This window comes from Pseudophryne corroboree, chromosome 6 (assembly GCF_028390025.1).
Source record: "Pseudophryne corroboree isolate aPseCor3 chromosome 6, aPseCor3.hap2, whole genome shotgun sequence".
In the NCBI taxonomy this organism is placed as follows: Eukaryota; Metazoa; Chordata; class Amphibia; order Anura; family Myobatrachidae; genus Pseudophryne; species Pseudophryne corroboree.
In genome coordinates this window covers 34,289,906-34,361,994 of record NC_086449.1, presented here as the reverse complement: position 1 = coordinate 34,361,994, position 72,089 = coordinate 34,289,906, and the positions used below count along the sequence as shown (strand labels likewise).

General features: G+C 47.2%; 1 protein-coding gene across 1 annotated transcript; it reads left to right on the top strand.

Annotated features, from left to right (window-relative positions):
• The first annotated feature begins 16,229 nt into the window (after positions 1 to 16,229).
• Positions 16,230 to 62,090, top strand: LOC134935983 (zinc finger protein 845-like). The gene is made up of 2 exons (XM_063930849.1): positions 16,230 to 16,488; positions 56,452 to 62,090. Exon 2 carries the CDS (start codon positions 56,633 to 56,635, stop codon positions 58,661 to 58,663), a length of 2,031 nt encoding a protein of 676 aa, XP_063786919.1. The 5' UTR covers positions 16,230 to 16,488; positions 56,452 to 56,632; the 3' UTR covers positions 58,664 to 62,090.
• The last annotated feature ends 9,999 nt before the right edge of the window (positions 62,091 to 72,089 follow it).

Sequence of the window (72,089 nt, the reverse complement as noted above, 5' to 3'; positions counted from 1 at the left end):
ACCAGGTCAGCGACAAACGAACCTCCGAAGTCAACAAGATCCCTTGGGATCTGATCCGATGATGCAGGCCGTCCCACTTGGCAAGAATCTATTGTTGCAGGGGGTGGGAATGAAATTGAGCATACTCCACCATGTAAAACGTCGACACCATCAGGCCAAGTACTTGCATCGCCAAGTGAATCGACACTCTGGAGTGACGAATGAAATGTCTTATCCTGTCCTGGATTTTCAGGACCTTGTCTGGAGACAGGAACAGTCTCTGACTGTGTGTATCCAGGAGCGCCCCTAGGTGCACCATGCCCTGAGCTGGGACCAGCAAGGACTTCTTCCAATTGATCAGCCATCCGTGGGCTTGTAAGCAACTCACCGTCAATTGTAGATGACTGAGGAGGACATCATGGGAACTCTCCAGAATCAGCAGGTCGTCCAAGTACAGCAGGATTCTGACTCCCTGGTGACGGAGGTGCACCGTCATCATGGCCATAACCTTGGTGAAGATGGCCGGTCCGAACGGCAGAGCCTGGAATTGGTAGTGACTGCAGCCAATAGCAAACCGCAGGAACTACTGATGCAATATGACAATAGGAATATGCAGATAAGCATCCTGTATATCCAGGGATACCATGTAATCTCCAGGTTCCATCGCCAGCACAATAGAGCGCATACGAAACATGGCGACCCTCACAAATTTGTTCAGTGACTTAAGGTTGAGAATAGTCCGAAAAGACCCATTGGGTTTCTACACAAGAAACAGGGTTAAATAATAGCCTCTGCCACACTGGGACTGAGGTACCGGCACAACCACTCCTGTACTCAGGTGAGAACTTACCACTGTTTGTAGAGCCTGCATCTTTAACGGATCCGAAGGGAGTACCATAGTGCAGAACTGGTGAGGGGTATGTCTCCTGAAGGAGACAGCGTACCCACGAGAGACAACTTCCAGTACCCAAGTGTTTGAAATGGTCTTTAACCAGACCTGGGCGAACTGTAGAAGTCCACCTGAGGTCCCCCAGAAGGAGGCCCGCCCCGTCATGCAGCAGGCTTATCTAGTTTTGAAGCAGGCTGACGGACTGCCCAGGACTGTTTCATCTTGGGCTTTGGTGGTCTTGGGAGCACGAGATTGTCTGGGGTAAGACTGACCCTTGGCTTTCCCTTGAGGTTGAAAGGAACGAAAAGTGGTAGGCAGAAGGATTAGTAGGAGGAAGAAAAGCAGTCTTAGCAGCTGCTAATTCAGACACAATTTTATTCAGGTCCTCTCCAAATAAAATGTTCCCCGTAAAGGGGTGTACCTCCAATGTCTTCTTGGAGTTCAAATCCACTTTCCACGACCTTAACCACAGTATAAGGAGAGCCAGGACAGACGTGAATGACGTTTTGGCTGCCAGCATCCCCACCTCAGAGGACGCCTCCTGAATGTAATAGGTGGTGGTGCATAAGTGAGACAGGTATTGTCTGGCTTTGTCAGAAATATACTCGAGCAGCTCATCCTTTAACACCTAAATCCACACCTCAATACCCTTTGCGGCCCAATAGGCAGATATGGTGGGCCTATGAATGGCCCCAGTGAGGGAATAATAAGAATTTACTTACCGATAATTCTATTTCTCATAGTCCGTAGTGGATGCTGGGACTCCGTCAGGACCATGGGGAATAGCGGGCTCCGCAGGAGACAGGGCACATCTAAAAAAGCTTTTAGGTCACATGGTGCGTACTGGCTCCTCCCCCTATGACCCTCCTCCAAGCCTCAGTTAGGTACTGTGCCCGGACGAGCGTACACAATAAGGAAGGATCTTGAATCCCGGGTAAGACTCATACCAGCCACACCAATCACACCGTACAACTTGTGATCTGAACCCAGTTAACAGTATGATAACACAAACGAAGTAGCCTCTGAACAGATGGCTCACAACAACAGTAATAACCCGATTTTTGTAACAATAACTATGTACAAGCATTGCAGACAATCCGCACTTGGGATGGGCGCCCAGCATCCACTACGGACTATGAGAAATAGAATTATCGGTAAGTAAATTCTTATTTTCTCTAACGTCCTAGTGGATGCTGGGACTCCGTCAGGACCATGGGGATTATACCAAAGCTCCCAAACGGGCGGGAGAGTGCGGATGACTCTGCAGCACCGAATGAGAGAACTCCAGGTCCTCTTTAGCCAGAGTATCAAATTTGTAAAATTTTACAAACGTGTTCTCCCCTGACCACGTAGCTGCTCGGCAAAGTTGTAATGCCGAGACTCCTCGGGCAGCCGCCCAGGATGAGCCCACTTTCCTTGTGGAATGGGCCTTTACAGATTTAGGCTGTGGCAGGCCTGCCACAGAATGTGCAAGTTGGATTGTACTACATATCCAACGTGCAATCGTCTGTTTAGACGCAGGAGCACCCAACTTGTTGGGTGCATACAATGTAAACAACGAGTCAGATTTTCTGACTCCAGCTGTCCTTGAAATATATATTTTTAATGCTCTGACAACGTCCAGTAACTTGGAGTCCTCCAAGTCGCTAGTAGCCGCAGGCACCACAATAGGCTGGTTCAAGTGAAATGCCGAAACCACCTTAGGGAGAAATTGAGGACGTGTCCTCAATTCTGCCCTGTCCGAATGGAATATCAGATATGGGCTTTTGTATGACAAAGCTGCCAACTCCGAAACTCTCCTGGCTGAAGCCAGGGCCAACAGCATGGTTACCTTCCATGTAAGGTATTTTAAATCTACCGATTTTAAAGGCTCAAACCAATGAGATTTGAGAAAATTTAGAACCACGTTCAAATCCCACGGTGCCACTGGAGGCACTATTGGGGGTTGTATATGTAGTACACCTTTGACAAAAGTTTGTACTTCAGGCACTGACGCCAATTCCTTCTGGAAGAAAATTGATAAGGCCGAAATTTGAACTTTAATGGACCCCAATTTGAGGCCCATAGACAATCCTGCTTGCAGGAAATGTAAGAATCGACCCAATTGAAATTCTTCCGTTGGAGCCTTCTTGGCCTCACACCACGCAACATATTTTCTCCAAATGCGGTGATAATGTTGTGCGGTCACTTCTTTCCTGGCTTTAATTAAAGTAGGAATAACTTCCTCAGGAATGCCCTTCTCTTTTAGAATCCGGTGTTCAACCGCCATGCCGTCAAACGCAGCCGCGGTAAGTCTTGGAACATACAAGGTCCCTGCTGAAGCAGATCCCTTCTTAGAGGTAGAGGCCACGGATCCTCCGTGAGCATCTCTTGAAGTTCCGGATACCAAGTTCTTCTTGGCCAGTCCGGAGCTACCAGTATTGTTCTTACTCCTCTTTTCCGTATAATTCTCAGTACCTTTGGTATGAGAGGCAGAGGAGGGAACACATACACTGACTGGTACACCCACGGTGTTACCAGAGCGTCCACAGCTATTGCCTGAGGGTCTCTTGACCTGGCGCAATACCTGTCCAATTTTTTGTTGAGGCGAGACGCCATCATGTCCACCTTTGGTTTTTCCCAACGGTTCACAATCATGTGGAAAACTTCTGGATGAAGTCCCCACTCTCCCGGGTGAAGGTCGTGTCTGCTGAGGAAATCTGCTTCCCAGTTGTCCATTCCCGGGATGAACACTGCTGACAGTGCTACGACATGATTCTCCGCCCAGCGCAGAATCCTTGCAGCTTCTGCCATTGCACTCCTGCTTCTCGTGCCGCCTTGTCGGTTTACGTGGGCGACTGCCGTGATGTTGTCGGACTGGATCAACACCGGCTGACCCTGAAGCAGCGATTTTGCCAGGCTTAGAGCATTGTAGATCGCTCTTAGCTCCAGTATATTTATGTGAAGAGACGTCTCCAGGTTTGACCACACGCCCTGGAAGTTTCTTCCCTTTGTGACTGCTCCCCAACCTCGTAGGCTGGCATCCGTAGTCACCAGGACCCAGTCCTGTATGCCGAATCTGCGGCCCACTAACAGATGGGCAGTCTGCAACCACCACAGGAGAGACAACCTTGTTCTCGGTGACAGTGTTATCCGCTGATGCATGTGCAGATGCGATCCGGACCATTTGTCCAGCAGATCCCACTGAAATGTTCGTGCATGGAATCTGCCGAATGGAATCGCTTCGTACGAAGCCACCATCTTTCCCAGGACTCTTGTGCATTGATGTACTGACACAGTTCCTGGTTTTAGGAGGTTCTTGACAAGTTCGGATAACTCCCTTGCTTTCTCTTCCGGGAGAAATACCTTTTTCTGAACCGTGTCCAGAATCATGCCCAGGAACAGCAGATGTGTTGTCGGGGTCAATTGAGATTTTGGAAGATTTAGAATCCACCCGTGTTGCTGAAGCACTACTTGTGTTAGCGCTACACCGACTTCCAGCTGTTCTCTGGACTTTGCCCTTATCAGGAGATCGTCCAAGTAAGGGATAATTAATACGCCTTTTCTTCGTAGAAGAACCATCATTTCGGTCATTACCTTGGTAAAGACCCGAGGGGCCGTGGACAACCCAAACGGCAGCGTTTGAAACTGATAATGACAGTCTTGTATCACGAACCTGAGATACCCTTGGTGTGAGGGGTAAATCGGGACATGTAGATAAGCATCTTTTATGTCCAAGGACACCATGAAGTCTCCTTCTTCCAGATTCGCTATCACTGCTCTGAGTGACTCCATCTTGAACTTGAATTTCTTTATGTACAGGTTCAAGGATTTCAGATTTAGAATAGGCCTTACCGAACCGTCCGGTTTCGGTACCACAAATAGTGTGGAATAATACCCCTTTCCCTGTTGTAGGAGGGGTACCTTGACTATCACCTGCTGAGAATACAGCTTGTGAATGGCTTCCAAAACCGACGTCCTTTCTGAGGGAGACGTTGGTAAAGCAGACTTTAGGAACCGGCGAGGGGGAGACCTTTCGAACTCCAGCATGTAACCCTGAGATACTATCTGCAGGACCCACGGGTCCACTTGTGAGTGAACCCATTGATTGCTGAAAATCTTGAGTCGACCCCCCACCGTTCCTGAGTCCGCTTGTAAAGCCCCAGCGTCATGCTGATGGCTTTGTAGAAGCCGGGGCGGGCTTCTGTTCCTGGGCAGGGGCTGCTTGCTGCCCTTTCTTACCCTTTCCTCTGCCTCGCGGCAGATAAGACTGTCCTTTTGGTCGCTTTTTATAGGAGCGAAAGGACTGCGGCTGAAAAGACGGTGTCTTTTTCTGTTGGGAGGGGGTCTGAGGTAAAAAAGTGGATTTGCCGGCAGTTGCCGTGGCCACCAGGTCCGAAAGACCGACCCCAAACAATTCCTCTCCTTTATATGGCAATACTTCCATATGCCTCTTGGAATCCGCATCACCTGACCACTGTCGCGTCCATAAACTTCTTCTGGCAGATATGGACATCGCGCTTACTCTTGATGCTAGAGTACAAACATCCCTCTGAGCATCTCGCATATAAAGGAAAGCATCCTTTAATTGCTCTAGAGTCAATAAAATACTGTCCCTATCCAGGGTATCAATATTTTCAGTCAGAGAATCCAACCACACTACCCCAGCACTGCACATCCAGGCTGAGGCTATTGCCGGTTGCAGTATAACACCAGTATGTGTGTATATACTCTTCAGTGTAGTTTCCAGCCTCCTATCTGCTGGATCCTTGAGGGCGGCCGTATCAGGAGACGGCAACGCCACTTGCTTTGATAAACGTGTGAGCGCCTTATCCACCCTAGGGGGTGTTTCCCAGCGCGCCCTAACCTCTGGTGGGAAAGGGTATAATGCCAATAACTTCTTGGAAATTAGCAGTTTTCTATCGGGGTTAACCCACGCTTCATCACACACGTCATTCAATTCCTCTGATTCTGGAAAAAATACAGGTAGTTTTTTCACCCCCCACATAATACCCATTTTTGAGGTACCAGCAGTATCAGAGATCTGCAAAGCCTCCTTCATTGCCGTGATCATATAACGTGTGGCCCTATTGGAAAATACGTTTGTTTCTTCACCGTCGACACTAGATTCATCTGTGTCGGTACCCGTGTCGACTGACTGAGGTAAAGGACGTTTTACAGCCCCTGACGGTGTCTGAGACGCCTGAACCGGTACTAACTGGTTTGCCGGGCGTCTTATTTCGTCAACTGACTTTTGTAATGTGCTGACATTATCACGTAATTCCATAACTAAAGCCATCCATTCCGGTGTCGACTCCCTAGGGGGTGACATTACCATCATCGGCAATTGCTCTGCCTCCACACCAACATCGTCCTCATACATGTCGACACACACGTACCGACACACAGCAGCCACACAGGGAATGCTCTAATCGAAGACAGGACCCCCTAGCCCTTTGGGGAGACAGAGGGAGAGTTTGCCAGCACACACCAAAAGCGCTATAAATGTATATAAACAACCCTAGAAGGTGTTGTTTACTATATATGCGCTCTTAATATATAAATATCGCCAATTTATGCCCCCCTTCTCTTTGTTACCCTGTTTCTGTAGTGCAGTGCAGGGGAGAGACCTGGGAGCCTTCCTCACCAGCGGAGCTGAGCAGGAAAATGGCGCTGAGTGCTGAGGAGAATAAGCTCCGCCCCTTTTTCGGCGGGCTTTTCCCCGGTTTTTAAGAAACTGGCCTGGGTTAAAATACATACATATAGCCTTAATGGCTATATGTGATGTATTTATTTTGCCACTAAAGGTAATTATATTGCTGCCCAGGGCGCCCCCAGCAGCGCCCTGCACCCTCCGTGACTGAGTCAGTGAGCCGTGTGACAACAATGGCGCACAGCTGCCGTGCTGTGCGCTACCTTCAAGAAGACTGAGGAGTCTTCTGCCGCCTGCTTTCCGGACCTCCGTTCTGCCGTCTCTTCAGCGTCTGTAAGGGGGATCGGCGGCGCGGCTCCGGGACGAACCCCAGGCTGACCTGTGTTCCGACTCCCTCTGGAGCTAAGTGTCCAGTAGCCTAAGACTCCAATCCATCCTGCACGCAGGTGAGTTGGAAATCTCTCCCCTAAGTCCCTCGATGCAGTGATCCTGTTGCCAGCAGGAATCACTGAGATTGAAACCTAAAAAAAAACTTTTCTAAACAGCTCTTTAGGAGAGCCACCTAGATTGCACCCTCTCGGACGGGCACAAAAACCTAACTGAGGCTTGGAGGAGGGTCATAGGGGGAGGAGCCAGTACGCACCATGTGACCTAAAAGCTTTTTTAGATGTGCCCTGTCTCCTGCGGAGCCCGCTATTCCCCATGGTCCTGACGGAGTCCCAGCATCCACTAGGACGTTAGAGAAATATAGATTTCAGGCATCCCTCCACACGCTTATCTGTCGGTTCCTTCAGGGAGGTGACAGTGGTGACAGGCAGAGTAGATGAAACCATGAGACAGGTGACATGAGAATCCACCGGTGGTGGGTATTCCCACTTACTACATACCTCTGCAGGGAGAGGGTAGCGAGCCAAAGCCCGATTAGGGAGCGGAAAGTTTTTGTTACCTGGTGTAGACCAGGGTTTTTTTATTGATGTCCACAAGATGATCAGAATAGGTTAATACAGTTTTAACCACCTTCTGTTGTTTAAACATACAGTATCCGTTTTCTTGGCCACTGTAGTGGAATCCTCATCCTTAGTGATCTGTAGGATCTGCTTAATAGCATCCATCAGGGCAGGAACATCAACCTGTAAGGTAGAATCCTCGTCAGTAACGATTGATTCTGTCTGACAGGACCGTATGCTCCCCCTCCTCATCAGATGAAACATCAGAGAGGTTAGTGGATTGTGAGGAGGAAGCAGCCCGCTTAGAGGACCCAGAGACACAGGAGTGACCAGGAGCAGATTTCTGTCTAAACAAAGACTGATTTAACTGTTGAAGCTGGGTAGACAAATTCTCCACCCAAGTTGGATTTACTATAGGGACAACTTGTGGTAGCCGAGGAACCGGAGGGCCCATAGGGGGTGCTAAACTGTCCACCAGAGTCCCTAGGAGGGTAGTGAACATAGCCCAGGGTGGCTCCATTGTACAGTAGTTACAGGAGCTGCAGGCTGACTGGGAGGTGTATGACATTTAGTACACAGACCATCACACAATACTTCCCCCTCAGGTAAACCTCTGAAGCATGCCTTGCAAATTACAGGAGCTTCCAGAGTTTTACTGCCCTTATTGTTAGACATTGTAATAATAAGAATTTACTTACCGATAATTCTATTTCTCGTAGTCCGTAGTGGATGCTGGGGACTCCGTAAGGACCATGGGGAATAGCGGCTCCGCAGGAGACTGGGCACAAAAGCAAAGCTTTAGAACTACCTGGTGTGCACTGGCTCCACCCCCTATGACCCTCCTCCAAGCCTCAGTTAGGATACTGTGCCCGGACGAGCGTACACAATAAGGAAGGATTTTGAATCCCGGGTAAGACTCATACCAGCCACACCAATCACACCGTATAACTCGTGATCTAAACCCAGTTAACAGCATGATAACAGAGGAGCCTCTAGAAAAGATGGCTCACTACAGCAATAACCCGATTTTTTGGTAACAATAACTATGTACCAGTATTGCAGACAATCCGCACTTGGGATGGGCGCCCAGCATCCACTACGGACTACGAGAAATAGAATTATCGGTAAGTAAATTCTTATTTTCTCTAACGTCCTAAGTGGATGCTGGGGACTCCGTAAGGACCATGGGGATTATACCAAAGCTCCCAAACGGGCGGGAGAGTGCGGATGACTCTTCAGCACCAAATGAGAGAACTCCAGGTCCTCCTCAGCCAGGGTATCAATTTTGTAGAATTTTACAAACGTATTTGCTCCTGACCAAGTAGCTGCTCGGCAAAGTTGTAAAGCCGAGACCCCTCGGGCAGCCGCCCAAGATGAGCCCACCTTCCTTGTGGAGTGGGCATTTACAGATTTTTGGCTGTGGCAGGCCTGCCACAGAATGTGCAAGCTGAATTGTACTACAAATCCAACGAGCAATAGTCTGCTTAGAAGCAGGAGCACCCAGCTTGTTGGGTGCATACAGGATAAACAGCGAGTCAGATTTTCTGACTCCAGCCGTCCTGGAAACATATATTTTTCAGGGCCCTGACAACGTCTAGCAACTTGGAGTCCTCCAAGTCCCTAGTAGCCGCAGGCACCACAATAGGTTGGTTCAGGTGAAACGCTGAAACCACCTTAGGGAGAAACTGAGGACGAGTCCTCAATTCCGCCCTGTCCGAATGGAAAATCAGATAAGGGCTTTTACAGGATAAAGCCGCCAATTCTGACACGCGCCTGGCCCAGGCCAGGGCCAACAGCATGACCACTTTCCATGTGAGATATTTTAACTCCACAGATTTAAGTGGTTCAAACCAATGTGACTTTTGGAACCCAAAAACTACATTGAGATCCCAAAGTGCCACTGGAGGCACAAAAGGAGGCTGTATATGCAGTACCCCTTTTCTGAACTTCAGGGACTGAAGCTAGTTCTTTTTGGAAGAAAATTGACAGGGCCGAAATTTGAACCTTAATGGACCCCAATTTCAGGCCCATAGACACTCCTGTTTGCAGGAAATGTAGGAATCGACCCAGTTGAATTTCCTCCGTCGGGCCTTACTGGCCTCGCACCACGCAACATATTTTCGCCAAATGCGGTGATAATGTTTTGCGGTTACATCCTTCCTGGCTTTGATCAGGATAGGGATGACTTCATCCGGAATGCCTTTTTTCCTTCAGGATCCGGCGTTCAACCGCCATGCCGTCAAACACAGCCGCGGTAAGTCTTGGAACAGACAGGGTCCTTGCTGGAGCAGGTCCCTTCTTAGAGGTAGAGGCCACGGATCCTCCGTGAGCATCTCTTGAAGTTCCGGTTACCAAGTCCTTCTTGGCCAATCCGGAGCCACGAATATAGTGCTTACTCCTCTCCATCTTATCAATCTCAGTACCTTGGGTATGAGAGGCAGAGGAGGGAACACATACACTGACTGGTACACCCACGGTGTTACCAGAGCGTCTACAGCTATTGCCTGAGGGTCCCTTGACCTGGCGCAATACCTGTCGAGTTTTTCCCAACGGTTTATAATCATGTGGAAGACTTCTGGGTGAAGTCTCCACTCTCCCGGGTGGAGGTCGTGTCTGCTGAGGAAGTCTGCTTCCCAGTTGTCCACTCCCGGAATGAATACTGCTGACAGTGCTATCACATGATTTTCCGCCCAGCGAAGAATCCTTGCAGCTTCTGCCATTTTTTGCCCTCCTGCTTCTTGTGCCACCCTGTCTGTTTACGTGGGTGACTGCCGTGATGTTGTCCGACTGGATCAACACCGGCTGACCTTGAAGCAGAGGTCTTGCTAAGCTTAGAGCATTGTAAATGGCCCTTAGCTTCGGGATATTTATGTGAAGTGATGTCTCCAGGCTTGACCATAAGCCCTGGAAATTCCTTCCCTGTGTGACTGCTCCCCAGCCTCGCAGGCTGGCATCCGTGGTCACCAGGACCCAGTCCTGAATGCCGAATCTGCAGCACTCTAGAAGATGAGCACTCTGCAACCACCACAGGAGGGACACCCTTGTCCTTGGTGACAGGGTTATCCGCTGATGCATCTGAAGATGCGACCCGGACCATTTGTCCAGCAGGTCCCACTGGAAAGTTCTTGCGTGGAATCTGCCGAATGGGATTGCTTCGTAGGAAGCCACCATTTTACCCAGAACCCTTGTGCATTGATGCACTGAGAGTTGGCTCGGTTTTAGGAGGTTCCTGACTAGCTCGGATAACTCCCTGGCTTTCTCCTCCGGGAGAAACACCTTTTTCTGGACTGTGTCCAGGAACATCCCTAGGAACAGAAGACGAGTCGTCGGAACCAGCTGCGATTTTGGAATATTGAGAATCCAATCGTGCTGCCGCAACACTACCTGAGATAGTGCTACACCGACCTCCAACTGTTCCCTGGATCTTACCCTTATCAGGGAATCGTCCAAGTAAGGGATAACTAAAATTCCCTTCCTTCGAAGGAATATCATCATTTCGGCCATTACCTTGGTAAAGACCCGGGGTGCCGTGGACCATCCATACGGCAGCGTCTGAACTGATAGTGACAGTTCTGTACCATAAACCTGAAGTACCCTTGGTGAGAAGGGTAAATTGGGACATGAAGGTAAGCATCCTTGATGTCCCGAGACATCATGTAGTCCCCTTCTTCCAGGTTCGCAATCACTGCTCTGAGTGACTCAATCTTGAATTTGAACCTTTGTATGTAAGTGTTCAAAGATTTTAGATTTAGAATCGGTCTCACCGAGCCGTCCGGCTTCGGTACCACAACAGTGTGGAATAATACCCCGTTCCCTGTTGCAGGAGGGGTACCTTGATTATCACCTGCTGGGAATACAGCTTGTGAATGGCTTCCAAAACTGTCTCCCTGTCAGAAGGAGACATCGGTAAAGCCGACTTTAGGAAACGGCGAGGGGGAGACGTCTCGAATTCCAATTTGTACCCCTGAGATATCACCTGAAGGATCCAGGGGTCTACTTGCGAGTGAGCCCACTGCGCGCTGAAATTCATTGAGACAGGCCCCCCACCGTGCCTGATTCTGCTTGTAAAGCCCCAGCGTCATACTGAGGGCTTGGCAGAGGCGGGAGAGGGTTTCTGTTCCTGGGAACTGGCTGATTTCTGCAGCCTTTTTCCTCTCCCTCTGTCACGGGGCAGAAATGAGGAACCTTTTGCCCGCTTGTCCACGAAAAGACTGCGCCTGATAATACGGCGTCTTCTCATGTTGAGAGGCGACCTGGGGTACACACGTGGATTTCCCAGCTGTTGCCGTGGCCACCAGGTCTGAAAGACCGACCCCAAATAACTCCTCCCCTTAATAAGGCAATACTTCCAAATGCCGTTTGGAATCCGCATCACCTGACCACTGTCGTGTCCATAACCCTCTACTGGTAGAAATGGACAACGCACTTAGACTTGATGCCAGTCGGCAAATATTCCGCTGTGCATCACGCATATATAGAAATGCATCTTTCAAATGCTCTATAGGCAATAATATACTGTCCCTATCTAGGGTATCAATATTTTCAGTCAGGGAATCCGACCACGCCAACCCAGCACTGCACATCCAGGCTGAGGCGATTGCTGGTCGCAGTATAACACCAGTATGTGTGTAAATACATTTTAGGATACCCTCCTGCTTTCTATCAGCAGGATCCTTAAGGGCGGCCATCTCAGGAGAGGGTAGAGCCCTTGTTCTTACAAGCGTGTGAGCGCTTTATCCACCCTAGGGGGTGTTTCCCAACGCACCCTAACCTCTGGCGGGAAAGGATATAATGCCAATAACATTTTAGAAATTATCAGTTGTTATCGGGGGAAACCCACGCATCATCACACACCTCATTTAATTTTTTTAGATTCAGGAAAACTACAGGTAGTTTTTCCTCACCGAACATAATACCCCTTTTTGGTGGTACTCGTATTATCAGAAATGTGTAAAACATTTTTCATTGCCTCAATCATGTAACGTGTGGCCCTACTGGAAGTCACATTTGTCTCTTCACCGTCGACACTGGAGTCAGTATCCGTGTCGGCGTCTATATCTGCCATCTGAGGTAACGGGCGCTTTAGAGCCCCTGACGGCCTATGAGACGTCTGGACAGGCACAAGCTGAGTAGCCGGCTGTCTCATGTCAACCACTGTCTTTTATACAGAGCTGACACTGTCACGTAATTCCTTCCAACCGTTCATCCACTCAGGTGTCGACCCCCTAGGGGGTGACATCACTATTACAGGCAATCTGCTCCGTCTCCACATCATTTTTCTCCTCATACATGTCGACACAAATGTACCGACACACAGCACACACACAGGGAATGCTCTGATAGAGGACAGGACCCCACTAGCCCTTTGGGGAGACAGAGGGAGAGTTTGCCAGCACACACCAGAGCGCTATATATATATACAGGGATAACCTTATATAAGTGTTTTTCCCCTTATAGCTGCTGTATTGTTAATACTGCGCCTAATTAGTGCCCCCCTCTCTTTTTTAACCCTTTCTGTAGTGTAGTGACTGCAGGGGAGAGCCAGGGGAGCTTCCCTCCAACGGAGCTGTGAGGGAAAATGGCGCCAGTGTGCTGAGGAGATAGGCTCCGCCCCTTTTTCGCGGACTTTTCTCCTGCTTTTTTATGGATTCTGGCAGGGGTTAAAATTCATCCATATAGCCCTGGGGGCTATATGTGATGTATTTTCGCCAGCCAAGGTGTTTTTATTGCTGCTCAGGGCGCCCCCCCCTAGCGCCCTGCACCCTCAGTGACCGAAGTGTGAAGTGTGCTGAGGAGCAATGGCGCACAGCTGCAGTGCTGTGCGCTACCTTGGTGAAGACAGGACGTCTTCTGCCGCCGATTTTCCGGACCTCTTCTGTCTTCTGGCTCTGTAAGGGGGCCGGCGGCGCGGCTCTGGGACCCATCCATGGCTGGGCCTGTGATCGTCCCTCTGGAGCTAATGTCCAGTAGCCTAAGAAGCCCAATCCACTCTGCACGCAGGTGAGTTCGCTTCTTCTCCCCTTAGTCCCTCGATGCAGTGAGCCTGTTGCCAGCAGGTCTCACTGAACATAAAAAACCTAAAACTAAACTTTTCACTAAGCAGCTCAGGAGAGCCACCTAGTGTGCACCCTTCTCGTTCGGGCACAAAGATCTAACTGAGGCTTGGAGGAGGGTCATAGGGGGAGGAGCCAGTGCACACCAGGTAGTTCTAAAGCTTTGCTTTTGTGCCCAGTCTCCTGCGGAGCCGCTATTCCCCATGGTCCTTACGGAGTCCCCAGCATCCACTTAGGACGTTAGAGAAAAAGCAACAATCAGGCTATTAGTAAGATGAAGCCAGACAGAGTACAAAACTTGTGGACAAAGTACACAAACAGCGTCAGAATACACAAACTTGTGGACTAAATCCCGGTGTACGTGACTGTAACACAGTAAAACATCCTAAGTACTTCGGGTATAGAATATAGATATAGCTACCTTAGATGGGATACACATGAGAGTGAAACCATACAGCAGGTACAGGCACACACAGCCACATGCAATGCAGAGATTATTATAAGCACAATAAAACTGCACTGGACTAGTATATAACAGCGCGGTCCTAGACCGGAGGTATATATCAGAATACTCGTACGAATACTCATACAATATATTAGGTACACTCTTTCTTAACTAATGCTGTCTGTAACAAGACATGTACAAAACTCAAGTGTCTGTAAAGTCTCAGCACTGTGAACAGGCGGCTTTACAGGGGAGATCATGCCCTGCAATCCCAGAGACCAGTAGCAGCTATGCTCAGAAGATGGCACCCAGCGTCTCTGTCAGGAACTGAGGGAGAGTGTGAGGCTGCTCCAGTGCGGGAAATTTGCGAGGAGATAGCACCCTGGGCCGGGGGAGGGGCTACAGGTCAAGCGCCGACTCCCCTGTGCTGGGCCTCACCGCCGGTACTACGGAACCTCACCAATAGGGACGTTAGTACACCTGACCGTACTCCTATGCCCTGGTGGGTATAGTGGCGTCCCTGCACGGTAAGTGTCCACGCCAGCGTCGCGGTCCATCTCCCTAGACTGCAACAGGAATGTGATTTAGTGGCAGGTCCCGCCTGGGGGACCCTCTTACCTCCTCCCTTTGTAGCATCCACGCAAACCAGGAGAGGGTCTGCGACCGTGTGCCTAAGCCGGAGCGTCTTCGCCGCAAGTACCCGGGATCTGACCCACGGGAGTATGCAACGCTGCTTGGGAGGTGACAGAAACGCAGCACTGAATGTCACCCTGATATAACAGTGCTGCATCCCTTGAAGTCTTCTCTAGCTTTTTCAGGGCTGCCCAGTGCAGCCGACCTGTTAGGTGACCTGCTGCCTGCAGGCACCACTCGAAACTGAGCTCTCAGTGTCTGGAGGCAGGGTTATAGAGGAGGCCCCAATGCATTCTGGGACAGTCAAAGCTTTGTCTGATGGTGCCTCTGGATCCAAGATCCTGCACTACCCCCCAATGTATTCCCTGTGCAACGCAGTGTACCCCACTGCAGAAATCTAAAGATATTGACCCTCATTCCAAGTTGATCGCTCGCTAGCTACTTTTAGCAGCCGTGCAAACGCATAGTCGGCGCCGACGGGGGAGTGTATTTTAGCATAGCAGGAGTGCGAACGCCTGTGCAGCGGAGAGCCTGCAAACACATTTTGTGCAGAACAAGACCAGCCCTGTAGTTACTTATTCTGTGCGATGTTTGCTGCGACGAGTGACGCGGTAACGATGTCAGGTACCCGCCATGCAAACGCCCGGTCAAGCCTGCATTTTTCCAAACACTCCCAGAAAACGGTCAGTTGCCACCCACAAACGGCTTCTTCCTGTCAATCACCCTGCGTTCGGCACTGCGACTCAAAGCGTCGCTAGAACCTGTGCAAAACCACGTCGCTCGTTGTACCCATACGACGAGCGTGCGCATTGCGATGCATATGCATGCGCAGATTAGTCCCTTTCTGCCATGATCTCTGCGCTGCGAAAATCCATAGCGAGTGATCAACTCGGAATGAGGGCGATTGTACGAGACGACATGCACCTGGATGTGGGTACATGCTGTCACTGACGGGACCCAAACGATATCAGTCAGTGTGTATGAATGATAGCGCTTGCGGGGGGATCTGGCGGGGTAGTATTCATGTGACCGCCGGTCAGCTGACCGACAGTCACATAACCTCCTCCACGAGCCCGACGACTCACTATCCCGATGGTCGGCATGCCGACCAACAGGGACTATTTCCACTCGTGGGTGTCCACGACACCCATAGAGTGGGAATAGAACCCGTGGCGACCGCAGCACCGAGCCCACAGCTTGCTGCACTCGCCCCTCCCCACCGGGATCCCGGCGTCGGTATGCTGCCGGGATCCCGGCGTCGGTAAGGTGACCAGTAAGGTCACCAGTACTACACCCATCTGGCGAGATGTCCCTGACATAGGCAGGTGTGTACCCACCATAAGAACTTTTCACTGTCTGTCTATCAACCACCTCCCAGGCTGACCTATACACTGACTACTAATGCCAAACCCCCCAGACTGTGTAACGGGGTATATGGGGCATCACAGGGGCTGACACTATACAGGGCACAGGGGGAGTGACGGGGAACACGCTGCTGGGCAGGTGGGGGAACTGACTGATAGGATATCCAGCGGGACACAGTAAGCAAAGGATCATGGGGCATCACCACAGCAACCAACGCTGCGCAGTCACATGACCTGGAGAAGCTCAGGACAAAGGATGAGACTGCGTCACAGCGCGAACGGTGAACACAGCGCCCGAATGTCCCCGCCCAGTCTCCTCCCTCTCATGGCATGTCCCCGCCCAGTCTCCTCCCTCTCATGCCTCTTCCCGCCCAGTCACTTTCCCACCCTCATCTCAACGATCCCGCCCAATCTCCTCTCGCATACTCGCGCGTCCCCGCCCAGTCTCCTGCTCCGGGCGCGCCCCCTGACTGTCCGGAGACGAGTCTAGCGCTCGTGCACTGGAGGCTGCAGTGTGGGAGAATAGGAGGCTCGGCGGTGAGTGAGGTGAGTGTTGCTGTGTGTGGCCCCATCCTGTGGGTGCAGGGCCCCTGGTGCTCGGCTAGGGGCAGTATAGTGTGTGCGGATAGGTGGGGCTGTTCGGCGGCGGCTGCTGTTTAATTGTCTCCTCTCTGCAACCTCATACGTATGTCCTCGCACCATCATCCTGTACCATATGCTCTCCCCATCACTTTCAGCCACCCCCTCCCCCCAGGTATATGCCACCCCCCCCCCTCCCCCCAGGTATATGCCACCCCATCGCTGCCAGTAACCCCCCCCCCCCCCCCCGCCCCCAGGTATATTCTACCCCATCACTGGCAGTGCCAGCTACACATGACATTCCCCCCAGCATTGCCAGCTACACATGACATGCCCCCCAGCAGTGCCAGCTACACGTGACATGCCCCCCAGCAGTGCCAGATACACGTGACATGCCCCCCAGCAGTGCCAGCTACACGTGACATGCCCCCCCAGCAGTGCCAGCTACACATGACATGCCCCCCAGCAGTGCCAGCTACACATGACATGCCCCCCAGCAGCGCCAGCTGCACATGACATGCCCCCCCAGAAGTGCCAGCTACACGTGACATGCCCCCCAACAGTGCCAGTTACACATGACATGCCCCCCCAGCAGTGCCAGCTACACGTGACATGCCCCCCAGCAGTGCCAGCTACACGTGACATGCCCCCCCAGCAGGGCCAGCTGCACGTGACATGCCCCCCAGCAGTGCCAGCTACACGTGACATGCCCCCCAGCAGTGCCAGCTACACGTGACATGCCGCCCCAGCAGTGCCAGCTACACATGACATGCCCCCCAGCAGTGCCAGCTACACATGACATGCCCCCCAGCAGCAGTGCCAGTTACACATGACATGCCCCCCAGCAGCAGTGCCAGTTACACATGACATGCCCCCCAGCAGCAGTGCCAGTTACACATGACATGCCCCCCAGCAGCAGTGCCAGTTACACATGACATGCCCCCCAGCAGTGCCAGTTACACATGACATGCCCCCCAGCAGTGCCAGTTACACATGACATGCCCCCCCAGCAGTGCCAGCTACACATGACATGCCACCCAGCAGTGCCAGCTACACATGACATGCCCCCCAGCAGTGCCAGCTACACATGACATGCCCCCCAGCAGTGCCAGCTACACATGACCTGCCCCCCAGCAGTGCCAGCTACACATGACATGCCCCCCATTAGTGCCAGCTACACATAACATGCCCCCCGGGAGCGCCAGATGCACATGACATGCCCCCCAGCAGCAGTGCCAGTTACACATGACATGCCCCCCAGCAGCAGTGCCAGTTACACATGACATGCCCCCCCAGCAGTGCCAGCTACACATGACATGCCGCCCAGCAGTGCCAGCTACACATGACATGCCGCCCAGCAGTGCCAGCTACACATGACATGCCCCCCAGCAGTGCCAGCTACACATGACATGCCCCCCAGCAGTGCCAGCTACACATGACATGCCCAGCAGTGCCAGATACACGTGACATGCCCCCCAGCAGTGCCAGCTACACGTGACATGCCCAGCAGTGCCAGATACACATGACATGCCCCCCAGCAGCAGTGCCAGCTACATGTGACATGCCCCGCAGCAGTGCCAGTTACACGTGACATGCCCCCCAGCAGTGCCAGTTACACATGACATGCCCCCCAGCAGTGCCAGTTACACATGACATGCCCCCCAGCAGTGCCAGCTACACATGACATGCCGCCCCAGCAGTGCCAGTTACACATGACATGCCCCCCAGCAGCAGTGCCAGTTACACATGACATGCCCCCCAGCAGCAGTGCCAGTTACACATGACATGCCCCCCAGCAGTGCCAGTTACACATGACATGCCCCCCAGCAGTGCCAGTTACACATGACATGCCCCCCCCAGCAGTGCCAGCTACACATGACATGCCGCCCAGCAGTGCCAGCTACACATGACATGCCCCCCAGCAGTGCCAGCTACACATGACATGCCCCCCAGCAGTGCCAGCTACACATGACATGCCCCCCCAGCAGTGCCAGCTACACATGACATGCCCCCCAGCAGTGCCAGCTACACATGACATGCCCCGCAGGAGCGCCAGCTACACATGACATGCCCCCCAGCAGTGCCAGCTACACATGACATGCCCACCCAGCAGTGCCAGGTACACATGACATGCCCCCCAGGAGCGCCAGATGCACATGACATGCCCCCAAGCAGCAGTGCCAGTTACACATGACATGCCTCCAAGCAGCAGTGCCAGTTACACATGACATGCCCCCCAGCAGTGCCAGTTACACATGACATGCCCCCCAGCAGTGCCAGTTACACATGACATGCCCCCCCAGCAGTGCCAGCTACACATGACATGCCGCCCCAGCAGTGCCAGTTACACATGACATGCCTCCCAGCAGCAGTGCCAGTTACACATGACATGCCTCCCAGCAGCAGTGCCAGTTACACATGACATGCCCCCCAGCAGTGCCAGTTACACATGACATGCCCCCCAGCAGTGCCAGTTACACATGACATGCCCCCCAGCAGTGCCAGCTACACATGACATGCCGCCCAGCAGTGCCAGCTACACATGACATGCCGCCCAGCAGTGCCAGCTACACATGACATGCCCCCCAGCAGTGCCAGTTACACATGACATGCCCCCCCAGCAGTGCCAGCTACACATGACATGCCGCCCCAGCAGTGCCAGCTACACATGACATGCCCCCCAGCAGTGCCAGCTACACATGATATGCCCCCCAGCAGTGCCAGCTACACATGACATGCCCCCCAGCAGTGCCAGCTACACATGACATGCCCCCCAGCAGTGCCAGCTACACATGACATGCCCCCCAGGAGCACCAGATGCACATGACATGCCCCCCAGCAGTGCCAGATGCACATGACTTGCCTCCCAGCAGTGCCAGCTACACATGACATGCCCCCCAGCAGGGCCAGCTACACATGACATGCCGCCCCAGCAGTGCCAGCTACACATGACATGCCGCCCCAGCAGTGCCAGCTACACATGACATGCCCCCCAGGAGCGCCAGCTACACATGACATGCCCCCCAGGAGCGCCAGATGCACATGACATGCCCCCCAGCAGTGCCAGATGCACATGACATGCCCCCCAGCAGTGCCAGATGCACATGACATGCCCCCCAGCAGTGCCAGCTACACATGACATGCCCCCCAGCAGGGCCAGCTACACATGACATTCCCCCCAGGAGCGCCAGCTACACATGACATGCCCCCCAGGAGCGCCAGATGCACATGACATGCACCCCAGCAGTGCCAGCTACACATGACATGCCCCCCAGCAGTGCCAGCTACACATGACATGCCCCCCAGGAGCGCCAGATGCGCATGACATGCCCCCCAGGAGCACCAGATGCACATGACATGCCCCCCAGGAGCGCCAGATGCACATGACATGCCCCCCAGGAGCGCCAGATGCACATGACATGCCCCCCCAGCAGTGCCAGCTACACATGACATGCCCCCCAGCAGTGCCAGATGCACATGACATGCCCCCACAGTGCCAGATACATAAATGCCCCCAGTGCCAGATATGCCCCCACAGTGCCAGATACATAAACGCCCCCCAGTGCCAGATATACCCCCACAGTGACAGATAAATGACCCTACATTAATGCCCCCCGCAGTGCCAGATACATTAATGCCCCCCGCAGTGCCAGATACATTAATGCCCCCACAGTGCCAGATACATTAATGCCCCCACAGTGCCAGATACATTAATGCCCCCACAGTGCCAGATACATTAATGCCCCCACAGTGATAGATACATTAATGCCCCCCACAGTGATAGATACATTAATGCCCCCCACAGTGCCAGATACATTAATACCCCCACAGTGCCAGATACATTAATACCCCCACAGTGCCAGATACATTAATGCCCCCACAGTGATAGATACATTAATGCCCCCCACAGTGATAGATACATTAATGCCCCCCACAGTGCCAGATACATTAATACCCCCACAGTGCCAGATACATTAATGCCCCCACAGTGATAGATACATTAATGCCCCCCACAGTGCCAGATACATTAATGCCCCCACAGTGATAGATACATTAATGCACCCACAGTGATAGATACATTAATGCCCCCACAGTGATAGATACATTAATGCCCCCCACAGTGCCAGATACATTAATGCCCCCACAGTGCCAGATATGCCCCCACAGTGCCAGATACATTAATGCCCCCCACAGTGCTAGATACATTAATGCCCCCACAGTGCCAGATATGCCCCCACAGTGCTAGATACATTAATGCCCCCACAGTGCCAGATATGCCCCCACAGTGCCGGATACATTAATGCCCCCACAGTGCCAGATATGCCCCCACAGTGCCAGATACATTAATGCCCCCACAGTGCCAGATATGCCCCCACAGTGCCGGATACATTAATGTCCCCACAATGCCGGATACATTAATGCCCCCACAGTGCTAGATACATTAATGCCCCCACAGTGCCAGATATGCCCCCACAGTGCCGGATACATTAATGCCCCCACAGTGCCAGATATGCCCCCACAGTGCCGGATACATTAATGCCTCCACAGTGCCAGATATGCCCCCACAGTGCCAGATACATTAATGCCCCCACAGTGCCAGATATGCCCCCACAGTGCCAGTAAAATGACCCCCACAGTGCCAGAAACATTACTGCCCCCCACAGTGCCAGATACATTAATGCCCCCCACAGTACCAGATATGCCCCCACAGTGCCAGATAAATGACCCCCACAGTGCCAGAAACATTAATGCCCCCACAGTGCCACATATGCCCCCAGAGTACCTGCTGCTGTGCCGGCGATGAGGGAGGTGGAGAGCTGCTGTAGCCGGTTGCGCTGTGCGGCACCTGTGCCTGCAAGTGATCTGTGCGCGCTGTTCGGCGTCGGTGTCTGACATCAGACGCCGGTGCCGAACAGTGCGCACAGCCACATCACTGAGCATAGGACAGTGCCGGCTCCAGGCTCCAACATGTCGGCGCCCTTTAAGGGTGGCGCCCTGCGTGGTCACTCGACTCGAACATGCCTGGAGCCGGCCCTGACCCCAGCACTGGGTGTACAGTCTGCTCTCTCCCCAAGCATGTGCTACCTGTATATACAGTTTATATATCTCTCCTCAGCATCATCCATTACTAATCAGTCTGCCCCAGTTTGCGCCGTATATATATATTTATTGATAAATGTCAGAGTTATTCCTGAAACGTCGCTGATCTCTTTGGCTATGCTTTAAGCCTAATAAACACATTACAGTAGTGTCTTTCTACAAATGCAATGCTGTGCCGCCTTATACCATATTCTAATCACTCTGGCACCCTAAATAGATGGGTGTGGTATGTGTGACCGCCGGTCGGCATCCCTGCAGCGGAATGGGGGGTGAGCGCAACAAGGCCCTTGCGTGCTTGTTGCGCTCTCCACGCCAAGTGGAAATAGTCCCTGCTTTTCTGCATGCCAACCATTGGGATTGTGAAGGGGTGTGATGTAGGGGGAGGTGACATTCCAAATAGATGTACCTGCTGTGTGGGGTGGCCCACTACTCACCTCTTATTAAACATTATATAATAAAAGGCTGAAGGTGGTACACACGTCGCGATTTTTGCTGTGTTAAGCGATCTAGGTTAGAACAGATCGCTCAGCGCACATCACTATACGCACAGCGCTGATGGCTCTATACACTACAGACAGGTATGTATAGAGTGTACATTAGCTGTGGCCCGCATGTATTTCTTCTTCCACTTAGTTGTTTTTATGATGTTTAGAATGTTAGTTGTATCCTATAAATAAGAGGTCATTATTTAACGTATTTACAGTATGTAGGAAAATATCTACGTATTCAGATATGTTGAAGGTTAAAAAATCAACACCTGCTAGGATTGGTCTCCCCGGGGGATATCTCAAATTATGGCAGATTTATTTATTTATTAACAGTTTCTTATATAGAGCAGCAAATTCTGTTGCGCTTTACAACTGGACACAATTAGAAGATAAAACTGGGTAGAAACAAACAGTCATAGAGGTAGGAGGGCTCTGCTCGCAAGCTTACAATCTATGGGGAAATAGAACCTATCCTTGTGTATCAGTGCCTATCTATTGCATAGTTGTCCACCAGATTGTAAAGGTTATTGGTGGGCTGCATGATATCACATGACAGCAGTGATGAACCAGGGTCAGGAGGAAGGGAGAGTGAAGAAAGAAAATATGTGGAGGATATGTGCGGACTGCAATGTGTGGATATAATTGGATAGGAAAGCTATGAAGGTAATGTGAGCGGTTCTGGAATTTGATAAGCTTGCCTGAATACAGTAGGTGAGTTTTCAGGGAACGCGTGAAGGTTTGAAGACTAGAGGAGTGTCTTATTGTGCGTGGTGGGGCATTCCAGAGAGTGGGTGCAGCCCGAAGAAAGTCCTGTAATCGTGCATGGGAGCGAATAATGAGTGTGGATGAGAGACGTAGATCTTGTAAAGAGCAAAGGGTCCGGGTTGGGAGATATTTTGAGATAAGCGAAGATATGTATGTTGGTGTAGTATGGTTAATATTGAAATAATGGGGTTAGATCTCATAAGGTTTTGTTAGCCATCCTTTGTGATTATTATATTAGTGTGTAACCCGTGGACCAGTAAATCCCTTAGAATTTACAAACTCTTCTGTTGGATCCTTCAAAAGGGGTTTATGGGAGCACACAGTGTCCTTCACCATTTATTATTAATCTTTTTACCGTTTATATGGCGCTACAAGGGTTCCTCAGCCCCTAACAAAGTACATAAATGAGCCAAACAGGAAAATAATGACTTACACTCAAGATAATGTAGGACATGTACATGGTACATAAACATTTCTGCCTCAGCAGACAGGACGCTGAAATAATACTCATGGTAGAAGAAACTGAGGGTTAGGTGCTGTTGTAGGCAGTATGGAGTACAAAATAGTCTGAGAGGGAAAAGCATATGAGGGGAGAGGGCCCTGTTCATGGGAGGAGCAGAGAGACCAGAGTGTCACATGTGGGGTAGAAGTAAGCATGGAACAGGGGGCTATGATGAGATTCTCAAAGTGATGGCACCATAATGCCTGATCAGTGTCTGCACGCCAGAAGTCCAACTACCCATCTCTAGACCTTCTCTGCAGATATTCACACACCCTTAAAACTCACTGCTCTTTTTATACCCTAGCTGCTTGTTTTGTGAATAGCAATAGAAATGACCGGGATGTAGTCGAGATCCCAGCGGTCAGGATTCTGACGCCAGAATCCCGACCGCTGATGATGACGACAGCCGTATTGCCGACTAGCAGGGGCTATTTCCACTCGTGAGTGTCCACAATACTCATAGAGTGTGGCGAGCGTTCACTCCCCCGCCGACATTTTGGCGGCCGGGATCCCGACCGCTGGCACTACAGCCCCAACCGGAAATGACTAGTTGAGCGCATACAAATACCAAGTGTATTTTATGACTGAATAAACACAAGCATATGACATTCATTCTAGAAAATAAATAACTTTTATTTTTAGTTCTGTCTTTAAGATATATATATATAAGCAGTTTAAATAGCGTAACTGCACAGTATCATTTTAGAAAGAGTTTATCTTCTACATACACAAATGTATGTAATAGAATTAAAATGTATCACGTGATATATAAAAATGTAAACGCAAAAATAATTGCAAATGGATCTCTTGCTTAATTTTCCTAATGAAGATTAACATGTAAATTACAAAAAATTATAATCTAGCAATAGAAGTGCACTGTTTTTGTTTTACATGCATAAAATGTAAAATTATTTTGTACTGTGTCCCACCAGTGACAAAATAAAACATCATTATTTTGACTAATACTAATACTTTTATTCTTTTTTTTTTTTTGTATCGTATTCTACACCAAGTTCTTACTTCACAATGGGTAAATCATTTTTTTTATCCCACCTGTACATTCACAGAGATTGTTTAAAATTGCTTGCTATATGAGAAGGTAGGTCTACTTTCTGTCCCACCCATGACACACATGCCATACCTATCGATGCAAATAAAGAGTTACTATACACATCTTATAACACCATGCTTACTGTATGTATGCTACCATAATAATGTAAATATACTTCATATTATGAGAGAGAGCCTCTTGATAAGAAATCCTTAGTGCAAATGTCCCACCTGTGACAATAGAATGCCCCTAATCCCTCTGTGCTCATTGCAGTTTCAGTAATACAATCCCTTCTTAACATTCATGGGCAGGTCCTACCAAAAGGGGTGGCTTGTAGGGAAATTTTCCCAGGCCTCCGACTGGCAGGGGACCGTAAACTTTTCTGGCTTACTGTTTATCAGGATTGGACGAGGGTCATGACTTCTTCTTCAAATACTGGGGAAACAGATGTCGAGGTTAGTAGGAAGAATGGGCAGGGGTGGTCAGGGAAAGGAGGTGGCAGGTTGCTGAGTGGTGGAATGTGATGTTCTGACGAATGGAGTTAATTTTAGATGGGAAGTGGGTGGCAAAGTCAAGGGCAGAGAGTGAGGAGGGGAGTTGCGGTGGGATTGGGCAGAGGAGGGAGTTGACAGTGGCAATGAGATGCTGGGGGTTTGAAATCTGGGTGATGAGGTTCTTGAAAACGAGTTTTATGGTAAGAACTTACCTTTGTTAAAACTCTTTCTGCGAGGTACACTGGGCTCCACAAGGATTGGACAATGGGGTGTAGAGTAGGATCTTGATCCGAGGCACCAACAGGTTCAAAGCTTTGACTGTTCCCAGAATGCACAGCGCCGCCTCCTCTATAACTCCGCCTCCCTGCACAGGAGCTCAGTTTTTAGTTAACCAGCCCAATGCAGTAGCAGGAAAAGAGATGACAACGGTTAGTAGCCACAAACACCACACTCTCACTACAGGAGAAGTGTCAGCGGCTAATGCCATACAAACCCAAAGAAGCTAAGTGCGTCAGGGTGGGCACCTTGTGGAGCCCAGTGTACCTCGCAGAAAGAGTTTTAACAAAGGTAAGTTCTTACCATAAAACTTGTTTTCTGCTGCGGGGTACACTGGGCTCCACAAGGATTGGACAATGGGGATGTCCTAAAGCAGTTCCTTATGGGAGAAGATGCACTGTAGCGGGCACAAGAACCCGGTGTCCAAAGGAAGCATCCTGGGAAGCGGCAGTATCGAAGGCATAGAACCTTATGAACGTGTTCACTGAGGACCACGTAGCCGCCTTGCACAATTGTTCAAGGGTCGCACCACGTTGGGCCGCCCAAGAAGGTCCAACAGACCGAGTACAATGGGCCGTAATGTGAGCAGGAGCCCACAGACCAGCCTTCACATAAGCATGTGCAATCACCATTCTAATCCATCTGGCCAAAGTCTGCTTGTGAGCAGGCCAGCCACGTTTGTATAATCCAAACAAAACAAAGAGAGAATCAGATTTTCAAATAGAAGCAGTTCTCTTCACATAGATACGGAGAGCCCGTACCACATCCAAAGACTGCTCTTTGGGAGACAAATCTAGAGAGACAAAGGCCGGAACCACAATCTCCTGATTAAGGTAGAACGAAGAAACCACCTTAGGTAAATATCCGGGACGAGGCCTAAGAACCGCCCGGTCACGGTGAAAAATCAGATATGGGGAACTACAAGATAAGGCACCCAGATCCGACACTCTTCTAGCAGAGGCAATAGCCAGCAAGAACACCACCTTAAGGGAAAGCTACTTAAGGTCAGCTGAACCAAGAGGTTCAAATAGAGGCTCCTGCAACGCCTCCAAAACCACAGACAAGTCCCAAGGAGCCACAGGCGGAACATAGGGAGGTCGGATACGCAACACTCCCTGAGTGAAAGTATGAACATCAGGTAAAGTCGCAATTTTTCTCTGAAACCACCCCGACAAGGCAGAAATATGAACCTTGAGGGAGGCCAGACGCAGGCCCAAATCCAGGCACTGCTGCAGAAAAGTCAAAAGTTTGGCTGTACTAAATTTGGAAGCATCATAATTGTTAGATGTGCACCAAACAAAGTAAGAATGCCAGACCCTATGATAAATCCGAGCAGAAGCCGGTTTCCGGGCCCGCAACATAGTTTGAATGACCGCCTCAGAAAAACGCTTAGCCCTCAAGACGGAAGTTTCAAGAGCCACGCCATCAAAGATAGCCGGGCTAGGTCCTGGTAGACACAGGGGCCCTGAACGAGGAGGTCGGGGCGTTGTGGAAGTAGAATTGGACGCTCCGACGGTAGCGTCTGAGAACCAGTGCCGTCTGGGCCACGCTGGAGCTATGAGAAGCAGATTTCCTTTTTCTTGCTTGAACTTCCGAATTACCCTGGGCAGGAGTGACACCGGAGGGAACACGTACGGCAGCTGAAACCTCCACGGCAACGCCAGCGCATACACAAATGCTGCTTGAGGATCCCTTGTCCTTGCTCTGAAGACCGGAACCTTGTGATTGTGTCGAGACGCCATCAGATCCACGTCTGGAAGGCCCCACTTTTCCACGAGGAGTTGAAACACTTCTGGATGGAGGCCCCACTCGCCGGCATGCACGTCCTGACAACTGAGAAAGTCCGCTTCCCAATTCAGGACTCCCGGAATGAATATTGCCGATATGGCCGGTAGATGGCGTTCTGCCCAACGTAGAATCCGTGAGACTTCTTTCATTGCCAAACGGCTTTGAGTGCCGCCTTGATGATTTATGTAAGCCACTGTGGTGGTGTTGTCCGACTGTACTTGAACAGGACGGTTCTGAATCAAATGCTGGGCCAGGTTCACCGCATTGAAGACCGCCCGCAATTCCAGAATGTTGGTCCCGGAGCCACCAGTGTAGCGACAGACGGACCTCCGGAGTGAAGAAGATCATTTGAGACCTGATCCGGTGAGGCAGGCCGTCCCACTTGGCTAGAATCAGCCTCTGGAGGGGGCGAGAATGGAATTGAGCATACTCCACCATGTCGAATTCTGACACCATGAGGCCCAGCACCTGCATTGCCGAATGTATCAACACTTGCGGACGAGAAAGGAAGTAACGAATCCTGTCCTGAATCTTCAGGACTTTCTCCTGAGACAAGAACATCCGTTGTTTGTGAGTGTCCAACAACGCTCCCAGGTGCACCATGCTCTGAGCAGGGACCAGGGAGGATTTCTTCCAGTTGATGGGCCACCCGTGGGCTTGTAGAAACCGGACCGTCATATCCAGACGATGCCAGGATTAACAAGTCGTCCAGATACGGCAGTATCCTGACCCCTTGACGGCGGAGTACCACCGTCATCACCGCCATAACTTTGGTGAAGACTTGCGGAGCTGTTGTCAAACCAAAAGGTAACGCCCGAAACTGGTAATGTAGGTTGCCAATAGCGAACCTCAGGTATTGTTGATGTGACAGTGCTATAGGAATAGAGGGGGTCGGTTTTTGAAAGCTATGGCGTAACCTCGAGTGACAACTTCCCGTACCCAGGCATCTGAAGTGGTCTTCAACCATTCCTGGGTATACCCTAGAAGCCGGCCCCCCACCCTGGGATCCCCCAGGGGGAGGCCCGCCCCGTCATATGGCTTGCTTTTCGATTTTGGCAGCTGGCTGACGGGCCGCCGAGGCTCTTTTGGGCTTCGGCTTACCAGGCTTGGAAGTGCGGGCCTGCTTATGGTACGTCTGACCTTTTGCATTACCTGAAGGGCGAAAGGACGTACCTTTAGCCTTCGACACAGAAAGGGGCGGTATTAGGCAGACAGGCAGTTTTGGCAGTAGCCAAGTCATCTACAACTTTATTTAAGTCCTCCCCAAACAGAATATCTCCCTTGAAAGGGAGTACCTCCAGGGTTTTTCTAGAGTCCAGATCCACAGACCAGAATCTCCGCCACAATATCCGGCGAGCCAGGACTGACGTAGTAGAGGCCTTGGCTGCTAGGATGCCGGCATCAGAAGCCGCCTCTTTAATATATCGAGAAGCTGTGACAATATATAACAAGCACTGTCTAGCATGGTCAGAAGAGATTTCAGCTTCTAACTCCAAGGCCCATGGTTCAATAGCCTCTGCAGCCCATGTAGCTGCAATAGTGGGCCTTTGTGCAGCACCAGTGAGGATGTAAGTCGCTTTCAGACAACCCTCCACACGTTTATCCGTAGGCTCTTTTAGAGACGTGACGGTAGTGACAGGCAGAGCTGAGGAAACCACCATCCTAGCCACATGTGAGTCCACTGGAGGAGGCATTTCCCAATATTTAGACAGCTCTGGTGCGAGGGAATAGCGAGCCAGCATCTTCTTTTGAGGCACAAACTTCGTACCCGGGTTTTCCCAGGGTTCCTGACGTATATCCACTAGGTGGTCAGAGTGAGGTAAAACTTGTTTAACCACCTTCTGACGCTTGAACCTATCTGGTTTCTTAGGAGGGACGGATGGCTCGGGATCATCCGTAATCTACAGAATTAACTTAATAGCCTCCAAAAGATCAGGAACATCCACATGTGAACTACCCTCCCCATCAGCCGTATCTGAGTCAGAACCTGAGGGGTCAGTATATGTGCCGTCTTCATCAGACAAGGAGTCTGTGACAGCAGTGGATTGTGAGGAGATAAGCGCTCACTTAGAGGACCTCTTGGACGTAGGCGAGCGACGGTCAGACTTTTTAGTAGTCAGGGACTGGTTCAACTTCTTTAACTGAGCAGATAAATCGTCCGCCGACGGCGGGTTAGCTGCAGGGACCACATAAGGCTGTACCGGCATTGGGGGACCCATAGGGGGAGTTAGTTTATGAACTAGCATATGCAGAAGCGTGGAAAAAGCGTCCCACGGTGGGTCAGTATTTGCCTCCGTTGCCACAGTCCCACTGGGGGGCAAGGAGCCCCCAGAACCAGAGCCCACAGCTGCTATATTCTCCTCATATGGGTCTGTGGTTTCAGCAACACCGGCAGTGTGTTCAGCCCCAGAACCGTTACCCTCAGAAGCAGACATGATATAACTTACAGTATGAGGTAACACAGTACAATTATCAGCAGCACTATATCTCTAAACCCAAACCCCTGCGCAGTGTAGTCAGCACCAGCAGAGATAAAGGAGAGATATGGTGACTATATCACAGAGAAAAATACGTAATACATTATATCTTTGTGAAAATCCTATATTAGATAAAACCTGACTCACCAAGCCCCCTCTGGTTATAGAATATAGGGATAGCAGGTTGAGTGAAAGACACGAAATGGACACCACTCAGCTATCAAATGCAGACACAGAAAGTCACAGTTTGTACAATGCAGAGGTTATTACTGACAATAATACTGCACTGGACCAGCTTACACAGCTATATAACAATAGATATAACAGTACACAGTAAGAACTGGATGTATATCACAGGGTAATTGTACTATAAAACCCTGACTAAGTGCATTCTTTCTTACTAAAAAGAAAGACAAATAATTCCAGCGCGTCTTAAAACTCCTAAAAATATATAATTATGGTCGTATATGTTAAGAAATAGCAGCTCTCAATTGGACAGTACTGATCTGTCCACAAATGCAGCAACAAGAGTTGATAATATAATATACTATCAGAGAGCGCATATAACTGTGTAAATAACAAATTTATTTATATACAATAAAATAAACACATGCACAAAAAATATATAAATATATCAATTGATTAAAAAATCCCCCATGCTGCAGCGATTAGGTTTGGAAAAAACACTTGTGTATCCAGATTTAAAAGTTCAAGATGTGAAATACGGTCCTGAGAGAAAAAAAAGTCCTGTGCAAAAGAACAGAGCTGATATCTATCGTTAGTTTTCAGCTGTGAGCATATGTGTGTGCTCAGAATAGACTCCAATGAGTCACTGGCTTTTGACTCCCGGTAATTGCTGCCAGCAGGCAGCCAAATTGTTTGAAGTGTTATGACTTTAAAGTCCGTAATTTGTGGATTTATAGGACCATACTCGCTGTGCTAATAGGGCCACTTTGCAGTGTTGTCCACTATACTCGCGACCAAAAGCGTGCCTGTTGATAGTCCGTGGACGGCCCCCGTTTTGCAGTGTCAGTCACAGCCGAGTATTAACACTTCTCCTTAATGCAGGATGCACCTGGGATTCTCTCAATGGTCTGTTTCCAAACAACCAAGATGATATTGGTAGGTATAAATCGCTGACAGGATAAGAGGACATCAGAATATGACAATAATTTGATTATGCCTTTTATAACTAAATACAACACATATGCAGAGGATGTTAAGAAAATTATAAAGAAGAATTTTGGACTTTTGAAATTGGACAAAATACTCAACCCCTGTTTGGGAGATTCAGCCAGAGTAGTATTTCAAAAGGCTAAGAATTTGAAGAATCACTTATCTCCTAGTTTTTTTCAGGCCAATGCACAAACATTGGTTAAAAAAACCTGGTTGAATCAAAGTATAGGTTGCTTTAGATGTGGTAAGACTAATTGTATCACCTGTAAATTCATAATTCATAGAAGTGTCTCATTTAAATCAACAGCATTCGAATTGGACTTTGGAATTGAGACCTTTATCAATTGCCAACAGACTTATGTTATTTATTTGATTAGTTGTATATGTGGAAAACAATATGTGGGGAGGACGGTTAGGAGTCTCAACATTAGGTTTCTCGAACACAGACGAAATGTCTTAAAGAAGAACAATTATCACAGTGTGTCGAGACATGTAACTCAACATCATGATGGAAATGTTGACTCTTTGAGAGTACAGGGTATAGAATCTGTGGCCCCTACTCCTAGAGGAGGCGACAGGTTCAATAGGCTGTGTACAAGAGAAGCATTCTGGATCTTTAATCTAGGAACTTTGGTTCCTGACGGCTTAAATGAAAATATGGAGATCAACAATATCAGATAAAGTCCAGGAGTTTATCTATAAATTGGTTGCCATCTAAAAAACCATATGCCTTTCCTCTCCGTATCCATCTTTCCTTGTTTCCTTCCCTTTAATCCTTCACAAAATATCTATATGTCTAATGAGCTCCATTAAGGGGTTTAAATTTAATAATGACATTAATGATAATGATTAAAATAAAATGACTATTAGATGCTGCTATTGAGTAAACTATAAGTAATTTAATAGGACCAAGAGGTGTGGCGATAAATGGGGGTCATCACCACTGCTTTTGGTTTACTTGGTTCTCTTCATTATTGTTCTCTAGATATAATGCACTTGAAATATATCTTTATTAGTTGTAATATATATATAGGAATTGTAGATTATTATATTCAAAGAAATAATAATATATATAAAAATAAAAATTATCTGAGGTTGTGATCTGTTCAGGATTTGAACCTGGGACCCTGTGTGTGCTAGTGCGTGCATTAGACCACTAGCCTATAGTAGAGGCTTTATAAAGGATATAGTTTCTGGTAGACTTGTTATTTCTGTACACATTTAGTGATTGCATGCCATCACCTCTGTCTTCTGTCAATTAGGTATTTTTTAGGTAATTTATTATTCATTACCATACTTACATTTATATTGCTGTATAGCAAAATTACTTTATACTGCAATGTTATATTGGTCACTATATGGTTGTAATTCATTAAACACATGTGAGACTGTATGATTATTCAGGTGTGACAATGAGGCAATTTGCAACGTGATTGGTCCCCTGGCATTTAAATAACAAGCAAGATAGCCCCCTTTTTATCCTCTGACGAAACCGCACACGGATAATTGCGGAGAAACGCGTAAGGACTGGGGTTATATTCTGATGTCCTCTTATCCTGTCAGCGATTTATACCTACCAATATCATCTTGGTTGTTTGGAAACAGACCATTGAGACAATCCCAGGTGCATCCTGCATTAAGGAGAAGTGTTACTACTCGGCTGTGACTGACACTGCAAAACGGGGGCCGTCCACGGACTATCAACAGGCACGCTTTTGGTCGTGAGTATAGTGGACAACACTGCAAAGTGGCCCTATTAGCACAGCGAGTATGGTCCTATAAATCCACAAATTACGGACTTTAAAGTCATAACACTTCAAACAATTTGGCTGCCTGCTGGCAGCAATTACCGGGAGTCAAAAGCCAGTGACTCATTGGAGTCTATTCTGAGCACACACATATGCTCACAGCTGGACACTAACGATAGATATCAGCTCTGTTCTTTTGCACAGGACTTTTTTTCTCTCAGGACCGTATTTCACATCTTGAACTTTTAAATCTGGATACACAAGTGTTTTTTCCAAACCTAATCGCTGCAGCATGGGGGATTTTTTAATCAATTGATATATTTATATATTTTTTGTGCATGTGTTTATTTTATTGTATATAAATAAATTTGTTATTTACACAGTTATATGCGCTCTCTGATAGTATATTATATTATCAACTCTTGTTTCTTTCTTACTAACACTGTCTAAAAAGGCAGGTAGAATACTTAAGTGTCATGTAAAGGCACAGCGCTGACAACCAGGCGGCTTTACATAGGAGGATTTGCCCAAGCAGTCCCAGGAACAGTGAGCTGAGGGATATTGGCTCCGCAGACACTGACAGGGAGTGAGGAAAAGACAGATATGCAGCTCCAGGGCGGGAACACTTGCTAGAAATGGCGCCCTGGGGCTGGGGGAGGGGCTTCAGGTCTAAGCCTTATCCCCTCTGCTGGCAAAACCACCAGGTACTGTGGGCGATATAAGAATTGGTTTAAAGAGAAAACCTGACCTGCGCCCATAACCTGGTGATCTAGTGGGATCGCCTGTACTGCCACAATGTCCACCGCCAGCTCACGCGGCCCGCCTCACACTGAACGCGCCGGATCGCGATAAAGTCCGGGTCCCGCAAGCGGAACACACTTACCAGCTCCCAAAGCGCGGCCACGCGATCCTGGAGAGCCTCAGCTGTGTGTCTCTAACGTGAAGAATACCGGAGCCTCCGCTGTAGGTACCCGGCAACCAGGGCTCGGGAGTGTACAGCACCGCTGGGGAGAGCTGGAGCTGCAGCAGTGAATGTCACAAGACATTTATCACCGCTGCTGCCCTTGAAGTCTTCACTTTTTACCTCATGAAAAGCTTTTCTTAGGGCTGCTTGGAGCAGCCTTGCTGTTAAGTGGCTGCTACTGCAGCACCAACTTACAAAACTGAGCTCCTGTGCTGGGAGGCGGGGTGATATAGGAGGCGGCGCTGTGCATTCTGGGAACAGTCAAAGCTTTGAGCCTGTTGGTGCCTCGGATTAAGATCCTACTCTACACCCCATTGTCCAATCCTTGTGGAGCCCAGTGTACCCCGCAGCAGAAATATGACTTTAGAGCAGGGGTGGGGAACCTCAGGCCCGAGGGCCGTATAAGGCCCTCAAAGCCACTTGATCCGGCCAGGCTCACCTAAACGAGAGGAGATGCCGAGTGCCCACTGAGATTTTACCACCAGCGGGCGCCCGGCTCCTCAGCAGCAGCCGGATGCAGGAGCTCACTCCTGAGCTCCAGCTTCTGGCTCAGGCAGTGTACATGTGTGGCTGTGCGGCGCTATGGGAGAGACGTCATGACATCTCTCCCATAGTTGCCGAGGAGAGGGATGGCAGCGGTCCGGAAGCAGGAGCAGGGCTGGTGAGCATTGTGGGTTTTTTTTTTCTTTTAATGTGTGTGTGTAAGCGCCACTACTAGGGGGCATATTTAATGGGGCATAACTACAGGGTGCAAAACTACAGGGGACATATTTAATGGGGCATAACAACTGACAGTGGGCATATCTAATGGGGCATAGCAACTGACTGGGGGCAAATCTAATCGGGCATAACAAGTGACTGGGGGCAGGCTAATTTTTAAGTTGATAATTTTTGTATGGCCCCCGAAGGATTTTATAAATATCCAAATGGTCCTTGGTAGAAAAAAGGTTCCCCACCCCTGCTTTAGAGAGAAAAGGTCAGCACTGTAGGATGAGAGAATATATTTGAATTGGAGGAAGTTCTCCTTGGAGCATTATTTCCTCCACTATGTGAACATTTCTGCAGATATCTAGTGAGTTTGGAATGCCAGGGATGAGTTGTTGATCTTTGAGGTTGAATAGTGTTCACCAGAGCAAGAACAGAAGTTAGGGAGGGATTGTATAGGGAAGTGCCTTGTTCAGTGCATGAGAGAGACAGAATAGGAGAAAGAAATGAATTGTGCATGGAGGATAAGGAAACTGTGTTGATAGCCTCAACGCTATGCTGTTACATTTTCTCCTTTTCTCTTACGTCCTAGAGGATGCGGGGGTCCAAATTAGTACCATGGTGTATAGACGGGTCCACTAGGAGCCACTGGCACTTTAAAGGTGGCCATCCACTACTCAGACTTGTCTGAACTGCAGATCTCATCAGATTTCTCTTGAGCTCTCCCGGGAGCTTCCCGGGAAACGGATCTGACCCTGGGCTTAATTTTCACTACATTCACTTCAGATATATCTGATGCGATCTATCATGTGCCAGATCGCATCAGATATATCTGATGCACACATGCTACATGCGATTTATCTGATGCTGCTGCTGCCGCTGTTCCCCCTCTTGGTGGGTGGGAGTGGCTAGGGAGATGCCAGTCAAGTGACGCTTCAGATGAATCTGATCAGATACATCTGAAGTAAAAAAAACAATCCGATGTGCACCTGTTTTCTTCAGATTCAGATAAATAGTTGGGGCAGCCTCAGAGATCTGTAGTTCAGATATATCTGACACGGGAGTGCGCATCGGATCGGAAGAGCCATCCGATGTGACACTTTTCTTCAGATACGACGGTCAGATGTGTCGAAATCTGAAGAAAACTGCCCAAATCGGACTAGTGGATGGGGGCCTTAAGAGTTTGAGAGTCTATCAGACTCAGTTTAGAAAATGTGGCCAGAGGAGCCGGTCACAGCTAGGGGAGCTCCATAGGAGTTCTTTTAGTTTTTTCTCTGACGTCCTAGTGGATGCTGGGTACTCCGTAAGGACCATGGGGAATAGCGGGCTCCGCGGGAGACTGGGCACTCTAAAGAAAGATTAGATACTATCTGGTGTGCACTGGCTCCTCCCTCTATGCCCCTCCTCCAAACCTCAGTTAGAATCTGTGCCCGGCCTGAGCTGGTTGCACACTAGGGGCTCTCCTGAGCTCCTAATAACGAAAGTATTTGTTAGGTTTTTTATTTTGAGTGAGATCTGCTGGCAACAGACTCACTGCTACGAGGGACTAAGGGGAGAAGAAGCGAACCTACCCGCTTGCAGCTAGCTTGGGCTTCTTAGGCTACTGGACACCATTAGCTCCAGAGGGATCGAACACAGGCCCAGCCTCGGTCGTCTGGTCCCGGAGCCGCTCCGCCGTCCCCTTACAGAGCCAGAAGCAAGAAGAACATCCTGGAAATCGGCGGCTGAAGACTTCGGTCTTGATTAAGGTAGCGCACAGCACTGCAGCTGTGCGCCATTGCTCCCTATGCACACCACATACTCCATTCACTGATTGTTGCAGGGCCCTGGGGGGGGGGGGGGGCCCTGGGCCGCAATTAGAGTACCTTAAATTGGCAAATGGCACATAATATAGCCTAATAAGCTATATATGTGCAAAAATCCCCTGCCATAATATAAATATAAGAGCGGGAGAAGTCCGCCAAAAAGGGGCGGGGCTATCTCCCTCAGCACACTGGCTCCATTTCCTCTTCACAGCTCCGCTGGAAGACAGCTCCCCAGGCTCTCCCCTGCAGTTTCCAGGCTCAAAGGGTAAAAAAAGAGAGGGGGGGGCGCTAAATTTAGGCGCAAACTGTATATGAAAAGCAGCTATAGGGATAAATCACTTTATGTTAGTGTAAATCCCTGATTAAAATAGCGCTGTGGTGTGTGCTGGCATACTCTCTCTCTGTCCCCCCAAAGGACTTTGTGGGGTCCTGTCCTCAGTCAGAGCATTCCCTGTGTGTGTGTGCGGTGTGTCGGTACGGCTGTGTCGACATGTTTGATGAGGAGGCTTATGTGGAGGCGGAGCAAGTGCAGATAAATGTGATGTCACCCCCTGTGGGGCCGACACCAGAGTGGGTGGATATGTGGAAGGTATTAACCGACAGTGTCAACTCCTTACATAAAAGGCTGGATGACGTAACAGCCGTGGGACAGCCGGCTTCTCAGCCCGCGCCTGCCCAGGCGTTTCAAAGGCCATCAGGGTCTCAAAAACGCCCGCTACCTCAGATGGCAGACACAGATGTCGACACGGAGTCTGACTCCAGTGTCGACGAGGATGAGTCATATACACAATCCACTAGGAGCATCCGTTGCATGATTACGGCAATGAAAAATGTGTTACACATTTCTGACATTAACCCAAGTACCACTAAAAAGGGTATTATGTTTGGGGAGAAAAAGCAGCCAGTGTTTTTCCCCCATCAGATGAGTTGAATGAAGTGTGTGAAGAAGCGTGGGCTTCCCCCGATAAGAAACTGGTAATTTCTAAAAAGTTACTGATGGCGTACCCTTTCCCACCAGAGGATAGGTCACGTTGGGAGATATCCCCTAGGGTGGATAAGGCACTCGCACGTTTGTCAAAAAAGGTGGCACTGCCGTCTCAGGATACGGCCGCCTTGAAGGAGCCTGCTGATAGAAAGCAGGAGGCGATCCTGAAGTCTGTATATACACACTCAGGTACTATACTGAGACCTGCAATTGCCTCAGCATGGATGTGTAGTGCTGCTGCAGCGTGGTCTGATACCCTGTCAGATAATATTGACACCCTCGACAGGGATACTATTTTGCTAACCATAGAGCATATTAAAGACGTCGTCTTATATATGAGGGATGCACAGAGGGATATTTGCTGGCTGGCATCCAGAATTAATGCAATGTCTATTTCTGCCAGGAGGGTATTATGGACCCGGCAGTGGACGGGTGATGCTGATTCTAAAAGGCACATGGAGGTTCTGCCTTATAAGGGTGAGGAATTGTTTGGGGATGGTCTCTCGGACCTCGTATCCACAGCAACAGCTGGGAAGTCAATATTTTTACCTCAGGTTCAGGCCTAAGAAAGCACCGTATTATCAGGTACAGTCCTTTCGGCCTCAGAAAAGCAAGCGGGTCAAAGGCGCTTCCTTTCTGCCCAGATGCACGGGAAGAGGGAAAAAGCTGCACCAGACAGCCAGTTCCCAGGATCAAAAATCTTCCCCCGCTTCCTCTAAGTCCACCGCATGACGCTGGGGCTCCACAGGCGGAGCCAGGTGCGGTGGGGGCGCATCTCCGGTACTTCAGCGACCAGTGGGCTCGCTCACAGGTGGATCCCTGGGTTCTGCAAGTAGTATCACAGGGATACAAGCTGGAGTTCGAGGCGACTCCCCCTCGCCGTTACCTCAAATCAGCCTTGCCTGCTGCCCTCAGAGAAAGGGAGGTAGTACTGGCGGCAATTCACAAGTGGTATCTTCAGCAGGTGATAATCAAGGTACCCCTCCTTCAACAGGGACGGGGTTACTATTCCACAATGTTTGTGGTACCCAAACCAGACGGTTCGGTGAGACCCATTCTAAATTTAAAATCCTTGAACATTTATATAAAAAAGTTCAAGTTCCAGATGGAATCGCTCAGGGCGGTTATTGCAAGCCTGGAAGAGGGGGATTTTATGGTGTCATTGGACATCAAGGATGCTTACCTGCATGTCCCCATTTATCCACCCCACCAGGAGTACCTCAGGTTTGTGGTACAGGACTATTACCAATTCCAGACGTTGCCGTTCGGTCTATCCACGGCACCGCGGGTATTTACCAAGGTAATGGCCGAAATGATGATGCTCCTCCGAAAGAAGGGAGTCATGATTATTCCGTACTTGGACGATCTCCTTATAAAGGCGAGATCAAAAGAGCAGTTGCTAGTCAGCGTAGCACTATCTCAGGAAGTGCTGCATCACTGGATTCTGAATATCCCAAAGTCGCAGCTGATTCCTGCGACGCGTCTGCTGTTCTTGGGCATGATTCTGGACACAGACCAGTAGAAGATCTTTCTCCCGGAGGAGAAGGCCCAGGAATTATCATCTCTGGTCAGGGACCTCCTGAAACCAAAGCAGGTGTCGGTGCATCACTGCACGTGAGTCCTGGGAAATATGGTAGCTTCTTACGAAGCAATTCCCTTCGGCAGGTTCCATGCAAGGATCTTCCAGTGGGATCTGTTGGACAAGTGGTCCGGATCGCATCTCCAGATGCATCGGTTAATCACCCTGTCCCCGAGGGCCAGGGTGTCTCTGCTGTGGTGGCTGCAGAGTGCTCATCTGCTCGAAGGCCGCAAATTCGGCATACAGGACTGGGTCCTGGTGACCACGGATGCAAGCCTCCGAGGTTGGGGGGCAGTCACCCAGGGAAGAAACTTCCAAGGACAATGGTCGAGTCAGGAAACTTCCCTACACATAAATATTCTGGAACTAAGGGCAATTTACAACGCCCTGAGTCAAGCAGAACCCCTGCTTCAAAACAAACCGGTTCTGATTCAGTCAGACAACATCACAGCGGTCGCCCATGTAAACCGCCAGGGCGGCACAAGAAGCAGGGTGGCAATGGCAGAAGCCACAAGGATTCTTCGATGGGCGGAGAATCACGTGATAGCACTGTCAGCAGTGTTCATTCCGGGAGTGGACAACTGGGAAGCAGACTTCCTCAGCAGGCACGGCCTCCACCCGGGAGAGTGGGGACTTCATCCAGAAGTCTTCCAGCTGATTGTAAACCGTTGGGAACGGCCACAGGTGGACATGATGGCGTCCCGCCTCAACAAAAAGCTAAAAAGATATTGCGCCAGTTCAAAGGGACCCTCAGGCGATAGCTGTGGGCGCTCTAGTGACACCGTGGGTGTACCAGTCGGTTTATGTGTTCCCTCCTCTTCCTCTCATACCCAAGGTACTGAGGATAATAAGAAGGAGAGGAGTAAGAACTATACTCGTTGTTCCGGATTGGCCAAGAAGAGCTTGGTACCCAGAACTTCAAGAAATGATCTCAGAGGACCCATGGCCTCTGCCGCTCAGACAGGACCTGCTGCAACAGGGCCCCTGTCTGCTCCAAGACTTACCGCGGCTGCGTTTGACGGCATGGCGGTTGAACACCGGATCCTAAAGGAAAAGGGCATTCCGGATGAAGTAATTCCTACACTGATTAAAGCTAGGAAGGATGTGACCGCAAAACATTATCACCGCATATGGCGAAAATATGTTGCTTGGTGTGAGGCCAGGAAGGCCCCAACGGAGGAATTTCAGCTGGGTCGATTTCTGCACTTCCTACAGACAGGGGTGACTATGGGCCTGAAATTGGGTTCCATTAAGGTCCAGATTTCGGCTCTGTCGATTTTCTTCCAAAAAGAACTGGCTTCACTGCCTGAAGTTCAGACATTTGTTAAAAGAGTGCTGCATATTCAGCCCCCTTTTGTGCCTCCAGTGGCACCTTGGGATCTCAACGTGGTGTTGGATTTCCTAAAGTCGCATTGGTTTGAGCCACTTAAAACCGTGGAGCTAAAATATCTCACGTGGAAAGTGGTCATGCTGTTGGCCTTGGCTTCGGCCAGGCGTGTGTCAGAATTGGCGGCTTTGTCATGTAAAAGCCCTTATCTGATTTTCCATATGGATAGGGCGGAATTGAGGACTCGGCCCCAATTTCTTCCTAAGGTGGTATCAGCGTTTAATTTGAACCAACCTATTGTGGTGCCTGCGGCTTCTTGGGACTTGGAGGATTCCAAGTTGCTGGACGTAGTCAGGGCCCTGAAAATCTATGTTTCCAGGACGGCTGGAGTCAGGAAAACTGACTCGCTATTTATCCTGTATGCACCCAACAAGCTGGGTGCTCCTGCATCAAAGCAGACTATTGCTCGCTGGATGTGTAGCACGATTCAACTTGCACATTCTGCGGCTGGACTGCCGCATCCTAAATCTGTAAAAGCCCATTCCACGAGGAAGGTGGGCTCTTCTTGGGCGGCTGCCTGAGGGGTCTCGGCTTTACAACTTTGCCGAGCTGCTACTTGGTCGGGTTCAAACACATTTGCAAAATTCTACAAGTTTGATACCCTGGCTGAGGAGGACCTTGAGTTTGCTTATTCGGTGCTGCAGAGTCATCCGCACTCTCCCGCCCGTTTGGGAGCTTTGGTATAATCCCCATGGTCCTTACAGAGTACCCAGCATCCACTAGGACGTCAGAGAAAATAAGAATTTACTCACCAGTAATTCTATTTCTCGTAGTCCGTAGTGGATGCTGGGAGCCCGTCCCAAGTGCGGACTCTCTGCAATACATGTATATAGTTATTGCGTAACTAAAGGGTTTTGTTATGAGCCATCTGTTAATGAGGCTCATTCTTGTTTCATACTGTTAACTGGGTATAGTTATCACAAGTTGTATGGTGTGATTGGTGTGGCTGGTATGAGTCTTACCCTGGATTCCAAATCCTTTCCTAGTAATGTCAGCTCTTCCGGGCACAGTTTCCCTAACTGAGGTCTGGAGGAGGGGCATAGAGGGAGGAGCCAGTGCACACCAGATAGTACCTAATCTTTTCTTTAGAGTGCCCAGTCTCCTGCGGAGCCCGCTATTCCCCATGGTCCTTACGGAGTACCCAGCATCCACTACGGACTACGAGAAATAGAATTACCGGTGAGTAAATTCTTATTTTTTGGAGTTAAGGCACAGGGAGGCTGCTCGCAACAGCCTCCCTGCTTCGAGGGACTAAGGGGGGGGGGGGGGGGGTAGTGTCCACCCTGAGGGGTCTGAGCCACTGTCTCAGCTGACAGGAGACTTAGCTCCTGAGGGGATCTAACGTTCGCCGCCACAGGAGATCACTCACCCCAGCAGCATGCTGCCACCCCCTTACAGAGCCAGAAGACTTCAGTGGCGAGTTAGTCACTGGCCCCCCGGCAAGCGGGGAGCCGGTGTGAAGATGGCGGCAACAGGGTAGGGAGCGCAGTACTAACTGCGCTCCGGGGCTCAGCGGTACATGGTGAGGGGCGCCCTGAGCCAGCGCCTACAACCTACACTGTCCAGCAAGCCTGTCAGGGTCCCAGGATCGCTGCCAGCACAATTCCTCAGGCCAGTATAAACTATAGGAGAGCGGGAAGCAGCGCCATGAAAGGGGACGGAGCTTCTCAGAGTGGACCCAGCAGCATTCAGCGCCATCTTCCTGCCTGCAGAAGCGCTGACAGGGAGAGCTGACCCCCCAAGTCAACTCCAGCTATCTTGTACGGTACCAGGGGTTTGTAGAAGGGAGGGGAAGGCTGTGTAAAGTCTGTGTAGTCTATTAAGGTACACAAACAGCGCTGGTAGTTTCATTAGTTCTACCGTAAAAAGCGCTGTGTGTGGGTTGGCTCCAATCTCTATGTCTCTCTGTGGCATACTTGGGGGGAAACTTTGTCTGACATTTCCCTGTGTGTGTGTTGGTGTTTACTATCTCACATAGCCATGTCTAGGGACTCTGTGTCATATGCTGCAGAAGATGTTTCCTCTCAGGAGGGATCCATTCCATGTACACAGGATTGTAATGCTTTGTCTCAGATTCCTATTGTTGAAGCTAATACTGAGACTGAAACTCAGGTGTTGAAGAAGTCTATGGCAGTTTGGTCAGGCTCTGTCCATATTCCTGCAAAATCTCCTAGCATGTTCCCACAGAAACGTGCACTTGCCCAAATTATGCAAGATGACACGGATATCGATTCTGATACTTCAGACGGTGATGGGGACGTGCTGAGGGGGGCGGCATCCCTTGCAAAGGGGCTGCAGCTCATGATGGGCCATTAAAGATGTGTTAAACATTAATGACACACCTGAGCAGGTTGAGGAGGCTTGCTTCACTGATAATAAGAAAGCCCCACTAACCTTTCCCGCGTCTAAAGAATTAATCGCTATATTTGAAAAATCCTGGGAAAACCCGGAGAAAAAATTCCAGATCCCAAAAAGTTCTGGTTGCTTTACACTTCTCTGAGGAAGATAGGAAAAACCACCGATTGTTGACGCATCTGTCTCCAGGGGATGCGGTCAAGATGCCACCGGCCGGCGGCATTTAGTACTGATCCCGTCTCCAGACTGTCTAAAAAAAGGTGGTTTTACCTGTCCCTGGTTCTACCGCGTTGAAAGAACCGGCTGATCGTAAGATTGACACTTTGCTCAAATCCATATACACTGCTTCAGGAGTGGCCTTAAGGCCCACTATTGCCTGTGCATGGATTTCTAAAGCCATAGTAAAGTGGTGGCACATTACTAGAGGATTCGGATGCAATGGATAGAAGTGACATTGAATTGTTTTTACGTAACATACAGGATTCAGCGAGGTTCATGGTGGAATCCATGAAAGACCTGGGTAGGCTGACTGCACGGATATCCTCCATGTCGGTACCAGCTCGCAGGGGACGCTGGCTACTCCAATGGTCTGCAGACGTTGAATCCTAGGAGAAGTGTGGAGAACCTACCCTACACAGGTCAGGCTCTATTGGGGGAAGCGTTGGATGCTTGGATTTCAACCGCGGGTAAGTCACCTTTCCTTCCCTCTGCTACTCTTTCTATGAAGAAACCGTTTTCTTCAGCTGTGCAGCAGTCCTTTCGGACTGCTAAGACAAAAAAGGCCCAAGCCTTCTACCACTTTCTTTAGAGGTGGTCGGGCAAAATCCAAAAAGCCTGCACCCGCAGGCTCGCAGGACCAGAGACCTGCTTCTGGTTCCTCAAAATCCTCAGCATGACTGTGGACCTCAAAGCCTGGAGGACGGGCTGGTGGGTGCAAGACTCAGACGTTTCAGCATGCGTCATCCGGCCTGGATCCCTGGGTACAGGATATTGTGTACCAGGGCTACAGACTGGAGTTTAAAGAACTCCCGCCTCACTGATTCTTCAAGTCAGGCTTGCCAGCTTTGCTGACAGACAGGGCTATCCTACAGGAAGCCATCCTAAAATTGGTAAAAATCACAGGTCATTGTCCCAGTTCCACCTCATATTCAAATGAAAGGTTATTATTCAAACATTTTCCTGGTACCGAAACCGAATGGTTCGGTCAGACTATATTTGAACTTGAAATCATTGAACCCTTACCTGAGGGTGTTCAAATTCAAAATGGAGTCTCACAGAGCAGTGATTTCATGTCTGGAGGAGGGAAAGTTTCTGGTATCCCTGGATATCAAGGATGCGTATCTCCACATTCCGATTTGGCCGCCTCACCGGGCTTATCCCAGATTTGCGCTGTTGGATGGTCACTATCACTTCCAGGCACTACCATTCGGCCTCTCCACAGCACCGAGGGTGTTCACCAAGGTGATGGCAGAGATGATGGTTCTCCTCCGCAAACAGGGGGTGACCATAATCCCATATCTGGACGATCTGCTGATAAAGGCATCGTCCAGGGAGAGGCTGTTGCAGTCCATTGTTCTCACGACTCATCTGCTCAGGGAACACAGTTGGATCCTGAATTTTCCAAAATCACATTTGGAGCCGACCAGGAGGTTGTCTTTTCTGGGAATGATACTCGACACAGAAGTGCAGAGGGTGTGTCTTCCGGGGGAAAAAGCATTGGTGATAAAAACAATAATCCGGGATGTCCTGAAGTCAGCCCGGGTTTCGGTTCATCAGTGCATTCGTCTTCTGGGGAAGATGGTGGCCTCTTACGAGCCTCTACAGTATGGAAGGTTTCATGCTCGGCCCTTCCAATTGGATCTCCTGGACAAGCGGTCGGGATCTCATCCACACATGCACCAGAGAATACGTCTGTCGCCAAAGCCAGGATTTAACTTCTCTGGTGGCTACAACTACCTCACCTTCAGGAGGGCCGCAGGTTCAGGATTCAGGACTGGATCTTTCTAACCACGGATGCAAGTCTCCAGGACTGGGGCGCAGTCACTCAGGGGGAAACCTTCCAAGGAAGGTGGTCAAGCCTGGAATCCAGCCCACCAATAAACATTCGGGAACTACGGTCTACAACGGTCTTCTCCAATCGGCCCATCTTCTGCGAGATCGAGCCATTCAAGTGCAGTTGGACAATGTGACGACAGTGGCTTACATAAACCGACGGGGTGGAACGAAGAGTAGAGCTGCAATGTCAGAGGTAACAAGAATCATCCTCCTGGCAGAAAAACACGCGTTGGTGCTGTCCGCAATCTTCATTCCGGGAGTAGACAACTGCGAAGCGTACTTCTTCAGCAGACACGATCTCCATCCAGGAAAGTGGGTACTCCATCCGGAGGTGTTCACGGAGGTAACAGATCTTTGGGGTGTACCTCAAATAGACATGAGGGCCTCTCATCTTAACAAGACGCTTCGGTGGTATTGTTCCAGGTCAAGGGACCCGCAAGCCATGACGGTGGACACCCTTGTGACTCCGTGGGTGTGTCTGTCGGTGTGTGTGTTCCCTCCACTTCCACTCATTCCAAAAGTTCTAAAACTCTTAGGTAGAACAAGAGTTCTCGTGACCCTCATTACTCCGAACTGACAAGAAGGTCTTGGTACGTGGATCTTCTGGATCTACTGCTAGAAGAGCCGAGGCCTCTTCCTCTTCGGGAGGACCTGCTGCAGCAGGGGCCGTTCACTTATCAAGACTTACAACGGCTACGTTTGAAGGCATGGAGGTTGAACGCAGATATTAGCTCCGAAGGGCATTCTGAATCAGGTTATTCCTACCCTGATACAGGCTAGGAAAAGAGTAACGTCTAAACATTACCATCGAATTTGGAAAAAATATGTATCTTGGTGTGAGTCCAAGAAGTTTCCTACGGTGGAGTTTCAACTGGGACGGTTTCTCCTCTTCCTGCAAGCAGGTGCGGATATGGGCCTGAGGTTGGGATCCGTAAAGGTCCAGAATTCGGCCCTATCCATTTTCTTCCGGATCAGTTGGCTTCCCTCCCTGAGGTTCAAACTTTTCTGAAAGGGGTTCTGCACATCCAGCCTTCCTTTGTGCCGCCTATGGCGCCCTGGGGATCTTAATGTGGTGTTACAGTTCCTCCAATCGGATTGGTTCGAACTCCTACCGGAGGTTGAGGTCAAATTTCTCTTGTGGAAGGCTGATACTCTGTTGGCCTTAGCTTCTGCTGGACGTGTGTCGGAATTGGGTGCTTTGTCTTGGAAGAGCCCCTACTTGATCTTCCATGAAGATAGAGCTGAGCTCCGGACACGTCAGCAGTCCTTCCGAAGGTTGTGTCGACATTTCATATCAACCAACTTATTGTGGTGCCAGTTGCTACTGACTCCTCAATTTCATCACAGTCCTTGGATGTTGTAAGGCAGGGGTGGCCAGTCGATCGCGGACATGCGACCAGTCGATCGCGATCCGCCGCCCAGCCACCCGAAGCCGCGCCTCTCCTACCTGCCGCTCTGCCTCCTCAGTCTGGTCTGCGGCAGTGACGGCCGAGTGTATAGCTCAAATCAGGTGCCGGTTCGTTAGCCAATGAGAGCTCGCGGACCGGCAACTGATTTGAGTCATACACGCTGCCGTCACCGCCGGAGATCAGACTGAGGAGGCAGAGCGGAAGACAGGAGAAGCGCGCGCTGCGCTCACCACACACCAACGGTGAGCACTACTATGGGGGCATATCTGGCATTGTGGGCACATAGCTCAGTGGGGGCATATGTGGCACTGTGGGGTCATATGTGGCACTGGGGGCATATCTGGCTCTGCGGGCACATGGCACTGTGGGGGCATATATGGCACTGTGGGGGCATATCTGTAATCTGGCACTGTGGGGCATATCTGGCACTGTGGGCACATGGCACTGTGAGGGCATATCTGGCACTGGGCACATGGCACTGTGGGGGCATATCTGGCACTGTGGGGGCATATCTGGCACTGTGGGGGCATGTGTATCTGGCACTGTGGGGGCATATCTGGCACTGTGGGTGCATATCTGTATCTGGCACTGTGGGGGCATATCTGGCACTGTGGGCACATGGCACTGTGGGGGCATGTGTATCTGGCACTGTGGGGGCATATGTGTTTGAGGTCTTTACCTGTGGGGGCCAATGTGTTATTTCGTGTGAGGCAGTCATTACACTCTGCGCAGCAAGGCTACGTCCCTTTTTCTCTCTCGTTATACCACGCCCACTTTTTGTTATACCACGCCCACTTTTTGTTATGCCACGCCCTTTTTTGGGCTATTCTCCTAGGTAGATCACAAAAGCTTTTTAGCTTTCACAGTAGATGACCAACTCCAAAAGTCTGGCCGCCCCTGTTGTAAGGGCACTGAAAATCTATGTGAAGAGGACTACTCGTCACAGAAAATCGGACTCTCTGTCCTGTATGATCCCAAGAAACTTGAGTGTCATGCTTCTAAGCAGACGATTTCTCGCTGGATCAGGTTATCTATCCAGCATGCATATTCTACAGCAGGATTGCCGTGTCCTACGTCTGTTAAGGCCCACTCTACTCGTAAGGTGGGTTCTTCCTGGGCGGCTGCCCGTGGTGTCTCGGCTTTACAGGTTTGCTGAACGGCTACTTGGTCTGGGTCGAACACGTTTGCAAAGTTCTACAATTTTGATACTTAGGCTGCTGAGGACCTGAAATTTAGTCAATCAGTTCTGCAGGAGCCTCCGCGCTCTCCCTCCTGTTTAAGGAGCTTTGGTACATCTCCATGGTACTAATGTGGACCCCAGCATCCTCTAGGACGTAAGAGATTTTAGGATTTTAATTACCTACCGGTAAATCCTTTTCTCGTAGTCCGTAGAGGATGCTGGGCGCCCGCCCAGCTCTTCGTGATCCTGCATTGGTTACTTAGTTCAGTACTGCTTAGTTCGTGGGTAAGTACTGTTTTGTTACTTTTGTTAAGCCGTTGCTGATGTTTCAAGCTGGTTAGCTTGGTTTGCCTTGTATGTGTGAGCTGGTGTGAATCTCGCCACTATCTGTGTAAAATCCTTCTCTCGAAGTTGTCCGTCTCCTCGGGCATAGTTTCTAGACTGAGTCTGGTAGGAGGGGCATAGAGGGAGGAGCCATCCCACACTCTCAAACTCTTAAAGTGCCAGTGGCTCCTAGTGGAACCATCTATACCCCATGGGACTAATGTGGACCCCCGCATCTTCTATGGACTACGAGAAAAGGTTTTACCGGTAGTAATTAAAATCCTATTATCCTTTGCATCAGTTTTGTATTTTTCCCTTTTATATACAATCCTGTTAAGATCAGACTGAGACACTCACACATTCTTTGCCGCACATGCATATTTATTTAATGAAACAAATTATTATATAATTTTTATCTACTATAACTGTCATTCTCTTACGTCCTAGAGGATGCTGGGGACTCCGTAAGGACCATAGGGATAGACGGGCTCCGCAGGAGACATGGGCACTTTAAGAAAGACTTTAGATCTTGGGTGTGCACTGGCTCCTCCCTCTATGCCCCTCCTCAGGACCTCAGTTTATTACTGTTCCCAGAGGAGATAGGTGCAATTACAGGAGCTCTCCTGAATTTCTGTGAGAAAAGTATTTTAGATAGGTTTTTTATGTTCAGGGAGCCTGCTGGCAACAAACTCCCTGCAGCAACGGACTGAGGGGAGTAAAGCAGCCCTACTCTCTGAGTGCAAGGTCCTGCTTCTTAGGCTAATGGACACCATTAGCTCCAGAGGGATTGGTACGCAGGATCTCACCCTAGCCGTCTGTCCCAGAGCCGCGCCGCCGTCCCCCTCGCAGAGCCGGAAGATAGAAGCCGGGTGAGTATGAGAAAAAAAAAAGACTTCACAGGCGACAGAAGACTTCATGATCTTCACTGAGGTAACGCACAGCACTGCAGCTGTGCGCCATTGCTCCCATACACCTCACATACTCCGGTCACTGTAAGGGTGCAGGGCACGGGGGGGGGGGGGTGCCCTGGGCAATATAAACCTCTTATTTGGCAAAAGGAGCATATATACAGCTGGACACTATATCTGCATGAGCCCCCGCCAATTCTACACTTTTAGCGGGACAGAAGCCCTCCGTCGAGGGGGCGGGGCTTCTCCCTCAGCACTCATCAGCGCCATGTTTTTCTCCACAACACCGCTGAGATGAAGCTCCCCGGACTCTACCCTGCTTATACCACGGTAGAAGAGAGGGTTTTAAAGAAGAGGGGGGGCACATAATTCGGCGCAGATAATAACAGCACTACTGGGTAAACATTAAATTGCAGTGTTTTTTCCTGGGTCATATAGCGCTGGGGTGTGTGCTGGCATACTCTCTCTCTGTCTCTCCAAAGGGCCTTGTGGGGGAATTATCTTCAGATGAGCATTCCCTGAGTGTGTGGTGTGTCGGTACGTGTGTGTCGACATGTCTGAGGTAAAATGCTCTCCTACGGAGGAGATGGAGCAGATGTGTGAGTGGTGCAGATGTGTGAGTGGTGTCTCCGTCGACAACGCCGACACCTGATTGGATATGTGAAATTAAGTGCTAAGGTAAATTTATTGCACAAAGGATTAGAGATCAGACGGAATCTACCCATGTCTGTCCCTATGTCGCAGAGACCTTCAGAGTCTCACAACACTCACTATCCAAAATAATAGACACTGATATCGACACGGAGTCTGACTCCAGTGTCGACTACGATAATGCAAAGTACAGCCAAAACTGGCAGAAAAGTATTCAATCTATGATTATTGTAATAAAAGATGATTTGCATATCACTGATGACTCATCTGTCCCTGACACAAGGGTACACATGTTTAAGGGGAAGAAAGCTGAGGTAACATTTCCCCCCTCTCATGAAGAAAAAGAGCGGGAATCTCCAGACAAGAAACTGCAGATTCCCAAAAATAATTCTCAGGGAGTATCCTTTCCCTGCTAGGGCCAGGATACGATGGGAATCTTCCCCTAGGGTGGACAAGGCATTGTCACGTTTACCCAAAAGGTAGCGCTGACTTAACAGCTATCCTCAGGGATCCTGCAGATAGCATGCAGTAAAAGTACTTTGAAGTCCATTTACACACATTCTTGTACACTACTCAGACCGGCGATTGTGTCGGCATGGGTTTATAGCGCTGTAGCAGCGTGGACAGATACCTTATCAGCAGAGATTGAAACCCTAGATAAGGATACCATGATATTGACCCTAGTATGTATGTATGTATGTATGTATGTATGTGTATATATATATATATAAGACATGCCCAAAGAGACATTAGTCTACTGGGTTCTAGAGTCAACGCTATGTTGATTTCTGCTAGACGTGTCCTGTGGAACAGGCAATGGACAGGTAATGCCGACTAAAAGAAGCATATAGAAGGTTTACCTTACAAGGCTGAGGAATTGTGTGGAGAAGGGCTCTCGGACCTGTTCTCCACAGCTATAGCTGGTAATTCTGATCTTTTGCCTTATATTCCCTCACAGCCTAAGAAAGCACGACATTATCAAATGCAGTCCTTTCGGTCGCAGAATAACAAGAAAGTACGAGGAGCATCCTTTCTTACCAGAGGTAAGGGCACAGGGCACAGCTAGTTCCCAGGAACAGAAGTCCTCCCCGGCCTCTACTACATCCACCGCATGACGCTGGAGCTCTGCTAAGGGTGTCCATCCCAGTGGGAGCACGTCTTCGACTCTTCAGCCACATCTGAGTTCACTCACAGGTGGATGCCGGGGCAATAAAAATTGTTTCTCAGGGTTACAAGCTGGAATTCGAAAGGTGCCTCCTCGCCGTTTTTTCCTTATTGGACCTACCGGCTTCTACCCCAGAAAGGGAGGAAATATTAAATACAATTCACACATTGTATCTCCAACAGGTGGTGCTCAAGGTTCCCCTCCTGCAACAAGGAAGGGGATATGAATCAACCTTGGCTGTAGTCCCGAAACCGTACGGTTCGGTCAGACCTATTTTAAAATTAAAATCTCTGAACCTATATGGGAAAAGGTTCAAATTTAAAGTGGAATCGCCCAGAGCGATCATCACCAGCCTGGAAGGGGGGATTTGATGGTGTATCTAGACATAAAGGCTGCATACCTTCATGTTCCCATTTATCCACCCCATCAGGCGTACCTGACAATGGCGGTACAGTATTGTCATTACTAATTTCAGGGTAATTGGCGGAAATAATGGTGCTCCTACGCAAGCAAGGAGTCACAGTTATCCCATACTTGGACGATCTCCTAATAAGGGCGAGATCAAAAGAGCAGTTGTTGAACAGCATGTCACTTTCGCTGAAGGTGTCACAGCAACATGGCTGGATTCTCAATATCCCGAAGTCACAGTTGGTTCCTATGACTCATCTGCCCTTCTTGGGTATGATTTTGGATACGGACCAGAAATGGGTTTACCTTCAGATAGAGAAGGCCCAGGAACTCATGACTCTAATCAGGGACCTATTGAAACCAAGACAGGTGTCAGTGCATCACTGCACTCGAGTCCTGGGAAAAACATTCCCTTCGGCAGGTTCCATGCGAGGACTTCAAATGGGACCTACTGGACAAGTGGTCCGGGTCACATCTACAGATTCATCAGTTGATCACCCTATCCCCCAGCGCCAGGGTATCTCTACTATGGTGGCTGCAGAGGGCTCAACTTCTATAGGGCCGCAGGTTCGGCATTCAGGACTGGATCCTGGTGACCACGGACGCGAGCCTCCGAGGTTGGGGAGCAGTCACACAGGGAAGAAATTTCCAAGGTCATAGAAACATAGAATTTGTCGGCAGATAATAACCACTTGGCCCATCTAGTCTGCCCCTTTTTTTTTTTTATATATATATTATTTTTATCTCCAACCTTATTTGATCCTTATTTCTTTGTAAGGATATCCTTATGTCTATCCCATGCATGTTTAAATTGCTCTACTGTCTTAGCCTCTACCACCTCTGATGGGAGGCTATTCCACTTGTCCACTACCCTTTCTGTGAAATAATTTTTCCGCAAATTTCCCCTGAACCTCCCTCCTCTCCAGTCTCAGTGCATGTCCTCGTGTCCTATTGCTTCTCTTCATTTGGAGAATGTTTCCCTCCTGGACTTTGTTAAAACCCTTGATATATTTGAAAGTTTCTATCATGTCCCCCCTTTCCCTTCTCTGCTCCAAACTATACATATTGAGATTTCTTAGTCTTTCTGGGTATGTTTTGTGATGTAGGCCATGCACCATTTTAGTTGCCCTCCTTTGTACAGTTTCTAATGTATTAATATCCTTTTGAAGATATGGCCTCCAGAACTGAATACAGTATTCTAGATGAGGCCGTACCAATGACCTATACAGTGGCATTATTACTTCTTTTTTTCTGCTGCTGATTCCTCTCCCAATGCAGCCAAGCATCTGACTAGCCTTCCTCATTGCCTTGTTACATTGCTTACCTGCCTTTAAGTCATCTGAAATAGTGACTCCTAGATCCCTTTCCTCCTCATTAGTTTCCAGTATAGTGCCATTAATACTGTATTTAGCTTTAGGATTTTTGAGACCCAAGAGCATGATTTTGCATTTTTTGGCATTAAACTGTAATTGCCAGACTCTTGACCATTCCTCTAGTCTACCTAGATCCTCAATCATTTGTTTTACCCCACCTGGTGTGTCTACCCTGTTGCATACCTTTGTGTCATCTGCAAAAAGGCATACTTTCCCTTTAATGCCATTTGCAATGTCACCAATAAAGATATTAAAAAGCACTGGTCCAAGTACAGATCCCTGGGGTACTCCACTGGTAACATTTCCCTCCTGTGAATGCACTCCATTTACCACAACTCTCTGTTTTCTATCCTTCAACCAAGATCTTATCCATTCAATAATCCTAATATCCAATCCCAAACTTTCAAGTTTATTTAGCAGTCTGCGATGTGGAACTATGTCAAAAGCCTTACTAAAGTCTAGATAAGCTATATCCATGGCTCCACCTTTATCCATCACTTTAGTCACACAATCAAAAAAGTCAATAAGATTTGTTTGACATGATCTCCCCCCCCCCCAGTGAATCCATGCTGTTTGGGATCCAGTAAATTGACGGATTTGAGATAATCTACAACTCTTTCTTTTAAGAGTGTTTCCATCCATTTCCCTACTACTGATGTAAGACTCACTGGTCTGTAGTTGTTTGCTTCTTCCTTGCTTCCACTTTTGTGCAGTGGGACTACGTTTGCTCTTTTCCAGTCCCCTGGAATTACTCCTGCAGCTAATGACTGGTTGAATAATTCTGTCAATGGTGCTACCAGCACCTCTTTAAGTTCTTTTAGTATCCTTGGCTGTATCCCATCTGGCCCCATAGATTTGTCCACTTTCAGCTTTGAGAGTTCTGTTAGGACCGTCTCCTCTGTAAATGTACTTGTTTCATTTTCCTGAATATCCCTGCAACTTAACTGTGGCCCCTTCCCCTCTCTTTCAGTAGTAAATACTGAGCAAAAATAATCATTAAGATGATCTGCTATTAAATTGTCTCCTTCAACAAGACTCCCAGTGTCCGTCTTTAGTTGTATAATTCCGCCTTTTGTTTTTCTCCTTTCGCTTATATACCTAAAAAAAGTTTTGCCTCCTTTACCCACTGACTGGGCCATTTTCTCCTCAGCTTGTGCCTTTGCACATCTGATTACCTTCTTTGTCTCCTTCTGTCTAACAAGATATATCTTTTCTTTGGTCAAGTCAAGAGACTTGTCTTCACATCAACATCTTGGAATTAAGGGCCATATACAGCGCCCTACGTCAAGCGGAGACCTTACTTCGCGACCAACCGGTTCTGATCCAGTCAGACAACGTCACCGCAGTAGCTCATGTAAACCGCCAAGGCGGCACAAGGAGCAGAGTGGCGATGGCGGAAGCCACCATAATTCTTCGCTGGGTGGAGAATCATGTAAGAGCACTGTCAACAGTGTTTATTCCGGAAGTGAACAACTGGGAAGCAGACTTCCTCAGCAGGCACGACCTACGTCCTGGAGAGTGGGGACTTCATCAGGAAGTCTTCGCACAGATTGCAGTTCGGTGGGGACTGCCACAGATAGACATGATGGCGTCCCGCCTCAACAAATAGCTGCAGAGTTATTGCGCCTGGTCAAGAAACCCTCAGGCAGTAGCGGTAGAAGCCCTAGTGACACAGTGGGTGTTCCAGTCAGTCTATGTATTTCCTCCTCTTCCTCTCATACCCAAGGGTTGAGAATAATAAGAAAAAGAGGAGTGAGAACAATCCTCATTGTTCCAGATTGTCCACGAAGGACCTGGTATCCGAATCTGCAGGAAATGCTTACAGAAGATCCGTGGCCTCTTCCTCTAAGGCAGGACCTGTTGCAACAGGGACCATGTCTGTTCCAAGACTTACCGCGGCTGCGTTTGACGGCATGGCGGTTGAACGCCGTATCCTAGCGGAAAAAAAAGGCATTCCGGATGAGGTCATTCCTACGCTGATAAAGGCTAGGAAGGACTTGACATCTAAACATTATCACCGTATATGGCGAAAATATGTTTCTTGTTGGAGGCCAGGAATGCTCCTACGGGAGAATTCCATCTGGGCCGTTTCCTTCACTTCCTACAAACTGGAGTGAATTTGGGCCTAAAATTAGGCTCCATTAAGGTTCAGATTTCGGCCCTATCCATTATCGAAAAGAATTGGCTTCTCTCCCAGAAGTTGAGACTTTTGTAAAGAGAGTGCTGCATATTCAGCCTCCTTTTGTACCTCCGGTGGATCCATGGGACCTTAACGTGGTGTTAAGTTCCTTAAGTCACACTGGTTTGTACCACTTAAAACGGTGGAGTTGAAATATCTCACTTGGAAGGTGGTCATGTTATTAGCCTTGGCTTCGGCTAGGTGAGTGTCGGAATTAGCGGCTTTGTCACATAAAAGCCCCTATCTGATTTTCCATATGGATAGAGCAGAATTGCGGACCCGTCCTCAATTCCTGCCAAAAGTGGTTTCATCCTTTCATATGAACCAACCTATTGTGGTGCCTGTGGCTACGCGTGACTTGGAGGATTCCGAGTCACTTGATGTGGTTAGGGCTTAGAAAATTTACGTAGCCAGAACGGCTAGAGTCAGAAAAACAGAAGCACTGTTTATCCTGTATGCGACCAACAAGATTGGTGCCCCTGCTTCAAAGCAGACTATTGCTCGCTGGATCTGTAGCACGATTCAGCAAGTGCATTCTACGGCTGGTTTGCCGTTGCCTAAATCAGTCAAGGCCCATTCCTCTAGGAAAGTGGGCTCTTCTTGGGCGGCTGCCCGGGGGGTCTCGGCACTACAGCTGTGCCGAGCTGCTACTTGGTCGGGTTCAAACACCTTTGCAAAGTTCTATAAGTTTGATACCCTGGCTGAGGGGGTCCTCCTGTTTGCTCAATCGGTGCTGCAGAGTCATCCGCACTCTCCCGCCCGTTTGGGAGCTTTGGTATAATCCCCATAGTCCTTACGGGGTCCCCAGCATCCTCTAGGACGTGTAAGAAAATAAGATTTTAAACCTACCGGTAAATCTTTTTCTCGTAGTCCGTAGAGGATGCTGGGCGCCCATCCCAAGTGCGGACTACTTCTGCAATACTTGTATATAGTTATTGCTTGAATAAGGGTTATGTGATAGTTGCATCGGTCTTGAACTGATGCTATGTTGTTTTCATACGGATAACTGAGTAATTTATCACAGGTTATACGGTGTGATTGGTGTGGCTGGTATGAATCTTGCCCTTGGATTAACAAAAATCCTTTCCTCGTACTGTCAGTCTCCTCTGGGCACAGTTTCTCTAACTGAGGTCTGGAGGAGGGGCATAGAGGGAGGAGCCAGTGCACACCCAGGATCTAAAGTCTTTCTTAAAGTGCCCATGTCTCCTGCGGAGCCCGTATATCCCCATGGTCCTTACGGAGTCCCCAGCATCCTCTACGGACTGCGAGAAAAAGATTTACCGGTAGGTTTAAAATCCCTATTCCCTACCACCAAACTCACCTAATCTCATACATAGAAATGTGCTATTTATCCTTTAATAACCTGGTATCATACAATAATGGACCCTAATTCCCCTGCACCCATCACACTAATCTGAGTGACTGTGAGATCACATTGTCCCCATTTCCATGGTGTGTGCAGAGAGAATGGGGGCAACCTGGTGACACTAGGTGTGACAGGGACAATAGCATGGGTTACCCACCTATGGTCCGTGCAGGGGGTCTGTAATGTATGTTCTGCACATACGGAGGTCAGAGGATTATCCAGTTACTATATACAGTGCACCGCTTCACTTTTTCCACATTTTGCTATGTTACAGCCTTATTCCAAAATGGAATAATTTTTTTTCCTTCAAACTTCTACACACAATACCCCATAATGGCAACATGAAAAAAAGTTTTTTTTTTTTTTAGATTTTTGCAAATTTATTAAAAATAAAAAAACTAAGAAATCACATGTACATAAGTATTCACAGCCTTTTCTCAATATTTTGTTGATGCACCTTTGTCAGCACTTGCAGCCTCAAGTCTTTTTAAATATGATGCCACAAACTTGGCACACCTATCTTTGGGCAGTTTAGCCCATTCCTCTTTGCAACACCTCTCAAGCTCCATCAGGTTGGATGGAAAGCGTTGGTGCACAGCCATTTTCAGATCTCTCCAGAGATGTTCAAGTCTGGGTTCTTGCTGGGCCACTCAAGGACATTCACAGAGTTGTCCTGAAGCCACTCCTTTGATATCTTGGCTGTGTTCTTAGGGTCGTTGTCTTGCTGAAAGATAAACCGTTGCCCCAGTCTGAGATAAGGAGCGCTCTGGAGCAGGTTTTCATCCAGGATATCTCTGTACATTGCTGCATTTACCCTTCCCTCCGTCCTGACTAGACTCCCAGTTCCTGCAGCAGAAAAACATACCCACAGCATGATGCTGCCACCACATTGTTTCACTGTAGGGATAGTATTGGCCTGGTGATGAGCGGTGCTTGGTATCCTCCAAACATGACGCCTGGCATTCACGCCAAAGAGTTCAATCTTTGTCTCATCAGACCAGAGAATTTTGTTTCTCATGGTCTGCGAGTCCTTCAGGTGCATTTTGGCAAACTCCGGGGGGGGGGGCTGCCATCCCGCTTCTGTCTGGCCACTCTATTTTCTCTCTAATTTGGCAACATACGCAAATATAAAGCAATGGTCAGTGACTGTGATATGTGCAGTTGTTTCTAAATCTACATCATCTTCATTATAAAGTAATACACTTCTACCATAAAAGTACAATTATCCTGGTAACCTTTCTGCTTTTACCTATCAACTTTCTTACAGGACAAAGAAGTAGCAGGATTCTTACTCATAATATTAGAAGACGTCGTGAAAAGGGACAATGTTCTCTAACAAGCCAACTAGAGACGTCAATTTCTTCTTACACCTCTAGAGCATTCACAAAAAATTCTCATGTTCTGGATAGAAGAAACATTCAACAACTAATTTGATTCTCCTCTCATACATGATGAGCCTCAAAGGAGAGAGAACACATCTGTGCTCTGAGTGCGACAAAAGCTTTAATCGTTATTCAGAGCTTCTCACACATCACAAGAGCCACACAGGAGAGAAACCATTTACATGCTCTGAGTGCAGCAAATCTTTCACCCGTAATTCAAGTCTTGAAAGACATTGGAAGAGTCACTCAGGAGAAAAACCATTTAAATGCTCTGAATGCAGCAAGTGTCTTACCTCCAAGCAACAACTTGTTCTCCATCAGAGAATTCACACAGGAGAAAAACCATTTCAGTGCTCTGAATGTAGCAAGTGTTTTATCGCCAAGCGACAACTTATTAAACATCAGACAATTCACACAGGCTCTGACTCTAGCAAGTATTTCCCCCAAAATTCATCTCTTGTCATTCATCAGAGGAACCACACCGGAGAGAAATCTAATAAATGTTCAGAATGCAGCAAGTGTCTTTCCACCAAGCAACAACTTGTTAAGCACAAGAGACTTCACACAGGAGAAAAGCCATTTAAATGCCCTGAATGTATCAAGTGTTATATAGATCAGTCAAGTCTTCTTAGACATCAAAAGATTCACACAGGAGCGAAACCATATAAATGTTCTGATTGCAGCAAATGTTTTGTCTATAAGGGAGATCTTGTTACACATCAGAGGATTCACACAGGAGTGAATCCATATAAATGTTTAGAATGCAAAAAGTGTTTTTACCATAAATCACAACTTGTCAGTCATCATATGGTTCACACAGGAGAGAAACCATTTAAATGTTCTGAATGCAGCAAATGTTTTTACAAAAAGTCGCAACTTGTTATACATCTGAGGATTCACACAGGAGAGAAACCATTTACCTGCTCAGAATGCAGCAATTGTTTTAAAGATTTGTCAAGTCTTCGTAAACATCAGTGGAGTCACACAGGAGAGAAACCATATACCTGCACTGAATGCAGCAAGAGTTTTACACATTTTTCAGGTCTTCGCGAACATCAGAGGAGTCACACAGGAGAGAAACCATTTACATGTTCTGAATGTAGCAAATGTTTTTCCCGTAAGTTATCTCTTGTTAGACATCAGAGGAGCCACACAGGAGAGAAACCATATAAATGTTCAGAATGTGGCCAGTGTTTTACCGCCAACCGACAACTTGTTATACATGAGAGGAGTCACACAGGAGAGAAACCATTTATATGCTCTGAATGTAGCAAGTGTTTTAGCTCCAAGCGACGACTTGTTTTACATCAGAAGATTCACACAGGAGAGAAACCGTATAAATGTTCAGAATGCAGCAAGTGTTTTTACCATAAATCAGAACTTGTCCGTCATCATATGATTCACACAGGAGAGAAGCCATTTAAATGTTCTGATTGCAGCAAATGTTTTAGCTCCAAGTCGCAACTTGTTATACATCAGAGGATTCACACAGGAGAGAAACCATTTAAATGTTCTGATTGCAGCAAATGTTTTACCTCCAAGCCACAACTTGTTATACATCATAGGATTCACACAGGAGAGAAACCATTTAAATGCTCTGAATGTAGCAAGTGTTTTATCTCCAAGCGACGACTTGTTTTACATCAGAGGATTCACACAGGAGAGAAACCGTATAAATGTTCAGAATGCAGCAAGTGTTTTACTTCCAAGCCACAACTTGTTATACATCAGAGGATTCACACAGGAGAGAAACCATTTAAATGTTCTGAATGTATCAAATGTTTTACCTACAAGCCACAACTTGTTATACATCGGAGAATTCACAAAGGAGAAAAAACATTTATATGCTTTGAATGCAGAAAATGTTTTACAGATGGCTCACGTCTTCGTAAACATCAGAAGATTCACACCGGAGATAAACAATTTACATGTTCTGAATGTAGCAAATGTTTTCCCCGTAGGTCATCTCTTGTTATACATCAGAGGAGCCACGCAGGAGTGAAATCATATAAATGTTTTGAATGCAGCAAATGTTTTACCTCCAAGCGACAGCATGTTACACATATGAGGATTCACACAGAAGAAAAATATATATAAGTGCTCCAAAAGTAGCAATTGCTATACAGAATTGTTCCGTCTTCTGAAACATCAAATGATTCACACAGAAGAAACCATTTACGTGTTCTGAATGCATACTGGTTTACTAGTAAGAAAAATTCATAAATTATCTTTTATCACCACAATATCCATACAAGGGAGCCAATATAAATTTTCTGAAATGTGGCATGTGTTTTCTATAAATTGGTATCGATAAATACAGGAGAGGATGGATTTTGTTTCCTTTATACAGCTATTGTTAATGTCATGTTATATATGCCTAGTTATTTGATGTATTGGGTTGTTTTGTTGTATTTTGGGCAGTGCTACAGTTACAAGGATATTGATTGTGTTATATTTATTCTGTAGTGGCACCACTCAAAGACTCAGCAGATAAAGCACCTTGAGTCCTATTAAAGAAAGAGCGCTATATAAATAAAATTATTATTATTATTATTATTGTTGTAAATTGCATAGGAGAACTTTGTTACTTAGTAACTATTGATCAAAAGGCAAGGTACTTCTAAGATGCATAAGTTCAGTAATTTAGAGTCAAGGCTTTTAGCAGAGACAAGACGTTGGTGGATTCAGGAAATTCTTCACAAATATATAGATCATAATATGATCCTTAGAGGGTGACACATTTTCAAATCCTGTTCCTTTAAGGATGATCCTAAATTGACCGCTAATTGGAATACTGTATTGGACAAGTGTTCATTTCCACTGATTAGACTATTACTTTCATATAGAGGAAATTAGATTTCCAAATTATTTGGAGAAATTGGAAAAAAACTCAAGACCTGCCGAAGTATTTTTAAAATGTGATTGGGTTTAAAGAACGAGATCAGATATTAAATAAAAATAAATTGAGGATAATGAAAAATTCCTGGGTAATAATGAAAAATATTGATTTGACACTTTAATACTTAGGCTAACAATCTAGTGAGATCCTTTACAGGAGGCATGTCAGGAATCAGTCTCCAGTAGGTAGATCTAATCCACCCTCTGATTTTTTTAAGCTTAGAACAGACAGTTATGTGAAACAACTGGGAAGAAAGAATAGTGAATTCCAATATGCGTGTAAATGGAACAGATGTATATAGACAGATGTAAGTGTTGTAATTATAACTAATCGTGTGAAGATGAACATTATCCCAAGCTGAATTATCACTATTTTTCGAAGGGGGCCAATATCAAAATCATTTATCACAAAGTAAGAGAACTGATCAAAATTCTGGTGAATTCAAAGTAGAGTAAACCATTAATCAAGACAAATGACTAATTTTTTTAGGACCGGATTATCAAAAAAGATAGAGATGAAGATGCAGGTTATGTAGAGGAGGTAGCAATCCACTAAAAAGTGTAAAAATAGGTTAAGAAATAAAAGACAAGGACACTTTGCGAAAAATGAAAAATCAGTGATTGTAATGGGGGACTTGACGTAACCCTGATATGTTTGATCGTAAGAGATATTTTGCCAATATAAACATCGAAATCATTAATGGTAGTGCTATTGTCCTGGATAATGATCAAGAAATGATTCATGCATTAGATGAGCTCTTGGCTGAGAGTGGAGCTACCGACAAACTGTCAGAATATCCTGAGGTCAGTTATAGAATGAAGAAGGATTTTTTATAATTTTGTACTAAAAAAAATACAATATATATAAGATCCATCAGGATAATTTACGAATGGTGAGTCTATAATAATTAACGGGGCTGATGAGGTGTTGTCATTCAAGTTGGAATTGATTACCTCTCTGAGGCATGCAAGCAGATAAATACGTTTTCTAGCAAATTTACATTTTTCAACGGTTCAATTTCTATTCAAGTTGAAAAATCTGTTGGATAGTGCACTGACCAAGGGTGATATTTAAATTGTTTTCTTTATGCTGCACACCCGATTATTCCCACCTATTATCACCTCTCTAAAATTCATAAATATTTATTCTCACTACCTGGGTGTCCTGTTATATCTGGGTTCTTTAATCACTAAACTATCTTTTGTTGACTCTTATCTTCAAACTCACGTCATTACTTTTCGATTCCACATCTGAGATATGCCCTAATTCAAAACTTTATGAATGGTATCACTTGGTATGAGGGGTGTCCACTTGTGTGATATAGAGACTCTGTACACCATACCCACAAAGGGGGATTTGAGGCTGTCCAACATTTGTTTATTTATTTATATATATATATATATATATATATATATGTATGAAATGCGAAAGCACTGACTGACTGACTCTAATTCTCTTACGTCCCGATATGTTAGATGAAATGTAACAAGTATTCTGCAGGTGAGAGATAGTAAAACAATGTAATTAGAATTTTAAAAAAACCTCCCGTAATGTAATGAAAGTGGGGGTTGACATAATGATGTCTTTACCAATGCGTGGCTTGCGTTGCATGAACGATACTGCCCAAATGGACAATTGGATCAAAATTTGGATTGCACCTCCAGTGTGTAGAATTTAATAAACTACAAAAATGGTCCTGTCTCTTTTCACCGTATCTGCTACGGGTGAATGCCAAGAACCATGGATTAATAGTTACTTACATTAAGACGTCTCAAATTTACAGCTCTAAAGATTTACCAAATTTTTTACATTTATATGTACAAATGTGAAAATCAGAAACTCCTGTGCGAAGAACGGGTAGAACAGCTAGTGTACTGATATGGGATTGGATCCTAGACAATGTAAGTTTATCCTGGATTCAGTTTCTTTTATTCTTTCTCATCATTTTTTTTTCTGCTCGACACATCTCCAGGTACATGGGAACACCATGGGCAATATAGTTTGCCCCGAGTTTTGCCAGTTTGTACATGGGGCTCTTTTAGGACCAATTTTCACTGCAAACTTGGCGCTCCATGGCAGGTATTTAGACTACCTATTTTGGCATTTGGAGCTGGTATTCTGATTCAATTCCTTCCTTTAGTTCTCATCTTAATACAAATACTTTCCATCATTCACACAAGTTTTCTTGATATTGCCCCCTTGGTCAGGAATAGTTATGGACTGCAATCTTTTAAAAAAAGCAGTACTGTAGTTTTGTTTTTCCCCAAAAAATATTTTTATTAAATTTCAATAGGCAACATGGTACAAGAGAGACTGTATACATAAAGAAAGCCATGCATAAATCACGGTGATGGGGACAGAATAGTCCATAAAGTGATACACACTAAAAATTAATCAATACAGTGTAGTGTCAGTCTTGCCATAATTTACAAGAAAACAGAACAATTATGCAAATGTAGAAAAGGAAAGGGGAAGAAGTATAAGAAACGCGTAGTAGGATTCTGCTTTTAAGCGCGTCTCAAACCACTCAACCACTTAGATCGAAATAGATTAAATATAACGTGGTATGCAAGATCCAATGTACATTACAGTTACAATGCAATAAAAGTATATTCCAACTCAGAAGTCTCCGATTATTTTTTTGTGCAAGTACCATTCAGTGTCCTCAAACAATTTGAATATGTGAGATTGCAATGCCTTTGATAGTGTAACTATGTGTGGCCTCCATTTTTTTTTAGAAAATTGAATCCCTTATCTATATCTGGTATGGTAGCATAGCGGTCAAAGTATAACACCCTAAGAAGCATATTGTGAACCGCATGTAGCGTCAGTGAGTGTCTAGAGATCAATTTCTTAAGTAGGACTTTTTTCGCTACTGTTACCAGAACATTAAAACAAAAAAAGGTACAGATATTTGCAGGAATCATCTAAGTTCCAGACCCTGAAGTTAGAGTAACTCTAAACCCAAGAGCCTTCTTATTCGCTAACAGAAAAGCTTGTGTTGATGATGGTCACTATTTTATTCCAGAACCCTTTAATGCAGCCACAGTCCCAAAAATTGTGATATGTGGCAGATGAATGGAAGCATTTCAAGCAATGGCCTGATTCTCCAAAGACAAAGTGCTTCCTTTGGGCCTGGGAAATATAGGCCCTATAGATTGTTTTTAAATGTACTTCCGGCAAGGAGGAGGATTGTAAAATCCTCAAGGTATTATCATATTGATAAAATAAGTTGTCAGGGTCATCAATGTTGGAAATATTCTGGGTCCATGACTTGTCTGGTTCCGGAATTTTACAAGATTAACACATAAATCGTAATATAGAAACCCGGTTCTGTACGATATAGTTTTAACCAAGTTCAGCAAAGGAAGAAAGGGATCTGTAGTAGAACTAGTAGCTACTACTGGAGGGAGTGAAGCCACATAGTGTTTAATTTGTAGATAAGTATAATGATAGGAGTTGATTAGCCCAAAACGTTCCTGCAAAATTGGAAAGGAAATGATTCGGCCACATGGATCAAAGACATCAGCTTAATACCTTTCAATTTCAGTCTATAAAATGCTGCGTCTTCCATCCCTGGTGAGGATAAAGGATTGTCCCTGAGAGATATCAGGTGAGAAGTTAGAGGATTCCTGTGAAATGTCCTATTAATTGCCCACCACGCCATGTAAACATCTTTAAACAACAAATGTGCGGAAATATGTGCAGGAATTTTAGCTTTAGGGGTGTGCAATAATGCACCAGGTGAAAAGGGGGAAAAAAGGGCACAATCCAAATCAAACAACATATATACATCCCGTTCATATAGCCAGTCTATCTAAAAAGTACTAAATATGAAAAGTGCAACAAGTCTGGTAAACCCATTCCTCCCTTACATCATGGTAGTTTCTAATGATTACTAGATATTCTAGATTTGCCACCCCTCCATATAAATTTACGATAAATACTTTTTTAATAAACATTAATGACATGCGTATCGGCAACATCTGTATTAAATGGGAAAACAGGGAAAAGCACAATCTTAACTAGTGCAATTCTGCCCAGAACAGACAACGGTAGGGAATGCCAATTGTCAAGATTTTCGAGATAGAGCAGATAACTGGAATAGAATTAAGTGTATACAGATTATGTAGTCATGCTGGGATTTGTACTCCTAAATATTTAATAATCATGCTAAGGGGGCCTTCAGTGCATGAGTAGCTATCCTGATGATTTAACAGGAGTAATTCGGATTTGTGTAAATTTATCTTATAATCAGAAAAATCACTAAACTTCGAGATCAGGTCAAAAACTATTGGTAGAGAGTAATGTGGATGCCATAAAAACAATAGCATATTGTCAGCAGATAATGATAAGCGCAAGTCGACATTACCTATCTTAATACCTTGATAGTTTGGGGACTGCCTGAAAAGGGGTGAGAGGTGGCAGCCCTGTCTTGTGACCCTGCTGATACAAAAGCGTGGCGACAAAAGGCCATTACACAATATTTGAGATCTTGGATCAGTATACAAAGTCTGCAGGAAAGAAATAAATTTAGGCGGAAAACCAAATCGGGCCATTGTATCGTACAAATGATCCTAGTGCACTATGTCAAAAGCTGTTTATGCATCTAGAGATAGAATCGCTGTGGGAACTGCAGACAGGGCATACTGGGATGAACTGATTGCGGCCAGCACCTTCCTGATGAGCGACCCATAATAAAAACCTGTCTGATCCCAGTGCACAACAGATGGCAAACTTTGAGTCTATCTGCAAGTATTTTCATCAACAGTTTGTAATCTATGTTAAGCAGTGATATCGGCCTATATCATAGGTCTGCAAACTCGGTCCTCATTACCCCACACAGTGCACATTTGCAGGTAACCCAGCAGGTGCACAGGTGTATTAATTACACACAATTTAAAAGGTCCGCAGGTGGAGTTAATTATTTCACTTCATGCGAAACATGCCCTGTGTGGGGTAATGAGGTCTGAGTTCGCATCCTATGGCCTATATGAACAGGGTTCAGACAGATCCCTGCCGGGCTTTGGTAATACATTCAGGATTGCCAAATTAAAAAATAGAGAGAGCTCACCCTTAGTCAGGATAGAATTAAATTCTAGTGTCAGAATTGGCATTATTTTGGGAGCCATGAACTTATAATACTCCGAGGTGAGTCGATCCGGACCCGGGGCTTTACCATTTATTAGACCTGCAACGGCCTTCGTCACCTCGTTCTCAGATATTTCCTTAATCAGGGAATCTTACTGAACTACAGAGACTTGCAGAATCGGTAGTCCATCCCAAAACTCATGCACAGGTAGCAGAGGGGGCCTCGAGTACAATTTAGTTTAAAAAGAATGCATTAACAATGCGATTTGCGCGTATAAGTGCCGTCTGATTTCTTTAGTGGGTGGACTATCATCGGGGAGCGCTGCCCACGTAACACATTTTTTAAAACTAATACCTTGCTTCCATCTTCGTAAATAAGCCATCGAAAGCAATTTTAGCTGTGTAGTATCTCTTAATATTAGATGGGTCAGCTTTATAAGATTGGAACCCGGCTGTCGGTAACCGTTGCGCTTGGAGGTAATCTGTGTGTAATGATTTATAGACCTGCAACGTGTATGACAAAATATCCCCTCTAAGGACTGCTTTTGAAGCCTGATAAAATAAAACTGGTGAAGAAACAGCCGTGTCAGCATTATCGTGATAGGTGACCCAAGCAGCTTCCACCTTGTTTCTAAACTTGAGAGGTAGACCGGGTGGAAGGGAATCTCCATGAATGAAATGGGCTCCTTTCAGCCTATAATGTCAATTCCATCCAGACCACAGCGTGATCGGCAGTGTAATAGGCTCAATCCGTGAGCCGCGTAAAGGCAAGTAAATTCCCTTTCAATTGGATTCAGGACTCTCCAAATGTCTATTAGATTAAGATTCTGGGCAAACCATGGGACTCCACATCTGGGGGGTTTACCCCCACCCATACATGGTATTTGTTTATTAAGCTGAAACACCGTTGAGATCTCCCCCCACTATAAAAGGGATATCATTAAATGGGGTGAGAACAGTTAACTGTTTTTGAAGGAATGTTTAACCATCAGGGTCAGCTATGGTATTTCTAACCTCGATTGGCACATGTTTGACTAGTATAGCCACTCTAGCCTTGGAGGTGAAAGGGGCAGATGCCATCAATTTCCATTTCAAGGCATTAAGTTTAAGTGTTTTGGATGCCACTAGGTGCGTTTCTTGCAGAAACATTACATCCATGTGAATTTGGTGATGTACATTAGGATTTTTTTCCTCTTTTGAGGGGAGTTTATTCCCCCTATATCCCACGAACCAATTTTCAGACTAGTCATTGGAAAGAATCATGAGAAACATAAAAAAGGTAAGAAGTTAAGTGGTCGCTGCAGCATACAGTAACATAATCATGATAATAGACGGACATAGAAAGAATATCGGAGGAGGGAAAGGTAAGGCATACAGGCATGTATACCTGGTAATAGCACATAATACTGCCTGGGGTATGCAAATGTCTTCCCATATGTGAGAAGGCATCTCAGTCCTGGGTCTGGCATAACACAACATCACAAACAATATTAGTAATTGAGAACTTCTGGGCATTATAGAAAAAAGTAAAATGAAACAATGGAAGAATCCAACTCCTCGACTGGTTTCCGGAGAGTTAAAGTAGGGGTGACTTTGCTATCATATGGAGCCACGAGACGGTTAACTTACAAAAACAGATTGACCTGCATCCGTCCACAGGGATCAGGAATCCTATAATAGATGTATAAGAGCTATAAACAAAATAGATGTATAAGAGCTATAAACAAAAGCAACTTTTCAATAGTCAGATGTCCAAAACACCAAGATGACACCAAGACGGTTAGATACCTGTCCAGGAGAAATAAACAGTGCAACAAAAACTGAGTGAAAGCATGAACAACGAATCACGTATAAGAGCAGGTTACATGTTCCAGGTCACTTAGCAGGTGCACAGTGAGTTCACCAACTGTTACATTTTCCAAAGCACAATGGTGAAATATTGTAAATGGCATTTGGACGTTTTGCCACATAACTGATTTGTATGGCGCCCAAGATGGCTGTCTCACCTTTTGTATGCTCCTGATCAACTCCATAAAACAGCTTAAATTCACCACAACTGACCTATGAATCATCATAAATATCCAAGGACTTACCTTGAACTTGTACTACTCTACGCGGACATTTCATCAAAACCAACGGATTGCATTCCTGTGCTGAGATACACACTGGATTGAATCCTGGACTGAATTCTCTGCATATCTCCACTGAGAAATCCTTCAGTTTAGCAGCTGCTGTACTCTGCATTGGACATTACCCAGATAAGGTATTGTGGATTACAACCTATCTTCGGCTACATCCAGCCCCTCACTTAGACATCATCCACCTCTGTTCTCTGAGCAACAAATAACTGACTTATTGCATTAATCTACTAATATCAGTATATTCAGGCTCTGAATTGCTGAAGGCTCACTGTTTAAAATCAGGATCCATTTCCAGGACACGTTATCACTACCCCCACAAAAAAATCTACTTCAAAGGCCTCTCACACTGAGACTTTTCACACCTACACAGTAGGAATTGGCTTCTAACACCTTTCCAAAAGGCTGCCTATCCTAGGATAATTGACTAAATCAGCAGGTATTTTATTTATTACTTGCTTCAAATATACACAATAGGTTATAGCAATAACTTTGTTCATAATCCCATTATAATTTTGGATCACATACCGAATTGGGGGAAAACAAAACACAAAAAGGAAAAAAAAAAACAAGAACAAAAAAAAACCCACTGCTTTCTCTCCCTCTCTCATCATCATATGCAGCTCAAATTTATAGTAATCTGTCATTGATGACCAAATGTATACGTATTGCTTCAGCTTCATTCTTTCACTCCGCCCACCACGTTCTGCAGTTCCTATCACACCATCACAGGCTTCTATTCACCAATCCCTTCGCATTTTAAAAAGAAAACACAGGCGCATTCGTGGGAAGCGAGCAGGCCGGAAATGTATTTCTTCCGGTAACCATCTAAGTCCTTTGCCCACCTGCTCACCCCCATACTCAAAGAACAATCAAATAGAAGTGATACCCAAAAGACGGCCCTGTGTTTGGAAGGACAGAACTGTCAACTCTCACTTTGTGACCCCCATACCCAGAACTCCTGCACTTAACATAAAGAAAACTGAAGGCCCTCTGGTATGCCCAATCAGGTCAGTCCTTTGTAATGCCAGATCTATAAGAAACAAGACTGCAACAATTGCTGACCTTATTGAATCTGCAGATCTAGCCTGTATTACAGAGACCTGGCTAGATGAAAATGCAGCACCTATATTGGAGGCTGCAGTACCAACAAACTACTCTGTCATCCACAACCCAAGACTGGACCGCAGAGGTGGCGGAGTGGCTATCTGCTTCAAAAAAGAACTTAAACTTAGGGTCCACCCTATTGAAACTACTCGCTCATTTGAGTACATTGCTGCCCGGAGTTCGACAGGATTAGGTTTCAGAGTACTTCTCATTTACCGGCCACCTGGAGATGGAAAGATATTTCTACAAGAAATTGCAGACACTGTTGCTGGCCTGGTTCTGGAACATCCAAGATGGCTCATCCTCGGGGATTTCAATGCATGGGTGGATGATGAGCTCTCATGCCTTGGCCAAGACCTCCTGTGCACAATGAATGGTCTGGGCTTCACACAGGTCATTCCCTCTCCCAGGCAAGATGCAACGAGTTTGCAAACTTCTTTGCAGATAAAATATCCACCATCCGGGCTGGAATCTCCATAGTGCCATCAAAGGAGTGTCAAACTACAAAGCCTGCCAATATAAGCTACCTGCCTTCATGGACCAGCTTTGATCCAGTGGATGTAAAGGACACTGCTGAAATTGCTCGGATTTTGCGTCCCACCACCTGTGATCTGGACCCAGCCTCAACCAAGCTTCTAATAGGTTGTATGGATATAATTGGTCCTGTCTTTACAAAAATTGTTCAATGCTCTTTGCAGACAGGCATTTTTCCTGGACCCCTAAAGGAAGCAATTGTTAGACCGCTTCTTAAAAAACCTAATTTAGATCCCGACTGCATGACCAACTACAGACTGGTATCAAACCTTCCTTTCCTAGGAAAGGTTATTGAGAAAGTCGTTGCAAATCAACTGGAAACCCGCCTGACAACCCATGATATTTATGATACATTTCAATCAGGATTCAGGAGAAGACATAGCACTGAAACAGCCCTGGTGTGTGTGTTAAATGATCTTCTGATGGCAAAAGACAGAGGTGACTGTTCAATATTAATCCTTCTGGATCTCTCTGCAGCATTTGATACCGTGGACCATGGGCTTCTGATTGAGCGACTGATACATTTCTGTGGTCTGGATGGCACAGTCCTAAGATGGTTCAAATCATTTCTCACAGGCAGGTCACAGAGAGCATCATCTGGATTATACTCATCACCACCAGTGCCATTGCCATGTGGTGTCCCACAAGGTTCTATACTATCCCCCATACTTTTTGCAGTATACATGCTCCCATTGGGCGAAATAAACAGGCACCATGGCCTGGTCTACCACTGTTATGCAGATGATACACAACTGTACTTGTCCTTTGCTCCGGGCACTGATAACCCAATAGCAACCCTAAATGGCTGTCTAGCTGATTTACAGGAGTGGATGAGCGCCAGTTGGCTGCGACTGAACCCGGATAAAACAGAGGTCCTTATGATATGACCGCAACATCAAAGGACAAGACTGCAGCATAGCCAACCAACTGGTCTTACACTCGGGGATTCAGAATTACAGACCAGTGATCGTGTGCGGAATCTTGGCGTTGTCCTGGATGGTGGCTTGACACTTAAACATCAGATATCAGCCACAATCAAATCCTCATTCTTTCACCTGAGAAACATAGCCAGAATCAAGCACTTAATTCCCTCAGATGATATGCCAAAAGTCATACAGGCATTTGTATCATCTCGTTTAGACTACTGAAATGCCCTCTACCTTGGTCTACCAGCAAAATAATTGCAGCGCTTACAGCTGGTGCAAAACACAGCTGCCAGGCTATTCACCAACCAGCCCCGTTCTAGCCACATAACACCCATCCTCTACTCCCTTCACTGGCTGCCTGTACGATGGCGAATCATCTTCAAGATTGGCTTACTGAGTTTCAAAGCATTACATGACCAATGCCCAAGGTACCTGAAACAGCTTCTGACCCCATACTGCCCCACTCGATTACTGCGATCTGTAGATGAAGGACTTTTAGCAGTACCTAGAATCTACCGTAATTCATCTGGGGGTCGAGCTTTTAGTCATGCGGCTCCGACTCTATGGAACTCACTTCCCCGCACAGTGCGAGAGGCCCCAACTATAGAATCCTTCAAAAGTAGACTCAAGACTTTTCTGTTTACTCAAGCATTTCCATAATGTCCCTTTTAGTATCTTCATGCTTCTGTATTTTATGAAAATGTACTTCATTATTTTCTGTACTATATTATGCTATGTATCTGTTAAGCGCCTTGAGTCCTATTGGAGAAAGAGCGCTATATAAATAAAATTATTATTATTATTATTATTATTATTATTAACTCTGCAAATAAAGTAACCAATATTTTCTCTGTAAATCTACAGACCAAGACCTTCAATTTGGTATATGATGTGCCCTGCTCAGACAATGGCATTATAAAATGATGTGACTCATGAAAGTCATCCTTTTGCTATTGATATATAGTTAAATTAAGAAAATGTTATTAATAACAATGGCCCCCATTCCGAGTTGATCGCTCGCTAGGTACTTTTAGCAGCCGTGCAAATGTATAGTCGCCGCCCATCCCCCAATCCCCAAGTACCTTGCAGCTGTCCCGGATGTCAAAATGAAAGTCACAATGTTTCCGATGGTGCCGACCAATGTTCCGATGTTTGATAAAAAAAAAATACAAAAATGTTACGCACAATACGGCGTAAAGGCTTTTTTTACGGTAAGGACGATACGTGTTTGGAATTCCCTGCCTGAGGGAGTTGTAATGGCTGATTCAGTCAACACCTTTAAGAATGGGTTAGATAAATTCCTAATGGATAATGATATCCAGGGTTACGGGGCATAGTCACGCACTATGGTTATTATAAAAAAGAGGGGTAAAACGTAACGGCAGTCATCAACTTCAGTCAAAATTTTATACAAAATAATCCTGCATAGGAGACCACAAATAGGTTGAACTCGATGGACAATTGTCTTTTTTCAACCTTAGATACTATGTTGCTATGTTACTCATAAAAAAAATGATAATTTCTGTGTGGTTTTAAAAAAAATAAAATCATCAGTTACGTGGTTAAACAGTATTTATTAATTTTCAGCTTCTATTGATATATATTGTTACCTTTGTTATGTGTTTGTATAAAGACAATGCAATACATTTAGAATCCTGGCTGTCGGGATGCCGGCAGTCATGTGACCGATGCTAGAATCTACTTGGCGCCGGAAGGCCGACAGCCGCCAACCCGAAGGTAAGTATTGGGTTAACTTTTAGAGCTAGGACCTGGAGGGGGGTTAGGGTTAGGCACTAAGGGAGGTTAGCACTAGCCAGCCCCCCCCCTCCCCCCCCCCCCCCCCGGAGGGATCGGGATGCCGGTGTCAGTCATGTGACCCCCTGTATCCCGATAACCAGGATATCATACTGAGTCCCTCTCTACAAGTCATATACTGGGGGCAGCAATTACTGAATATAGCTGCTGTTAATGTCATGTTATAATGCGCCTAGTTATCTGAAGTATAAAGACAGAGGTCTGGCAAGTGGACTTGGGGGCGCTTTCTTCCTGGGACAGTCTCTGTTAGGAACTACAGCTGCAGTATTACAACCAACTTTTATTTTGAAGCCCAAGGTGTGTGCTCAAAATCACCCAGAGCAGTGCAAAATTGCTTGGGGCATGGGACATTAGACTACTGAGGGGTTTGGAGCCATCGAAAGGCACCATGGAATGGAAGATGGTTTAAGAGAAGGAAAAGCACACAGGGGAAGAGGGGAAGCGGTTAAAATACCGCCACACAGGATCCCGGAGACCACAATGCCGCCGTCGGAATCCCGCACAGCGGTACAATGCCGGCGCCGGAACACAAGACAGGCTATTCTCCCTCTGTGGGTGTCCACGACACCCATAGAGGGAGAATATTACCTGTGGTGAGGGCAGCGAGCCACCGTGTCCGCAGCATGGCGAGCGCAGCAAGACCGCAAGGGGCTTTCTAGCAATCGCCCCGCTGCAAGCATACTTAGTTTGTGCAGTTTATTCTCAGCCCAGGACTTACACAGCCGATGCTATGATCGGGGCCGGAGCTGACGTCAGAAACCCTCCCTCCAAATGCCTGGTCCCTCCTGCGTTTAACCGGACACTCCTCTAAAACGGTCAGTTGCCACCCACAAACGGCCTCTTCCTGTCAGTCACTTTGCGATCGCCTGTGCGATCGCTTTTTTCGCACCATCCCGTCGCTATGCACCGATGCCCGCTGCATTCGTCCAACGCTCCAGCGCATTGCGGTGCATACACATGCACAGTACAGACCTGATCGCCCACTGTGCGAAAATGCACAGAAGTGATCAGGT

Excerpts from the sequence above, each read along its gene's own strand:
- LOC134935983 (XM_063930849.1), top strand. The coding sequence starts at position 56,633 with ATGATGAGCCTCAAAGGAGAGAGAACACATCTGTGCTCTGAGTGCGAC.